Source organism: Nicotiana tabacum, chromosome 9 (assembly GCF_000715075.1).
Source record: "Nicotiana tabacum cultivar K326 chromosome 9, ASM71507v2, whole genome shotgun sequence".
NCBI classification, from domain to species: Eukaryota; Viridiplantae; Streptophyta; class Magnoliopsida; order Solanales; family Solanaceae; genus Nicotiana; species Nicotiana tabacum.
The window spans coordinates 44123253-44195341 of NC_134088.1; the positions used below are offsets into that span (position 1 = coordinate 44123253).

Below are 72089 nucleotides of genomic sequence, written 5' to 3' on the forward strand. Positions count from 1 at the left end.
TTATGCCTAGAAATACCTGGATCTGCACAGAAGTGCAGAGTGTAGTATGAGTACAACCAACTCAGCAAGTAACAATAATAAATAAGGAACTGAAGATAGTTCTGATCTACAAAGTTATAGTTCATTTTCAGCAATTCCAGCAAAGAATAGACATGCTTTCAAATCTAGCAGTTTAAGTCAAATCAATTTTATACAGTTCAAGTTCATGTAATTCGGATATAATATTGTTCAGAGAATTTCACAACAATGAAAGATAGCAACTAAGTGCAACATTAAATGAAAAGCAAGTACAGCCTCTCAGGGCAACAGTCACTCCACTCGTCACAACAACTCAATCACTCGGCTCTCAGCCCTCAGCACTCACACTCAATGGGTACCCGTACTCACTGGGGGTGTTCAGACTCCGGAGGGGCTCCTACAGCCCAAGCGTTATAAGCACAAAAAACTCAGGTGCTACACGGACAACTCACATTCCATAGTATAAATATTTGGATCTGCACGGATAACTCACGTGTTGCACGGACAACTCATGTGCTATAGTATAATATAAGGATCCGCACGGACCACTCACATGCTGCGCGGACAACTCACGTACTATAGTATAATATCTCACAATCAGGCCCTCGGCCTCACTCAGTCATAATTCTCTCCAGTCTCTCGGGCTCTGAATAATCATGAAATTAGCCCAGACAGCAATGATATGATGCATCAAATAATGAACAATAGAGACTGAGATAAAATAACAAGTAAACTGTGACTGAGTACAAAATAATAATTTAGCAGATAATGCAACATGTACACGACCTTTGTGGGTCCCTACAGTGCCAATACATAATTTAAACATGATTACAGTCAAATTTATACAACACATAGAGAGCATATGGCTAACAACAAGTTATTCAACTTTACAGTTTTACGGGACGGACTAAGTCACAATCCCCTCGATGCACGCCCACACGCCTGTCACTTAGCATGTGCGTCACTTCTAAATTAATCGCATGACACAAAAATTCGGGGTTTCATACCCTCAGGACCAGATTTAAAACTGTTACTTACCTCAATCCGAGCAAATCACTACTCCATAATGCCCTTGCCTCTCGAATCGGCCTCCGAGCATTCCGAATCTAGCCACAAGCAGTAAAATACCATTAATATACGCTAAAGGAATCAATTCCACAAGAAAGCTACTAAATTAAACTCAAAAAGGGAAATCGACTCAAATCCGAACCCTGGGCCCAAGTCTCAAAATCCGACAAAAGTCATAAAACACGAAAGCCCATTCACTCATGAGTCTAACCATATGAAATTTATCAAAATCCGACATCATTTGGTTGTTCAAATCCTCAAATTACTCTCTCCAAAATCCCAAGCCCTAACCCCTTATTTCACTTCATAAATCCTACTAATTAGGTAAGAAATCAACAGGAAAACACCATAGCTAATGATAATAGAGCTCAAGAAACTTACCTCAGTGAATAACCTTGAATCCCCTTCAAAACTCCCCTCAGAAGCTCCAAAGTCCGAGTTAAAAATGGTGGAAATGAGCAAAAATCACGAAGTCCTCAATCTATACATTCTGCCCAGTGAAGCCGCACCTGCAGTCCTTTTTCCGCTTCTGTGACACTGCACCTGTAGAATTTCCATCGCATATGTGGTACTCACTTAAGATCCCAGGTTCCGCATCTGCGGCCAATTTCTCGCGCCTGCGCTTGCGCACCTGCGCATAACTCTCTGCATCTGCGAAGCCAGTCATTTTTCTCCCTTCCGCATATGTGCCCTAGGACTCACACCTGCGGGCTCGCAAATGCGACAACCTTCTCGCACCTGCGCCTTCTACCCAGCTCCTCTAATCTTGCATCTGCGATCACCCGCTCGCTTCTGCGGGCTTGCACCTCCGATGAGACATCCGCAGGTGCGATTATGACAGCTGAGTTCAACTTCAACAATTCCTCCAATTTCCAAACTTGTTCCGTTAATCACCCGGAATCACCCCGAGGCCCTCGGGACCTCAACCAAACATACCAACATATCCCACAACATCATACGAACTTAGACAAATCATCAAATCACTCAAAACAACATCAAAATACTAAATTACACTCGGATTCAAGCCTAAGGACTTCTAAACTTCCGAATTCCACAAACGATGCCGAATCCTACCAAACCACGCCCGAATGACCTCAAATTTTACACACAAGTCAAAAATAATACCAGGAACCCATTCCAACTTCCGGAATTCCATTACGACCCCGATATCAAAATTTCTACTATCGACCAAAATCGCCAAAATTCTAACTTTTGCCAATTCAAGCCTAATTCTACCACGGGCCTCCAAATCTCATTACGAATGCGCTCTCAAGTCCAAAATCTCCTAACGGAGCTAACGGAACCATCAAAATTAAATTCCGAGATCGTTTACATATATGTCAATATCCAGTTGACTTTTTCCAACTTAAGCTTCTACTTTAGAGACTAAGTGTCTCAATCCACTCCGAAACTACTCCGGTGACAAACCAACTAACCCGTATAACACAATATAGCTGAAGGACACAAAAAGAAGCAAAAATGGGGGAAACGGGGCTATAACTCTTGAAGCGACCAGTAGGGTTGTTACATCCTCCCCCACTTAAACATACGTTCGTCCTCGAACTTGCCAGTAGTTGTTTCCAGGCCATCAAATCACTATTCCATCTTACCATGCACGTAACCGGGGGTGATCTCACGTCACCCTATTCTATATAGGCCTGACCACACAACATAACTGAAAATCATTTATTTAACCTTAGCCCAAAAATCTTGGAGCCAAATTTCTAACATCCAGAATTCATTTCAAGACCCGAATCTCACATCCACACACTGTATAAGACTGAACGAGCTGCATCGAGCCATAACTATAACCACAGATATAATTAACTAATATTTTACACAACTCTCATGCTCGTGGAACCATTCCTGATCACAGTAACTACTCCAAAACCAACCAAGTACTAGTATTAGACCCCATATCAAACCAATCATTACCCCAGAACTTCGTACACTGTCGATAATAAAAGAAACACGCAGAATCTCGTAATCTCTTATCAGATCAGCACGTCCAAATATACTGTAATCAAACATGACAGTGCCCATTCTGGGTCCAATGACCTTATATTATTAAAAACAACTATCCCACAAACATGCCATACCAATATAGCTCAGAGCCACAAACTGTGCCATCCATGCGCCAATACGCAACAATTCAAATGCATTCATTCATGGAAAATGACTCAAATGAGAGAGCTGTCCCGCCAGAATAACAAGTACCGCCACAAAGAAATGCTGAAAATCCATCACACACTGAAGAACCATCATACGATTCTAACGCAAGGTTCATACCTTTACATAACTCCGTTGCAATACGTGCCCCCATCCAAATGCTGGTCCATAATATCTACCTCAAGCCACCCTACTCAAAATCAATAACGACGGAGAGGCAAATGACAAAAATGCCACACAAAACCTGAAAGAACATAACCAATACGCAATCGAGCATGCAATACCCAAATACTTATCTCGCTCAAATTCTGCCATAAGGCCCCCAATAGATCCGCACCATGTGTGCATATAACCAATGAAACACAACTTCTCGTAGCATAGAAGAGTAACTCACAGATCATTTCAGACCACGAATCAGTTTAACATCAACCGAATGGCACATCACTTAACAATAGCAGTAGGAAGCAAACCAGTCAGACTCAGTGTAGAATACACATCCTAATTGGTCCTACCAATGGGCCCCAAATCAATGCTGGTCAACCATAAATAGATAATTAATCCCCTGAAAGCCAACAATGACTGAATCATAACACATACTATTATCTGGCTAGCTTCTGCCATGACTTCACAGTCCACAACTATGAAACAATCTGCTCCTGAGGACTCCCAGTCTCCAAATCCATAGAACACACGAATCACCATATTTGATCCCAACTCCACTGCCGAATGTCTAACATATCTTTCATACACGATCATCCCACGAGAAATGCTTCTATAATTCTCCCGTGCGATATAGTAAAATTTGAATATCAGCAGCCGATCAACCAGGAGAATGTCGCAATACCAATTAAGCATCGATGAATCTAAACACATTGCCCCTTCTGAAATGTATACTCTCATCAGGCCATACCGATTAATAATATCATTTACCTAGTCATCTGAAACCGTCCATGCTGCCTACGAATTTATGTCCTTCCCTTCAAAACTGAATCGTGACCTTGCACCTGCAAATCTCAATCCCACACAATGCACCCCGTCTAACATGCCATCCTGTGAAGAGTACAAGAATCTCATAATCACTCTGAGTCACAAGCAAAACACATACCCGATCAATCAGAAACCTTCCATTTGATCTCCTCCCAGAGAAAATCCCAATACGCAACATATTCCTCATAGCGACAGGAAATATACTCTTAGAGCCGTGGAAAAAACCATTGAGAACTCTTCGAGACCCATTTGCACACAACTAAGCTATTAAAACTGAATCTCTCTACAGCCACATAGGTCGCCAAATCCAAGAGTATTGCCACAACATACCTATAGAAAACCCCCACATCATAAACACCTAAAAGAACCAATCATATCTATTACCATGTTGTCCTATTTCTCCGAGTCCCTTTCGAATTTGTCTTCAGATTGATACTTCTCCTTGCTAAATCGCCACGATCTTTAGCCACAACTCACCCCACAAACCTTAGCATAAAACCACAATGCCCTACGGCCCTTAAGCAATTGTATTCTTCTTAAGCACCTTCATAAATACCCCAACTGTAATACTCACTCTGAAAATACCTTATGTGAATTTAAAATTGTTCTTCTTACCTTCCTTATACTAAAGTGTAGAATCCATAGTCATACAGAATTTCCGTAAGCCCGGGCGGTGCACAAGTCCGAAGAAATTCTCAATTGTTATATATAAATCTTGAATCCATTAGACACGTGCCCGAACAGGCCGAAAGACACGTGCTCCCTTAGCTTGACCACACTTAAAGAAGTAACCCTGCCTTAACGTCACCAATCAAATTCATACTTCATGCGTACTACATCCAATAATAACAACTCGATCATCCCATGATTTTCATATACTCATAAAGTGCAATATAACCTGCATTCAGGAATTTACTTACCCAAGTTATCCTCAATCTCCACCTCTGTAAGTCATAATTAAACCACAAGTATGCCTCAGACCAAAACTAAAATTTAACACATAACCATTAAATCAAATTGTCCATAGAAGGATCCCCTACTTAACCTTAAGCTGCCATTATATAAAATCAGAACCCGCAAGGATTTCCCTTTCTCAGTTACTAAGATCTCGCACCGTTAACCTGCCAGACTTTTCGAAGTCTTTTGTTAAGCTTTTCATGAACATTCTGAATCACCATCCATAGTCGTAGCAAGTAATATTCCTCGCAAAAGCTTCATCAACATCACGCCACCGCTAACTGCTCACAGGAGATAACCCACCTGTGGAATTTCTTACCGACATCTTCCAATGACACTGCACTGGGTGCAACAACTACGTAAACAGTAAATTCTCCTAAGCTCATGCTCGTCCACCATTTGTATAAGTCTGCACTTTCCCTATTGACATCAACTGAAAGTTCAACAATACTTTCCGAACTCAAGTCATATTGCACATGAAATGATAATCAGATCATTACATCACTCTTCATTTCAAACAAACCCATTTCTGCCATATTCAATCTTTCTCCGTACAGTAACTATCACTCCAAATAAAGTCTGTAGGCCAAATCACCTTCTATCACAATTCCAAACCGTTCTACATTTTCTCAAGACACGCGACTACCCACCATATAATCCATATGCTAATCTACCACTTTTACTTCGGTTAAATCATCTCCTTTAAGAAAATTCTCAACCTCTACTTCTCCTACTTGACCTGCTAGTACTTTAACCACCGCGAAACACTTCCCGTCATGTCTTCCCTCATACTTTGCCGCCCCATTGTTGCATCAAATCAAAATGCATCTATGTTGCACCTGAACCAATACAATGTTACCGACTCTAAGCCTCTTCGAAGATCATCTTTCTCGAGCCATCAACATTATAAATGCCCATTCGCAACCACAATTACTACACAATCACTTACTCTTCTTGAGTCCAAAATCATTGACAAGACATGAGAATTTAATTTGCCCCATAATTTAACAACGTGAAAGATTCTTCAATACACTCACAACTCGAGACTGTATGTCAAATCAACACAGAAATCAAATACCCAATAGCAAACTCTTGAGTCATAAGCAAACTTTATTCATCACATTCAACCCATCTGAACACATCCCGCAGTCACATCATACTTACCATATAGCCATTCACTCGCTCATCGAGCCACAAATCCTACTCATGGGGATATTACCTGATATAGGGGTCCATATGTACAAGTTCTCACAACCGAAACTACCGAGCCTAAGCTGCGGTCCAAACTGGACCATCATGAAAACACAGAATACACATCTTGGACCTCGTTCATAGAATCACAAGCCAGCGATGCACAACTGATACTAAGCACTCATATGCGCATACGAAATGCGTGGAAGGAATTCAAAGAGTTATGTTTCAAGCTGAATCAATTCCGCATGATAGAATACAAGAAAGTGAAATTTTCCTAAGGGTTCTTGCAGCCTCTCGAAGATAAGTACAGAAATCTCCGTACCGATCCGCAAGACTCTACTAAACCTGCTCATGACTCGTGAGACCTATGTAACCTTGAGCTCTGATACCAACTTGTCACGACCCAAAATCTGACATGTCGTGATGGCGCCTATCTCAATACTAGGCAAGCTGAAAATATCAATATCCCCCGATTTCCTTTAAGTTTGAAAATATAATATCTAAATTTAACGGAAGAAAAACTCACAAATACATATATAAACACTCCCCAAAACCTGGTGTCACTGAGTACATGAGCATCTATTAGAAATAGAAGTCTGGAAAATATGGTCTAAAATAGTCTGAGACCAAATACAGTAAACAAGGAGGTAGGGAAGGAGAGACAAGGTCTGTGAAACACGGCAGCTACCTCTGAATCTCCGGAAGATCAACCGCATAAGAGAATCAACAGCCGCTATGCCCAGAAACACCTGGATCTGCACACGAAGTGCAGGGTGTAGTATGAGCACAACTAACTTAACAAGTAATAATAATAAATAAGGAACTGAAGATAGTGACGAGCTACACAGTTATAGTTCATTTTCAGCAATTCCAGCAAAGAATATACATGCTTTCAAATCCAGCAGTTTAAGTCAAATCAATTTTATACAATTCAAGTTCATGTAATCTGGATATAATATCTTTCACAGATTTTCATAACAATGACAGATAGCAACTAAGTGCAACAACAAATGAAAAGCAAGTACAGCCTCTCAGGGCAGTCACTCCACTCGTCACAATAACTCAACCACTCAGCTCTCAGCCCTCAGCACTCACACTCAATGGGTACCCATGCTCACTGTGGGTATTCAAACTCCGGAGGGGCTCCAACAGCACAAGCGCCATAAATACGGACAACTCGCATGTTGCACAGACAACTCGCGTGCCATAGTATAAATATCTGGATCCTCACGGACAACTCACGTGCTGCACGGACAACTCACATGCTATAGTATAATATCTCACAATCAGGCCCTCGGCCTCACTCAGTCATAAATCTCTCCAGTCTCTCGGGCTCTCAATAATCATGAAATCAGCCCAGACAACAATGATATGATGTATCAAATAATGAACAATAGAGACTAAGATAAAATAACAAGAAAACTGTAACTAAGTACAAAACAACAATTTAGCAGATAATTCAACATGTACATGACCTCTATGGGTCCCTACAGTGCCAACACATAATCTAAACATGATTTACAGTTAAATTTCTACAACACATAGAGAGCATATGGCTAACAACAAGTTATTTAACTTTACAGTTTTACGGGACAGACCAAGTCATAATTCCCTCGGTGCACGCCCACATGCCTGTCACCTAGCATGTGCGTCACTTCCAAATTAATTGCTTGACACAAAAATCCGGGGTTTCATACCCTCAAGACCAGATTTAAAACTGTTACTTACCTCAATCCGAGCAAATCACTACTCCGCAATGCCCTTGCCTCTCGAATCGGTCTCCGAACGTTCCGAATCTAGGTACAAGCAGTACAATACCATTAATATATGCTAAAGGAATCAATTCCACAAGAAAGCTACTAAATTAGACTCAAAACCCGAAATTGACTCAAATCCGAACCCTGGGCTCACGTCTCGAAATACGACAAAAGTCACAAAACTCGAAAGCTCATTCACTCACGAGTCTAACCATATGAAATTCATCAAAATACGACATCATTTGGTCCTTCAAATCCTCAAATTACTCTCTCACAAATCCCAAGCCCTAACCCCTTATTTCACTTCAAAAATCCTACTAATTAGGTGAGAAATCAACGGGAAAACACCATTGCTAATGATAATAGAGCTTAAACAACTTACCTCAGTGAATAACCTTGAATCCCCTTCAAACATCCCCTCAAAAGCTCCAAAATCCGAGTTAAAAATGGTGGAAATGAGCAAAGATTACGAAGCCCTCAATTTATACATTCTGCCCAACGAAGCCGCACTTGCGGTCCTTTTTCCGCTTCTGTTACACCGCATCTGCGGAATTTCCATCGCAGGTGCGGAACTCACTTAAGATCCCAGGTTCCGCATCTGCGGCCAATCTCTCGTGCCTGTGCTTGCGCACCTGCTCATAACTCTCCGCATCTGCGAAGCCAGTCATTTTCCTCCCTTCCACACTTGCGCCCCTGGTCTCGCACCTGCGCCTTCTGCCCACCTCCTCCAATCTCGCATCTGCGATCACCCACTCGCTTCTGTGGGCTCGCACCTGCGATGAGACATCAGCAGGTGCGATTATGACACCTGAGTTCAACTTCAACAACAATTCCTCCAATTTCCAAACTTGTTCCGTTAATCACCCCGAGGCCCTCGGGACCTCAACCAAACATACCAACATATCCCACAATATCATACAAACTTAGTCAAATCATCAAATAACTCAAAACAACATCAAAACACCAAATTACACTCGGATTCAAGCCTAAGGACTTCTAAACTTCCGAATTCCATAAACGATGCCGAATCCTACCAAACAATGTCCGAATGACCTCACATTTTACACACAAATCAAAAATAATACCACGAACCCATTCCAACTTCCAGAATTCCATTGCGACCCCAATATCAAAATTTCCACTACCGACCAAAATCGCCAAAATTCTAACTTTCTCCAATTCAAGCCTAATTCTACCACGGGCCTCCAAATCTCATTCCGAACGCGCTCCCAAGTCCAAAATCACCTAACGGAGCTAACGAAACCATCAAAATTAAATTCTGAGATCGTTTACATATAAGTCAATGTCCGGTTGACTTTTTTCAACTTAAGCTTCTACTTTAGAGACTAAGTATCTCAATCCACTCCGAAACCACTCCGGTGTCGAACCAACTAACCCGGTATAGCAAAATATAGCTGAAGGACTCAAAAAGAAGCAGAAATTAGGGAAACGGGGCTATAACTCTCGAAACGACCGGTCGGGTCGTTATTCCCAACTTCTTCCAATTTACTCTTGGCTTGCCTTAGAAATAATAATAGCTTCATTCAAAATATAACAAGATCAATCTGCACTCATCCTGAGTGACCCCATTTCATGAGACCACGTTGTCTCAAAACCCACGAACCATCTCATACCCTCCTTGTGCGCACATTCGCATCTTCAACTAGTATACCCATTCTGATAATTCCTCTATGAATCCGAAGTTATTTTCTCCTATTTATCCAATGCTACACCACAGACCAATGATAATATAGAACACTCCAACCCCCTTTCACAATCCACTACAAAAGTTCGATACTTAACTATATCATGGACTCGGAATCCTTAGGCACCGCACTTTAATTTTTGAACCCACTAGGACCGTTGTTGAGAGTCACCCACTCTGACTTGTTCCCGAATATAATCAAACTCCAAGGCCCTACTAGTATATGAACACCCTCTCAAAGAAGCAACCGGCTGAATTCCTTTCCCTGTACATCACATCCCTACGAAGCATAGACTACGAGTCCTCCCAAAACCTTTACATGAATCGATAAGGCCGAATATAGCACACCATCATCAATTCCTTTGATCGAATTACCACTATCATTTTCTTTCCTTAGTCATGATACCCCACCAATACACTGATAACCAGAAACCGCACAAGCAGACAACCACGCGATCCAATCGCAGACGGTGGGACTCCCCCCACTTAGCTTGAAGCTACAATTATAGAACTCTGGAACCCACTAAGATTCCTTCTTCCCCATTGACAGCAACTGTAAGTCCAACAATACATTCCAAACTCGAAGTCATGTTTCATCCAAATAAATTATGTGGACCTAGTCGCCGTCCACCATGAATTCCCAAATGGATCCAAACTTTCCTCAAGGTGTGTGGCCATTCTACCACATAACCCATATGCTACTCTGCCACTATCCTACTTTGGTTAAACCCTCTCCTTTAAGCAACTACCCGGCTTCCGCTTTTCATACTCGACTCGCTAGTAATTCAACCACTGTGAGACGCCTTCTGCCATGCCCTTCCTCATACTTCGCTACCCGAATATTACCCCAAATCAAATCCATACCTGTAGAACCTGAAGAAATGAGTCACTACCAACTCTAAACCTCTTAGAAGATCATATTTCTCGAGCCATCAATACTAGGAATACCAATTCGATTCCGAAATCGCTATACTCTATTATCTCTGACAACCGCTTCTCATGCACCATTTCGTTATACATTGCCCCGAAGGCAAATTGAAGAAGACCATAACACCGGTGAACCTTAACGCCTTCAACAAGGACGATGACACCACATCACAATTGAGAACTCTACCACACTCAAAAATATCAAGTCTCGTTACTCCATCAACCCAAACCTGAACATTCATAGTACGATTTTCTTTCCTTTGCTAGAATTAAATGTTGAATCTCAACATCATGCGCTTAGAAATCCTTCTTTCAAGTCATTCACTACGTCGGCACATAAACGAGCACCCACCATTATATCCATACCGTGAGATAATAACTCATGAACATCATAGCAACTTGTGCATAGCCTCAAACCATCCGAAATATAGCTACTAAGCTGAAATGACAGAACATCCTTCTGCAAGAAGACGATAATAACTTGCTTGAATGCGCAGGGAGAAACACCCTGCTCCCCGTCTATAGTACCACTGCAACTCCTCGATGCCCAATTGATACGAGAGCTGAACATCTTATATGAATGAGTAGGAAGGATATAAAGTCACGAGCCTCAAAGAAATCAAATCGCACGATGAGGAATCAAGAGAGGAAGTGCTCCTAACAGCCCTGTAGCCTCTTGAAGATAAGTACAGACGTCTCCGTACCGATCCGCAAGACTCTACTAGACTTGCTCATGACTCGTGAGACCTAAGTGAACCTAACACTCTGATACGAAGTTGTCACAACTCAAAATCCACTAAAGGTAGTGATGGCGCCTAACACTGCCGTCAGGAAAACCATTAGTGAATGTTTAACTTAATTACTCATTTTAGTACTTCTGAAATCATAATTTTCATCAATTAAGTAGTTAGAAATAGAATTCGCAGGGTAATGATAATATTTTTGCTAACTTCAATAATGAATAACCCGTAAGCACCCCCAAAACCTAGTGTCACAAGTGCATGAGTATCAACTAGGAAATATAATAAAATTCGACATTTGTCTAGAATACAATTTAGACAGGAAAACATAAATAACTCTGATGGAGACTCTGCAGGCCGTGGATCGTAACATGGAATGCAGCTCATGGTAAGTCCCCGAAACATCCTCGCCTCTGTGCCCAGAAGACCACCAGACATATATGTACCTGCACGTAAAAAAATGTGCAGCAAGTTTAGCATGAGTACGTAAATCAACGCGTACCCAGTAAGTATCTAGCCTAACCTTAGAGAAGTAGTGACGAGGGGTCGACATCGACACTTACTAGTGGTCCAATAAGACAGTTATAATAAGAAGTAAACAGATATGGAGTAGTGTAAAGAAACGAAATAAACAAGTATAAGTATGTGGTGCAATCCTTCTCTCAATAATCGATTAGCAGATACCTCCTCCACCGGAGTGTGAATATATATATAAAAAGGACCTCACCAGATAGGTCGTCATAATTCAAATCAGGAAAACTCCCAGATACACTGGCTTTTTGACAAATTATATGCACATTCCCATAGAAGTATTTTATTGAAATGTCGTGGTGTACAGCCCGATCCCATCATAATCTGGTATATAACCATAGACACATCTATTATTTATTGCCGGGCGAACGGCCCGCTCCCATGAGAGTGTGGTACATAATCCTGCCGAGGCGAACGGCCTGATCCCATAAGATGTGGTACATAATCCTGTAGAGGCGAACGGCCCGATCCCATAAGATGTGTGCATTGTCGAGGGTCGAACGACACGAACCATAGATGTATCTATCCTGCCGAGGCGAACGGCCCGATCCCATTAAAATAAGAAGCTTTGACAGGTTCTTAACCCCACTCACAAAGGGACATGTGATCTATAAGAAGCTTTGGGGAAACCTTTCGATGAGAACGCATAATGCGGGAGAAATTCATAAGAGGAGTACAATTATTCCATGGCAAATCATGAAGTTCATTCGAATCTCTACAATAACGAATCTACCACTCTACACAAATCTAATCTCTAATTCTAACGTATAGTAAAAGAATTTAATAGGCAAGAGATAACTCAAATAGTACAGTTATAGCATGGCACGAACCTGAATCTACCCGGACAATAACATAAATGTAGCTACATACAGACTCTCGTCACCTCGTGCATACGTAGCCCCCGCAACAAGTAGCAATTATCAATTACAACACCTAGGGGTAGTTTTTCCCTCATACAGTTAGACAGGAGACTTACCTCGCTCCGAAGTTCCATAATCCAGCTCCAACACCACTCTAACACCCCAAACCGATGCACATCGCTCCAAAACTAGTCAATCATTGTGCAAATCCAAAAATATATACTCTAATACTCATAATAAATCAATTTATAACAATTTCCCACTCCGATCAAAAAGTCAATAAAGTCAACCCTCTGGCCCATGTGCCCTGATTCCGAAATTTGTTCGAAGATAAAAATTACCCATAACATTGCTCAAATATATAATTTATTCCAAATTTCATGCCAAAATTCATGGTCAAAATCCAAAAATACAAATTTCTAGGTTTCCTACAAAATTTAAAATTTCTACAAATTTTCATGTCTAAATGCATATATAAATCTTGTATTTAACTCACAATATGCGAGAATCACTTACTTTGACATAGATGATGAAAATCCCTCCTTGAAGCTCTCTAAAATCGCCCCAACCAAGTAAAAAATGAGAGAAGAAGAGCCAAATCCTGCTCTTAAAATGCTTTTGCCTGGCGATATTATCGCACCTACGGGACAGTAGTCGCACCTCCGGCGTCGCTTCTGTGACCACACCACCACTTCTGCATAAATCACCCAGACATGATGCCTCGCACCTGCGGAAACATTCCCCGCTTCTGCGACATCGCAAGTGTGAACTCCCTTCAGTTCATGCGCCTTCTACCGCTTCTGCGCCCCACGCTTCGCTTCTGCGCTTGCGCAGATGTGACCAAAACTCCGCACCTGCGGTCCTTCCCCTGGCCGACTTGCTCCACTTATACGACCCATGGGCCGCTTCTCCAGCCCCACACCTATGGCTAACACCTCGCAGGTGCGGTTACACCAGATGACCGCAGCTTCAGCATTTTTATAAGGCCAAATTCAATCCGTTAACCATCCGGAATCTACCCGAGGCCCTCGGGACCTTAACCAAATATACCAACATGTCCCAAATTACAATAAAAACTTAGTCAAAGCCTTAAACCATGTCAAACAATATCAAAATCATGAATCGCACCTCGAATCAAACTTAAAATTTCCAAATTCTATAACTTGTACCGAAACGCATCAAATCAAGTCCTATCGACCTCAAATTTTGCATACAAGTCATAATTAATATTACGGTCCTACTCCAACTTCCTGAATCAGAATCTGACCCCGATATCAAAAAGTCCACTCCCGGTCAAACTTTCAAAAACCTCCAACTTCCAACTTTTGCCAAATTACCCCGAAACGACCTACAGACCTCCAAATCCACATCTGGATGCTCTCCTAAGACCAGAATCATCACACGAACATATTGAAACCTTAAAATCCCGATTCTGAGGTCTTTTACTCAAAAGTCCAATCTTAGTCAATTCTTCCAACTTAATGCTTCTGATATAAGAATTTTCTTTCCAAATCAACTCTGAACTTCCCGAAATTAAATTCCGATCATACGTGCAAGTCATAATACATAAAGTGAAGTTTCTCAAGGCCTCAAACTACTGAACGATATTCTAGAGCTCAAAAAGACCGGTCGGGTCATTACAGATCCTATCCCCAAAGCTTAACCTAAGAGACAACCACCCCTCTCTCAGAAACCCTAATCATTTCCCCCACAAGCCCGGATGTATCCCTTTTCCCTTTTCTCTCAACCTCATAGCTCAAATCAATCAAAGACCTTGCACACATTCGTGCAAGGTCATGAATCCATACAAAGATTCATCCTTCCTGCCTCTTGTATACTTGATTCCTACTAAGCCTTTCCCGTTTAACCAATAAAATTCAAAATGCCACAAATCTAGAACCCTGGACCAAAGAATGCAACTTTAAATCCCCTGATTTCTCTTATGCTCCATCAAATTAGAGTATGCATGAGGATTTTTCAGAAGCTTCATCATGTTATTCGATGTCCAGAGGTCAAACGCAGTGACCTCTGAACATTGGAGGTCTTAGCCGACAGATTGGTTCATCAATCGTCATTCCTGATCTTCACAAGCCCAAGTAAAAATCTTCAACGATTCTCCCTCTATTCTTTCTCATTTTACCCGACTATGTTCACATCATCAATTCATCATCACCCTCCACTCACAAGTTTGAATTTGCTGAAACCCTAAGGCTCAATGACCATTATAAATAGCAGTCTTAAATACTCTCACCAAAAAGATACCAACTACACCTAACATTCTGAGAAATTAAGGCACAATAGAGTATTTCTTAGGAATTTTTATTTGAAGTTCGAGTTTTACTCAATCTCTGCTTCTCTCTTTCTTTTATGGCTCTGAGTTTGTTACTGATGGAAATCTTTAGCTTTTGGCTTCCTAAACGGCTAATTTGAATACTCGTTTGGTTTGCTGCCCTAAAGGAGGTCAATAAAACCTCAACCATATTCTTCTTTGTTCGTTTAAATTACTAAGTATGAATTATTCTGTTATTGAATGATGATGTTAATAATGTATTAATAGTTTACTGTTTTATATGCTTGTTAATAACATATGGTTCTTAAGTAGGTTCTGAGATCACGAATTTCCTTTAGTTATTGAAATTAGAGTTATGTAATGATTCCAATGAACATTTGATGACATATCTCTATTGTTAAGTCTTAAGAACAACCTAATAACTTTCGAACTATCCTGATATTTAGTTTCTTTTGGATTTCCTTGATGTTCTGTTAAGTATTGTCATGAAGTAAATTTGCCTTAAGTATCACCTCTATTTGTAGTAGCTTACCTGACAAATTAGACTTAAACAAATATGAATATGTTTAGTGATAAGATAAGATTGTCATCTTGGTTTGGGGATGCCATTTTATGATATCTGAACTTATCCTCTCTTTCTAGCATGCTTCTGTAATTTTGTTAAGTCTTAAAAGGTCATTGACTCTCTGATAAGCTTATGGTTGTTTGATCACATTATATAAGCATGTTTTGACCAAACTAGATTCCTCTACCATCATTGTGTGTATATTGAAGGTTACCACATACTTGTCTTAAGTCATGAGGTTTGTGTAAGTTCTGGTATTCTATTTTATTAAGCTAAGATGCTAAAACCAAATTCCACTATACCTGAAATCCTATACTTCACATTCTTGACAGATTTTCCCAATATGATGATACCCCTACCCCTTTCTTGAAACTCATGTAGTTACACTGTTAGCTTGATGATGATAACACTTTTATTTTTGAAATAATATGACTCCATGCTAAATGTCCCATGTATATGTTCTCATCATTCTGCACTCATATTAGTTCTTCAATACTTCTGCTTGCTTTTCATAACCATGTGCATGATTATGTTGTCCTTAGAACTTCATCAAGCTTACATGAATAAACCAAACCCAACTTGTGAACCTTCATTTGCTACTATTTGAGTATAACAGCATGCTTTGTTCTCCAAAAGGATTAGTATGAAGTTGAAAACTCCTAGAAAGAAGTAATGATGTCATGGACTTTAGAGTAAAGCAAGATTGTTAGCTTAAGATTCTGTTAATACTCTTTTAGAGATTTTAATCTGAGTTATGAATCTGTAACTTTGCTAATACCTTTTGGAAGTCCCAGCTATAGTTATTAGTTTGTATCTCTGTTAATATATTTAGAAATTCTAACTGAAGTTTGCTAATCTTTTTTCTTGTCGATATTATTAGCAATTCTAGTAGAAGTTATGAATTTGTAACTTTGTTAATACCTTTTAGAAGTTCTAACTGTAGTTGTTAATCTACAAATTCTATTAATACTCTTTAGACGTTATAATCTTAATTGTTAATGGTATCTCTTTCAGCACCTATTAAAGAATTCAATTGAAGTGGTTAACCTACATCTCTGCTAATATCCTTAGGGGTTTCAATTGGAACTGCTAACTAGTATACATCCCAGAAGTTAAGACTTAGGCTATAAAGGGAATATGTCTATGCCCAGGAACTTCATAGGTTCAAACCATGCATCTACTCTATTCTTAAGATATAGGACCTAAGATTTTGGGTTCCCAACATCAACCTGATAATGTCTTTGTCTCTATGTGTGTTTGAAGTTGATTTTTTTTCATGCCTAACATATCATTCACATTGGATCATGTACCTTGTTAGATTGTGGCTACATTATGATGAATGGTTGTCTTATGATCCTATAGTACTTTGTATTAACTATTAAGAAAAATGTACATACACTTCTGTTGTGTGGTATCATTGTGACATTTGAATTTATATTGAAGTAACTCATTGGAATTTAAACCCGTAGGAAAGAATGAATGTGAGTAGTTAGAGGTATTTGGGAGTAGAGTTTAGTAGTTGGTTGAGCTACTCTCCTTGATACAAGCACTGCCCTGGGCCTTGAGACCCTTGGGAACTTTGAAGTGTTAGGGGTCCAAAGAGAGCTTTGGCTATGAATGGAGCTCTACCCTTAGCCTTTTATCTATTGACATATATTACTCCCTTTAGGTTTAGTGTTAAATGACAATGAAAGGTTCTCAATATGAATCACTTTGCCATATGTGACCCCCACATTAGTGTAATTCTTATAATCTAAATTATCATTGATTGTTATAATTTGTTTAGGCCCTTACTAGTTTGTTTCATATATAATTATATGCATAGAGTAGCATATCTAATGACCTTCTTTTTTTTTAACATGTATTATAATTGGGCCTGCTGAGTTCCCAAAGAACTCAGGGCCAAGTCATGTACCTGCGCATTTGGGACGTCTGAAGCTTGCTGATGTCTGTTCCGCTGTCTGCTAGGCCTGCCTCTTTTAGGCCCAAAACTAGAATCCATCCTTTCCCTTTACTGCTTTATTGCATTTTTGCTATCCTTATTTCTCATATGTATAAAACATTTATCATATTATATTGAATGCTTTACTTTACCTCTTTGAATCATGTAGACAATCTAGGCAAGCCCTAAAAGGATATAGGATTAAAAGAAGTATTAGACTTAGTAATAGATAATCTTAATTCATTAATTAAACAATGTTTATACTAATTTCTGCTAACGATTTTATGAAGTCCTTTGGGATCAAAACAGATTTAGCAAAAGGCAATAATCCTCTCTTTTCAAAATCGTAAGTGGAATCTAAAATTGGTCTTCTAAATTGCGCTTTTCTACAACATTAAAATGCCATCGCCCAGTTAAAAGGGGCTTCCAATGATTTCTTCAAAAATTGATAAAGTTTGAGAACCAAAGTATATCTTAAACCTGTCGCTTTACAATATTTTTACTTCATTAGAGTTACACAAATAGCCATAATCATTTAAATACAAAGTGTTTATAACTTAACCCCATCCCATATTATTATAAACACAAATATTATGTAGAATATCTTAAACCTTTTCAATCACATGTATATACAAACATTATCTTCAAAGCTTTCCTAAACCTATGTCCTTTAAAACTACACACCCTCTTTTCAAGTATTAAGTCTTAAAAATACATACATGGTATGTCGCCTCTCTAATACTAGCTAAGTAGAATACAAACAACTAACCCTTTAAACCTAGTCCAAGTCCTATGGAGCTACCTCAGGTAGATTTTAAGTGGTGTCTAATACCTTCTCCTTAGAAAAATAAGAACCCTTACTTAAAATCTAACCGGTTAGCAGACTAATAGAGAATATGACTTTAGTGGTTAAATAGGTACCCTAGTATACCTTTAAATATTAAGTGGAAACTATCTTTCATCAACAACAGAGAAATCACATGTTGGATCTTATTTTGACTCATGCAAAATAGGGTACAATACTTACTGGGTACCGTTGTGGTATACTCATACTACGCCTCTGCACATTTTTGCGCACATCCAGGTACTTCATCTCAGGCTATGCATCAGTGATTGGGCTTTACATTTCGGATACATCAAGGTATACCTGCTCGGCGCTCGCATGCCTCAGAGTCACCTTCGGTCATTACTTTTACTATTGTTTATCTTCTACTCATACAGTGTTGTATTAGAGGTTTTTAGACTATCTTTGTAGAGCTTATTACTCATCTTCACCGGTTTTGGGAATTTTGATACAAATGTTCTGTTTTGAGTTATTATGAGTTTTATAGAATTATTTTATTATCTTAGTTGTTAATTATGTTAAGCTATCAATGAATGTTAGGCTTACCTAGTCTTAGAGACTAGATGCCATCCCGATATCTTAAGGTGGAAAAAATGGGATCGTGACAGTAAGTTAGCAAACCAAACAATTGGCATGCCCAAAGTCAATTAAATGTTTGCTAAAGAAAAACTAATTACTTGTATTATGCATACATATGTAAAATGAAAGTTTGCGTGGCTAAAACTTAGGCACTGGTTTACGTATGCTACTGAAAAATATATTGTTTTTCAGGTGTTACATAAATAAGCAACTCCTTTGCATCACAAATATGCATGGTTTGGCTTTAAATGTTTACTGGTACCATTTCTATAAATGTGAATAGGGTTGCTTCTAAGTAAAAATGATCGTGATTAAAAAATCTAATTAAATTTATAATTTATCACATGTATATGCAAAAGTGTCATTGTTGCATGGTTCAAAATACAATCCTTTTGGGGTTAATTTTAGTCTTAATTTGAATATTATCATCAAATGAGACTGGCTTGAGATCAATATGAGGTTAATTATGCTATTGCAGTACAAAATCTTATCTTTATCATCTTTATGCATATAAGACTAAATTAATGACACGACAGTGTCATCTTTAGTTCTTACCACAAAATCTTTATCGAGATGTAATGAAAGCTTTCTTTGGCAAAGCAGCAAAAGCAGTTTTAGCTTTCATGGAAGGTTTTCACTTCTTTTAGAAAGTATTAGAGGAAATAAAATAATATTCGTGTTGATAACATATTAAGAAACTAAGCTCAAAGTTATAACATAAAATAAGAAAATAGACAAGAGATGTAGAGAAGAAAGAGAAAACTATCTTATTTCATCAAGTATTTTCCAAGTGTGTATAATGTGATGTTCAAATCCTCTATTTATAGGATGACATTAAGGTAATATAAAGGGATGTCATGAACATGATATTTACTATTGAGATCTTGGGGAAGATCATGGAGGAGGTTATGGAGGTGTGGGAGTTACAATCACGATAGTGAGAAGTGGGGGAGGGGGGAGGGGGTTAACTATATGATGAATGTAATGAGAGTAACTTCTTTAGGCGTTATAGACATCCACTGCCATTATATAATATTTCATTCAACATACGTTTAAAAACCTAAAAGTCTTTATTAATACATGGAACGGTCTTCTTCACATTCCCTATAATCAATGTCTATTAATATGTATTTAACTTAGGTTTAGATAAATATTATATGTTTGTTATATAGTGTTATTGAGCGTAATCTGAAATATTGGTCTTTCTAGCTTCTTGAAGGAACCCAAAGGTCTCTGTAACGATCCGACCAATCATTTTAAGCATTTGCATTATGTTCGATGGTATGAGGTCTTAAGTAGCTTCATATGATGTTATGACATGTTTGTATAGTCGGTTTTGATTTTCAAGTGGTTCGGGATTTATTTGGAAGAATAATTCTCATTTTTGAAGTTATAAGTTGGAAGAATTGACCGGAGTTTGACTTTTGTATATTTGACCTCAGATTAGAGTTTTGATGGTTTTATTAGGTCCGATGGTGATTTTGGACTTGGGCGTGTGCCCGAATTTGTATTTGGGTGTTTCTAGAATGTTTTAGCTTGAATTGGCGAAAGTTATCAATTTGAAGGTTTGGAAGTTCATAGATTTGACCGGGAGTTGACTTCGATATTATCGTATTCGTATTGTTGTTTCAGAAGTTGAAATATGTTCGCTTTGTTATTTGGGACTTGTGTGCAAAGTTTGGTTGGATTCCGGATTGGTTAAGATTGAATCGGTCGCTTAGTTCGAGGTTTGAAGTTTATGAACTAAAAAGATTGATCTTGATCGATGATTCATAATTTAGATATTATTTTGTATGATTGGAGTCCTTTAGTAGGTCCATATTATATTTTAGGACTTGTTGGTATATTTGGACGGGGTCCCGGGGGGCTCGGGTGAGTTTCGGGGTGATTTTAGATCTTTTTTGTCTCATGTTGCATTGTTGAAGGATTTTCTGGTACTGGTGCTTCTGCATATGCGGAGGATTGGATGCAGATGCGCGTCCGTAGATGCAGACTTGTTATCACATAAGCGAATTGGACTGGAGGACGAGAAGGCCACAGATGCGGAGTCCTGGATGTATCTGCGTGTCCGCATGAGCGGTCACCTGAGCGCAGAAGCGTAGAAGCATATTAGTTGTCGCAAAAGCGGCAGGTATTGATTGAGGCATCTCGCAGAAGTGGGTTCTTGGCCGCATATGTGGTTCCGCAAAAGCGGATAATTTGGTCCCAGATGCGACATGCCTAGGCAGATTCAATATATTTTGAGGGTTGAGTTATTTTATCACATTATGAAATCCAGAGCTCGGCTTTGGATAATTTTGGAAGCGATTTTCACGATGTGGATTGGGTAAATATTTTTTTACTCTGATTTGATTATATTACATGAATCTATCTTCGATTTTAGCATTTGATTGATGAATCTAAAAGAGTAACTGAGGGGTTTTGTCTAAAAAATTTTAAAGTTAATAATTAAGTTTTGAACATCGATTCAGAGTCGATTTTGAGAGAAATTAGTATGGTTAGACTCGTATTCAAATGGATTATCAGAATTTGTGAGTTTTATTGGGTTCTAAGGTGCAAGCCCGGCTTGACGTTTTGGTTGAATTTGAGTATTTGATCAAAGATTCGACCTTTATCATTTAGGTTTGTCTCCTATGGCATTATTTGATGTTTTTGACTTACTTTTGTCCAGTTTTGAGTCGTTTTGAGGTCGTTTCGCGCGGGTTGGCATTTCTAGAGTTTTATTTTGGCTTGCTCCAAAATTGATTTGGCTCGTTCGAGGTAAGTAACATGTCTAAAGTTGGATTTGCGGGTTATTATCCGTAAGAACTATGAGATTTGAGATGTGTTGGGTTGACGCATGTGTTAGTTGGTGGACGCATGTGCGTGCACCGAAGTATTCATGATCCGTATAGTTCTTAGGTAATTATGTGCCTTGTTTTGCTATCATACTTCTTAGATATCATGTTTTCTCCATTTGTATGCCTATGTGAGTTATTATTCATGCTAAAAATCATGTCTAGGCTATCTGCTTTATTGTTTGAGATATGATAGGGCTATGTCGCCATGTTGAGCTATTTGCCTTAGCGGTAGTCATATTGTTTAGTCATGATAGTTATATCCGCATGTTAAATCTCTATCTCTGTGCACTTTTGATGTGTTGTCTCACTTGTTGTTGGTGTCCTTGTACGTTATATGAGTTTGAGCTGAATTTGTCGCACATTGTGATATTTCGTGTTGTATAATTTGATTACATTTATGTGAGATTTTGGCATATGGAGACTTGAGTGAATTGATGACTGATGTGGGCTATAAGACCGTGTTATGAGTTATATCATATCAGGTTGCATGCCGAAACGAATAAATATTTGGATCGGGTTGCACGCTACAACGGATTTTTATTTGGATCAGGTTGTACACCGGAATAGGTCATATTGACTATTGATTAGCGATTGGGCCAGGATTTGCCCCTCCGAAATCTGATATTATAGGGAGTGCGGGCACATAGATATATATACTTTGGTGAGGGGCATTTATACCAGGCACCCGTATAGTGTTAAGTGATTGAGTGTGTGATGGTGAGGGGAATTTGAGCCAGGCACCTTGAATGTGCTGAGAGTGAGAATACTTGATGATTTTACTATGATATTGTTGATTTGACATGTATATTTGACATGTAGGCATAGAGATGTATTTTTCTCATGCTAGATGGAAATATGGTGTTATTGGCTTGACATGTAGGCATAGAGATGTATTTTTTCCATGCTAATTGGTAGATGAAAAGTATTAGTTGCTGCTGAATGCTCGGAAAAATCTCAATTTTCTGATAAACTAATATTTTTAGTGACTTCGGTGAAAGATTTGGGCTTTAATTGTTATACTTGTAAAGCATCTCATATTTCCCGTATTTGTGAACGAGCTGAACATGATTTCTTTTGAGTTACTTACTGTTATTGTCATCATCATATCATGTGTTTCTACTGATCATTGGTGTTGGACACTGACTCTTCTTCTGAGCTCGACACTGCTTTCAATCTGAGGTTAGGTTTGTTACTTGTTGAGTACATGGGATTAGTTATACTCATACTACACTTTTGCACCTTGCATGGAGATATTGGAGACGATGCTGCTGTGTATGGAAGGAGCTGCCATTGAAGTTATACCTGTTGTCCGGGCATAGCTACCACTTGTTCTTGGCAGTTTTAGATTCGAATTCTCTTTATGTACATTTCAAACAGATGTTGTATTATTTTTATACCAGCTTTGTAAATCTAAGTATTCGTGGCTCATAGCTTACCACCAGTTCTTGGGTTATTGTATAGAAATTCAGTTATTTCACCTATTGATTTTTTATTATTCATATTTGAGTTGTGTTTACTGTCGTTTGGCTTACCTAGCAGGTTGAGTTAGGTGCCATCACGACTAGGCAGATTTTTGGGTCGTGACAAGTTGGTATCTCAACTCTAGGTTCATAGGTTCTACGAGTCATGAGCAAGTGTATAGTAGAGTCTTGCGGATTGGTACGATAACTTCCATACCTATCTTCGAGAGGCTACATGACATCTAGGAAAACATTTCATCTTTCCTTCATATTGTGCAGCTCTTATTCAGCTTGAAGCGTATATCTTTGATTTCCTTCCATCCACTCGTGTGTTATGTTGAGTACTCGATATCAGTTGTACATCGATGGCTTATGATGTCATGGATGAGGTGCGAGATGTGTTTTTTATATTTTGGGGATGGGCCAGTCCGGAGGACTTAAGGTCGGGTTCAAACCGTAGCTTGGGCTCGGTAATTTTGGTTGTATGGGTATGTGCTTTTGGACTTGCATGTCTGGTAGTGATTATGTCACGACCCAAACCGATGGGCCGCGACGAGCACCCGGTGCCTTACTCAACCGAGTACCAACATAACATATCTTTCTTATCATACTATCATGAGTAAATGAGCCAGAAAACCTGTCATGAGATAACCAGAATAAAACATAAGGGAATACTAGACATAGGACGACCCAACGTAATATACAAATTATACATGTGACATACTGGCCTATAAGGCCGACATGACCATTTGTACACTCAAAACATAGGCCGAAAATTCCTTACAAGCATCCATATACATGACATCTGTCTACAAGACTCTAAGAGTACATAAATGCCATAAAGGTCGGGACAATGCCCCGTCATACCAATCAATACATGTTCAAAGCATACTGACCAAAAAGGCAATTCCATAGAAAGTGGAGTGCACCAACACCTTCTGCTGAGCTGATAGCCTATTAGGAGGACCGTCATTCTGTCTATCGGGACCTGCGGGCATGAAACACAGTGTCCCCAAGTAAAAGGGATATCAGTACGAATAACATACCAAGTATGTATGTAATGACCCGGCCGGTCGTTTCGAGAGTTATAGCCCCATTTCCCCCAATTCTGCTTCTTTTGTGCTTTACAGTTGTATTATGTCTTACCGGGTTGGTTGGTTCGAGTCCACAGTAGTTTTGGAACGAATTGAGACACCTAGTCTCTTAATTGGAAGCTTAAGTTGGAAAAGTCAACCTAATATCGACTTGTGGGAAAACGACCTTGGATTTGAATTTTTATGGTTCCGTTAGATGATTTTGGACTTAGGAGTGCATCCGGAATGTGATTTGGAGGTCCGTAGTAGAATTAGGCTTAAATTGGCAAAAGTTGAAATTTTGGCAATTTTGGCCGGTAATGAAAATTTTGATATCGGGGTCGGATTGGATTTTCGAAAGTTGGAATGGTTCGTGGTGTCATTTTTGACTTGTGGGTAAAATCTGAGGTCAATTGGACGTGGTTTGCTAGGTTTCGTTGTCGTTTGTGAAATTTAAAAGTTTAGAAGTTCTTTAGGCTTGAATCCGGGTGTAATTGGTGTTTTGATGTTGTCTTGAGTGATTCGAAGGTTCGACTAAGTTTGCATAGGGTTTCATGACTTGTTGGTATGATCAGTTGAGGTCCCAGAGGCCACGGGATGATTTCGGGTGGTTAACGGCTTGATGGGAGTTAAGAAATGCAGTTGAAGCTACTGCTACTGGTGCAACCGCACCTGCAGAGTGGGAACCGCAGGTGCGAGTCCGCAGAAGCAAAGAAGGAGCCGCAGATGCGGCCAAGAAGGAGCTGGGCAGGAGCCGCAGGTGCGAAGATATTCTTGCACCTGCGAGGGTCGCAGATGCGGGTAGCTGGGCATAGGTGCGAAGGATGACCGCAGGTGCGATGGATTCCCGCACCTGCGATAGGCGCAGATGCGGTCTTGGGGCCGCAGGAGCGAGGTCAGGATTTTTAAGTGAAATCCACATCTGCGATGGAATTTCCGTAGGTGCGGCGTTGCAGAAGCAACAAGAGGACCGTAGGTGCGGTATTTCTGGGTAGAAAAACACCAGCTCGAGGGTTGGACTTTCATTTTTGATTTTTGGACTTGAGAAGCTCGAGAGAGAGGCAATTTTTTGAGGATTTTCAAGGAAAACATTAGGGTAAGCAATTCTAACCCGGATTTGTCTAAATTTCGTGAATCTATGGCTTTTTTCATCACCTAATTAGGGATTTGAGTTGGAAATTTGGGGATTTAGGGCTTGGGAATTGGATAGTGAACTTTGGGGTTTTGGAGGGGAAATTGAGGTCAGATATTTTTATAAATTTGGTATGGTTAGACTCGTGAGGGAATGGGCTTTCGGGTTTTGTGACTTTCGTCGGGTTTCGAGACGTGGGCCCGGGAGGCCGGGTTGAGCCGATTTTAGATTTTGGGCTACATTTTAGTAGTTTTCTTGTGGAATTGATCCTTTTAACCAATGTTGATTATCTCGTACTGCTTATGGCTAGATTCGGAGCATTTGGATATTGATTCGAGGGGCAAAGGCATTGCGGAGTAGGATTTTTGCGCGTTTGAGCTAAGTAACAGTTTTAAATCTGGTTTTGAGGGCATGAAACCCCGAGGATTGGTATGATGTGAGTGTTTGGAGGTGACACACATGCTAGGTGACGGGCGTGCGAGCGTTCACCATGAGGGATTGTGACTTAGTCCGTCCCGTGAGATAGTAAAGTCGAATAGCCATTGTTATTACTTGTTTTTCCTTGCCTTTGAGCAATTGACTGCCTTTTATGTTAGAAACCATGCTTAGGCCTTATGATATCATTGTTGGGACCCGCAGCGATCGTATACTTGTTGAATTGACTGCTAATTCCTGTCTTGTATTCAGTCACAGTCTTACTTGTGTGTTATATCTCCGTTCCCTCTCATTTCTTGTTGATACTTGTTGTATTCTCTGTTAGGGACGATTATTATGATATTCAGTGAGCCCGAGGGGCTGGAGAGGTTAGTGATTAAGATAGGGCTTGAGTGCCGAGCTGTGAACTATGTGAGGGTATATGGATCGGGTTGCACGCCGCAACGAGTCTTATGGCTATTTATGGACTGTGGATCGGGTTGCACGCCGCAACGAGCCTTATGGCTACTTATATGATTGGGTCGGCCTGCACACCGCAGCGATATAGCGCTTGGGCTGGAAGGAGTCCCTCCGGAGTCTGTACACCCCCAGTGAACGCAAGTACCTATTGAGAGTGTGTATTGAGGGCTGAGAGCCGAGAATATGAGCCGATGAGATGAGTTGAGTGACTGCTGCCTTGAGAGGATGTACTTGCTTTTATTTATTGTTGCATTTAGTTGCTATCTGATGTTGTTGTGAAATTTCTAGAAGATTCATATCTGTTTTACTTGGGCTCGAATTGATTTGACTTATACCATCGGATTTGAAAGCATGTTCACTCTTTATTGAAAACTTTTGAAATGATCTATATTATTATAGTTCGTCACTGCTCCTTAGTTCCTTATTTAATTTTGTTAATTGCTGAGTTGGTTGTACTCATGCTACACCCTGCACTTCATGTGCAGATCCAGGTATGTACGGTTCTGGCGGTCGCTGAGTTCGTGCGCGGACTGATTATCGGAGACTTACGAGGTAGCTGCCGGCGTCCGTAGTCCTTGTTTCTCCTTTCTTATTATCTTTTATCTCTTGTATTGGCATTTGGCATAGACTGTAGTAGACTCTGTTTCTAGATTGGTTATTAGATGCTCATGACTTAGTGACACCCCAATGTCGGGCTATTTGTTTCCGCACTTGTGTTTTATTTGGGTTTTACCCCCGTTATTATGAAAAAGTCTGGTTATTGTAAATGTCTTAATTCATTTCTGTTAAATTTTGAAAGTGTTTTGGGAAGGTTGGCTTGCCTAGTATCACGATAGGTGCCATCACGACGGGTTAAGTTTTGGGTTGTGACAATGTAAGGCAGGAAAGCATAAACAAATACAGTAATGTAAAGAGAGATAGAGAAGATACAACCTGTAACATCTGAGTGGCTTTGAGGGCGACTGACATGAAATGCATGATACATATATATACATATACTTTTAAAAACATACGCCTTTGTGGGAAACATGATCATCATATTGTACCCGACCGTAATAGGTTAGGCAAAAATGTACTCAACCATCATAAGGCTCGGTAGAATCGTACTCGGCCACATGGAGCTCGGTAAAATTCGATTGATCAGTGGTTGCACAATAAGTGTCATACCCAGTTGACTATAGCGCGGCTGGTAAAGTAAAATAGGAACATATATATATATATATATATATATATATATATATATATATATATATATATATATATATATATATATATATATATTGCATGTTGGACTCATGGAATGACATTCTAAACCTTTCAGAGTGACGTAAGGTCATTAAACCTCTAAATATGTAATTGAGCTAACTCGTCAACATATGATGTCATAAGAAGCAGAAAATACCATCAACATAGCCTTATATGATATTCCAAGAATCGGAACATAAACATGATCATATACTTTTCATTTGAATGAAGAGCTTGCACGTTTTCTAGCTACCAAGAATAGAATCTTATTGGGAGGGCATTCGTTTATGTTACGTCCATTCGAAATCATGCTAAAAGAAAGAAAGAATGTGCCTTATTATACCCGTATGATCTCTTCCTTATTCCTCGACCAATCTCAACACAACTTTTTGTGTCTACAACAAGTGAAATAATATTGCCGTCAACATATAATGCCTCATCATCGTATTTGGCTAGTCGTATAACTTACAAAAATTTAGGCAGCAACTCCCCTATTTTTAATACATCCCAAAGACCACTAAGACTCATCAATAGCTCAACAATAGCAACAATAACCAAGAATAGTAACAACAATAATATAATCAAATATGAGTTTCTCCGATTATCTTAACAATCATGTTGAGCAGCAACCTCGTTTTTACTAATAACAAAATATAAATTGAATCCAACTCTTATTTCATAAATTAGTTTACAGCCTTTAGAACATCATACTTATATGTACCTTATGATTCCTAGTTCAAAACATCCACATAATATCTTCAAAAACAGCCTCATACGCACAACAACTCAAACATACCTCCAACCTTGAGTAAAACATGTTTGACTTCAACATCTAAGCTTTCTATGGCCTAAACACGACTAAAAACCACCTAGAGGGGTGAATAACATATCTTATAGCACACAAATTCTCAATTTTCATAGATTAGTTCGTTGATATATCTTCCTCAATTAGCCACGGAGAGAGAAAGCAGCAAATTATAAACTAGTTCAGGTTCCTAAGGCTTCAATCCACTTGTTTCACCTTTTCCCCCTTTGATTTGGATTTCAAACTCTAAGGATATTTTTAGGAGGTCTATAGAGAGTTTTAGGTCTGATTTGGGTCGAAAATGAGGCTTGGAGACGAAGGCCACAACTTTATATATCAAGATAATTATCAACCGACCTTATGAGTCCCAAAGGGAGATGCTTGTGCAATCTCGCAAACATGCGAATATCTCTCTACTACGATGTCGTATCTGTAAGGCCCCGTAAAATTTTACCAAGGAATTCAGGTTTTTGTGGTGCCGAGGTCGACTTATGTATAGACATTTTAGGTTGAAGAATGCATTGAGGAGTTGATGGAAATTTTTGGCAGAAGAAGGCAGTGTTGTGGTCAAGTTCGTGACCCCATAACCACTTCGGGGGCCGCATATCCATCGTGGAGTGGGGCAGAAAATTTGTTGAAATTTGAACGGCATGTTGCGGTCATTATCACACATCCATTCCACGGTCTGTGCTTCTATCGCAGAGTTAGTATGAGGAATTTTGTTGGGCGATTCTGCAGTCCATTCTGCAGCCGCATAAGTGGTTTGCGGACTGCAAACCTGTCGTAGACCGATCCAGACCATTCTAGTTCTTGGCATCACTTTTCGCGATCCATTTTACGGGATGCATACCTGTTCTGTGGTCCATTCTGTGATCGCAGACCTGAGTTTGGTAGGTCCATTTTTTTATTTTTATAACCCGACCCTTTTTTATAAATAACCTTAAGGGCTCATTTTGAAGAGAATTTCTGATGATTCTAGAGAGAGTTAAGAGTATTTTAGAGAGAGAAGGAGGAAATATAGCATTCTAATCACCCATTCTTACACCAACCTTCAAGAATCAAGGAAGCCAATCACTAGATTATCATCTATCCGGGTAAGTCCTACTCCTAAGCTTTCATGCTAGAGGTTATGAGTTCAAGTATATTGTGGGGATGGAAATAGGCCATGCATGTGACAATAGATTGTAGTGTGTGGGGTTAATGAACCATTTTGGGTAGTTTCTTGTTGAAATTGGTTGAGGGAGGAAGGGATTACCATTGTAGAGCTTTGTAGTCCATTTTTCATACTAAGTGTTTGACAAAATTCCTAAGAGATTTACGCCATGAGAATCCCTCTAATTATTATATGATTTTCGCTATCTTCCTATAGATTAATATTGTTAGAAGTTTTAGGACGTTGTAGTAAATTAAGGAAAGCTCAAAGAAAGGTATGTTGTCTAAACTTCTCTTTTAGAATCGAATTCCATGATGTCCCCCATAAGTTTCAAGTATGTATGTCCCAAGTTCCTATTCCCACATTTTGAGTTATCCCTTATAAATTTTACTATTTCGGGTAATATTGTGTTGAAACATATGTACTAGAAACATGTGTTGAATTCTCCTACCATATTGTGTTCTCCATCGGGAATGTATTCAAACGTGACTAAGGTGTTAAAATATTATGATTTCAATCGTGTTTTGAACGAAATTTATCCTGCTAAGTCGTGGAAGAAACCTCAATGCGCTTAAGACTCTTATTATTCATATACATATCAGAACTCGATTTCCAAATGCCCTTATTGTTAATAAAATTATGACTATGTTCGGAAGTGAAAGAAGTAAGGGTAATATATATATAATGTACCTATGGTTGTTGTAACTAGTGTACTTGATTTGAGGCCGTATTTCAATCGTATATCACCATGCTCTCCTTGAAATTGTGTGATATGAGTTCTTACATACTCGCGAGTTGAAATTATGTATTGACCTTTTTGGAAAAAAGTATTTCAAAGAATATATTGTGTATTGCTCGTCTATGAATCTTTACTTGCGCTTCAATTGCTAGTCAGTTTGCTTCATTCTTTGGGAAGAAACCTTTTGTGTTTAAAGTGCCATTACTAATGAATTTGAAGTTATGATTCCGGAATATTCTATATGTTGATGCTGAGATAATGATCCTAGAAAGTAAGAAAATGAAAGTGTGGGATATGAATTACGGCCACCGTGCCTTGAATGGAGAATCATACGAGTGTGGTAAAAGTATTAATAAAACTATATATAGTGTGAAAGGTTATGAGGTGAATGTATTTGTACTTCTATGTCTTTTGTGTGCAAAAATAAGTAAAAAATATTTTTGGGAGTATCATTAGCAAACCGAGAAAGGGTGTGTCGTAAGGCCCACATCCCAAACTACATGTGCCAGTGTAGGAGTGGGTTATGATTATTCCCCTTATTTGGGATTATATTTAAATATTGATATGATTGTGACTATTCCCGTTTATTGGGATGAGATTGATGATAGTTGTGAATTAGAAATAATGAAGTCGGCCCACACGGCATATGTGAGAAGGCGGCCTAGCCGATCGGGTGGAGATCGGATGCCATGTTGCGCACAGTGTGATACTAATCTTGGAAACACCTTTTTTCGCATCACATGTCAAACCACATTGTTCGTGGGGAGATGGCCTAGCCGATCGGGCGTGATCGGACTCTCGTTAGAAGTTGCTTCCTTTTCAGCAGGTTTTGGTGAGCCCTACTCAATTACGGGTCTGATATCACTTGATGTTGTACTTTGTGTTTTGAGGTATAGCCGGGGCCTTATTGCCGGCACTTCCATACTACTCTTCTGTTGTACTTAGAAGCTCCGTAGACATGTTGTGGATGGTGTTTGATATTGGGAATTGAACTAGAAGTGTTGATATTTGGCAAACATATTTTTCATTATATCTATAAACTTGTAATATTTTGGGAATTATAAATGAAGTTGCCAATGGTAATGAAATGGGTGTTGTTTATGAAATCCTTTCAATGTTTAATTAATGAATTACATCTCCACTCTTTTCATGGGAAAGGTCGGGTAGAAAGAATCTAGCAGGCTTGCTTGACCAGGTTGTCTTGGTTAAGCGTCGGTTGCACTCCCTGAGGTCGGGGTGTGATAGTATCGATGAATGGTTTAATGTGTTAGAAACTAGACTCGTATACCTTTAATTTGATAGGTGGAGCACCCCATAACTTCAAGTACATTGGGATAAAATCTCAGTGACATTAGACCTAAATTTCATTAAAACTTATGAACGTAACTTGTGACAACTTTGGTCGACTTTTGTTTCACAATTTCCTTGACTTCAAAACTTATCACACGACTATAATATGATTAAAATACCTCATAACATCACCTTATTATCATGTTAAGCACCCTAATCTCACCCCAAAAGTACTGGTTATAATTTTTCCAGCTTGCCAACTTTCGACGAAACTTATTTTCATCGATTCGCTTAGCTCTAAACCTTCAAACCCTCACGATACTTCCTTAAAACTTATTTTAACCCATCATTATCTTTGTAAAGGTCCTTCAACTCTCTCGCTCATATTGATTCACTAAAGATGAATTATAACATAAAATTACGGGATGTAACATCCTTCCCCTCTTTGAAACATTCGTCGTTGAATATAAAGGACTCATAGAGGAGAAATTAGCCCTTGCGGATTTTACAAAAATTTTGATAGAGTCTCCTCTGCAAACAAGAATATCCCATACCTTGTGTCCAAATAATTCTGCTCCTAAAAATATTGCAACGCTTCTATTCTAAATATTATTTAATCATAGAATGAGTGTTAATCAGAATCAAATAACATGGGCTAAGAAAATACATGATCGAGCTACAGTCGTTAAGGGTATTCTATATGAAATAACTGAGGGTACTTAGAATTCATTTCTTCTTCGGCTTCCCTCATCTTTCCTTCAACGTTCTTATTCCTACACAATGTCTTTACAGAAGTCATTTTCTTGGTCCCCAACTTGTGCACCTACTGATCTAAAATAGCAACTAGAACCTCTTCGTAAGATAGGTTCTTTATAATCTGAACATCATGTACTTCTGCAGCATAGATTTTTGATTCATTAATAGCTACTGGAGTCTTCTCATAAGATTGACCCTCTATTACTTGTATATCATTCAATGAATTTCTTCAATATAGAAACATGATAGTTGGGTGAACGGATCCTAATTCTGAGGGAATTACATATGTCTTGATTAGCTTGTCCCATTATGTTATTATGCTCTTCATGAGCGGAATTTTCAAGAAGACCTTATCAAGTTATTTCCTTAAGTCTCGTCGTCGTGTGTTGGGGTTCGATTTATGACGCTTATAAACACAAACACTCTTGAATGAGGCTGACTTTTTATAACTTGATGTATTAAATCAGGTCAAACAATTATGTCTTTCAAATTATCGTGTGGGAAATCTACATTTCCTTCTGCATCATGATTTATAAGGAGTTACTCCGTGCAGTTTAAAATGTACCCTTATGATCCTCCTGCATGTATATATACTACTATAGTTATTGTTGTGCACTACTCAATAGTCGTGATTATCCCACCCTTCCGTAAAATTTGGCATCTTAGCTTGTAACATGTCTTTGAGCATCTGAATTGTACGCTTAACTTGCTAGAATTATCTTATGTACCCAAGTTTCTTTGAGAGGACTTTCAGAAGTTATCTACAACTGAGAACCTCTATTAACCGTAATCGAGGCTGAAACATTATGTACCCGATCTACCTTCTACACCCTTATGTTTCACATAACCTTTAGAAATTTTTCCAGTAAAAGTAAACTGATTTTTGTCAAACTAACCACACTCGTCCATGTGGAATCGAACTTGCTATATTTTTAATGAATCTTATGCCAATCACTTATTATTTCCATATTGGGTTACTTTATTTCGTGTCAATCCAATTGGTTCCTTATGTTCTATTTTGTCCAATTGGACACTAGAATATTAAACCACGAACCCTATAATGGTTTTCTTCATGTCGTCCTATCAATGTAATCCTTTGAATCATGGTATATCTTCGATGTTCCGAGATGAATAGAATAGCGGGAATAATGAACATTTGTCCTAATACGCAATCGGCCATGATATTTCAAGATCCCTCCTTCAATAGACTCAAATTTGTAGTTTTCTCTTATCAAATACCTCTTTTAACTTTCCCTAAAACGGAAATCTTCCATATCTACAAGAGATGACATTGCCATATTCCAGGCCATTATACCTTTATAATCTGAGTATGCCAAGCGTATTCCGAACGTGTTAATTGGTGAAGACCTCTAGTCAACCCTTTTTCCTTTTGGGCTTGCTCATTTATCAAACCACTTGTGACTTACGACTAAACGCATCCATTACAATCTTGATTCCGCTCTTTTTATTCTAGTTATAAGTTGTCTTATATGAAACATGTATACCATTATGGTTCTCCATTACTCCTTAGTTTTCTCAATGTCCCTAGTTGTCAACAACTTCTTATTAGGCCTATATTATACAACAACAACAACAACAAAAAACCCAGTATGTTCCCAATAGGTGGGGTCTGGGGATGGTAGTCTATACGCAGACCTTACCTCTACCTAATGCAGGTAGAGAGGCTGTTTCCAATAGACCCTCGACTCAGGAAGGGTAAGAAGAAGAGGAGGAAAGCAAGGAAGGAAGAAAGATGGAAGAGAAAAGAAAAAGGGAGAGATAAAGGATAAGTAGTACCAAATAATAGCAACAAGGAATACAATACATGAGGCGAAAAAAATCACATAACATAATAAAAATATAAGAATATGAAGGGACATGCGTGCTACTAAAACTATCGGTGAACAACTAAAAACTACCCACTAACCTTCTACCTTAATCCTCGACCTCCACACCCTCCTATCAAGAGTCATGTCCTCAGTGAGTTGAAGCAGCGCCATGTCCTGTCTAATCATCTCTCCCCAGTACTTCTTAGGCCTACCGCGACCTCTTCTCAAACTCTCCATGGCCAACCTCTCACACCTCCTAACAGGAGCATCAATGCTTCTTCTCTTAACATGTCTGAACCATCTCAGCCTCGACTCCCGCATCTTTTCCTCCACGGAGGCTACTCCCACTCTATCCTGGATAACTTCATTCTTAATCTTATCTCTCCTGGTACACCTACACATCCATCTCAACATCCTCATCTCTGCTACTTTCATCTTCTGCAAGTGGGAGTTCTTGACTGGCCAACACTCAGCCCCATACAACATAGCCGGTCGAACCACCACTCTATAAAGCTTACCCTTAAGTCTTGGCGGCACATTCTTATCACATAAAATACCGGAAGTGAGCCTCCACTTCATCCATCCTTCTCCGATGCGATGTGTGACATCTTCGTTAATCTCCCGGTTAACTTGGATAATAGACCCGAGATACTTAAAACTCTCTCTCTCTTGGGGATAACTTGAGCATCAAGCTTTACCTCTACGTCTGCTTTATGGGTCCTATCATAGAATCTGCACTCCAAGTATTCTGTCTTGGTTCTACTCAGTTTGAAACCTTTAGACTCCAAGGTTTGTCTCCAAACCTCCAACCTCGCGTTAACTCCGCTTCGCGTCTCGTCAATTAATACTATATCATCGGCAAATAGCATGCACCAAGGCACCTCCCCTTGGATGTGTCGCGACAATACATCCATCACCAAGGCAAATAAAAATGGGCTAAGAGCCGATCCCTAGTACAACCCCATTACCACAGGGAAATTCTCTGAGTCACCACCCATAGTCCTCACCCAAGTCTTAGCATCATCATACATATCCTTAATCACCCTGATGTACGCTACCGGAATGCGGCTAACCTCCAAACACCTCCACAGGACCTCCCTCGGGACTTTATCGTATGCTTTCTCAAGGTCAATAAACATCATATGCAATTCCTTCTTCCTCTCCCTATACTACTCCACTAATATCCTTACTAGATGAATCTCTTCCGTAGTCGAATGCCCCGGCATGAATCCAAACTGATTCTCGGAAATAGACACGCACCTCCTCACCCTGGCCTCCACCACCCTCTCCCAAACCTTCATAGTATGACTCAACAGCTTGATACCCCTATAATTGTTATAATTTTGTATATCACCCTTGTTCTTGTAAAGCGGAACCATCGTACTCCACCTCCATTCTTCGAGCATCTTTTTTGTCTTAAAAATAACATTAAACAACCCAGTGAGCCACTCTAAACCTGCTCTCCCCATGCTCTTCCAAAATTCCACCGGGATTTCGTCTGGCCCCGTCGCTCTGTCCCTGCATATCTTACGCATCGCCCCTTCCACCTCCTCTACCGTAATCCACCTACAGTACCCAAAATCCCGCCGACTCTCAGAGTGCTCTAACTCACCCAGCACAATGCGTTTATCCCCCTCCTCGTTCAACAGTTTATGGAAGTATGTCTGCCATCTTCTCCTAATAAGTGCCTCGTCCATCAATACTTTGCCATTCTCGTCCTTGATGCACTTGACTTGGTCTAAGTCACGGGCTTTCCTCTCCCTTACCTTGGCCAACCAGTACAACTTCTTGTCCCCGCCTTTGCCCCCGAGCTCCTCGTATAAACTAACAAACGTCGCGTTCTTAGCCGTCGTAACTGCTAACTTTGCCTCTTTCAGTGCCTTTCTATAACACTCCCGATAAGTATTTTTTTCCTCCTTGTTTGTACTCTCCACTAGCTTCAAATAAGCAGCTTTCTTAGTTTCCACTTTACCTTGGACCTCTTCATTCCACCACCAGTCCCCTTTATGACCCCCAGGAGAGCCCTTCGTGACCCCTAAGACCTCTCTAACAGCTACCCTAATGCAATTCACAGTCATGAACCACATACTAGATGCGTCCCCCCTACTCATCCAGGCCCTCATAGCCAACAACTTCTCCCTAACTCCTGAGCTTTGTTCTTGGTCAAGTTACCCCACCTAACTTGACCAAGAATAAAGAACAACTTGACCTAGGTTGCCTACACCCCGCCCTCTTCCTCCTACTCCTCTTGATCTCCAGGTCCACAACTAGGAGCCTATGTAGGGTCGTGAGGTGCTCACTTGGGATGACCTTGCAATCAGTGCACAGACCTTTATCGCATTTCCTGCAGAGAAGATAATCAATCTGAGTATTTCCCATTGAATTCTGGAAAGTGACCAGGTGCTCTTCCCTCTTCGGAAAACTCGAGTTAGCTATAACTAAATCAAAAGCTCTAGCAAAATCCAACTGTGAATTACCTCCCTCATTCTTATCCCCAAAACCGAACCTGCCATGTACATCATCATAACCCCTAGCACTAGCCCCAATATGGCCATTGAAATCTCCGCCAATGAACTGCTTCTCTGTGTGCGGGATACTATGCACCATCTCGTCCAAATCCTCCCAGGATTGCTTCTTAACCTCTTGGTCAAAACCTACCTGAGGAGCGTATGCACTAATCACGTTTACAGTAAACCCACCAACTACAAGCTTAATACTCATCAACCTATCATTTACCCTCCTAACCTCGACCACGAGCTCCCTGGGGTCCCTGTCAACTAAAATACCTGCCCCATTCTTACCCCAGCGCTTCCTGAGTACCATAGTTTAAACCCGTCTACATCTCGTGCCCTAGTACCCTTCCATCTAGTCTCTTGAACACATGCTATGTTGATCTTACTCTTCTGAAGAATCTTACCTAACTCTATAAACTTCCCTGTCAACGTCCCAATGTTCCAAGACCCAACTCTCAGCTTAGAGGCTTTCTTACCCCCCTTCCCACCCCTAGACCCCACCCCCAGCCCCATCCGAGGACATGACCTTACTCTCACATCGTTCACTACCGCCACTATAAGCAAAAGGTATTAGGTAAACACTACCACTAAGAACAAGTAGTGGGAACGAAGGCCTACAAGCTACGAACGCGAGAGCTAAAAATTACTCAAAGGCACTACTACGAGAACAGTAACGCGAGCAGGCGCTAGAACAATGAATCTACCATGTCTAAGAAACTACCCCTATGCAAACACAGAATTAAAAGGGATAGATGAAACCTTAAGCTTAAAACACTAGTAGAAAAGATAGAAAAAGCAATCAATCCAACTATGGGTTACCGGTAAGGAAACCAAAACTAATAGATGTGTACACAAATAATAATTGTTGGCAAGGCAACAGTAAATAGATGTGCACAAATACAATTCAAGAAAGATGGAACCTGGATTACAGTCGGGGATGTCCGGACGCACTTCCCAATCCGCTGAATGTTGCTGCCTCCCGAACCCGTGTGCTTAAACTTGGCTAAAATTGCCTCTCCCGCCCTGTCCAAGATATATGACAAAAATCACAAACTGCCTAGGTTAGGGCAGCTGGTCCGGGCAATAAAACAGGACAATGGAAGAAAGGAGAAGGACGAGTTATTAGGATCCGGCTAGGGATAGAGTAACCCAAAATAGTGGATAGATTGGTAGAGTTTGTTGACATTTCCGATAGATAGTGCAAACGTGGTGATGGATCTCCTCATGAGACACCTTGATGGTGCACCCTAAAATAGTACAGCTAGATATGGGTTCTACAAAGATAAGCACTGGAAGCCTGGAAGGGATAACTATTACCTTAGTGTGGATCCCATACCTGGTAGAAAGAGAATGTTAGGCAATTCGAGGAGCTAGTGGATGGAGCAAGAGGGGCTAAAAGCAAAAGAATGTCTTGTTCGAGTTTTCAGAATAAGTGATAGACATAAATATTAGTGGGAAATAAGAAAAGAGTTAATGAAGAATTATGAGTAAGATATGATACATAGATGACAACGGTGGATTAAAAAGATGACAGTATTACAGAGTCTATAGTCAATTGAAGGAAAAGACGAGAGATGACAGGTCTTGAGACAACAAAAGAGTATAGGCCATAAAGTCATATCCTCATTTCAAGAAATAAGTTCGTAGCTACAACGCGACTACCGGAAGGAAAAGTTAGACTCCAGAACAATAGAAATCAGTATGGGTTGGTGAACAAGATAAACTAAACATGAATTAGGGACTGAGCGATTGGATAATAGTCAGCATCATGCAAATTTCAGATTTCGTTCCGGCGATAATAGAGTGGGCAACAGAAGAAGATTCATGAGAAATTCAGAGAATGGTCATTCAGGAAGACGCTTCCCTAAAGCAAGCAAGGTGAGTAAAGTTAAGCTTAAGGGACTGTATGTGCCAGTTATACTAAGTGTCACCCTCGCGAGTGAGGAATTTCATTATCTTTGGTACTGAAGGATTACCGCGAGGCGAGTAAGGATCATCGATAATGTGAAAAGATGCCAAAGATGAGAGGGTAAAACATCTATATGTAGATCATCGTAGCACTAAATCTTAGTGCTCCCCAAAAGGGGGGAATATGGTGTGATGTGGCATTAGGTCAAAATTAAGTGGTTCTAGTAACAATGGAAATGGTAAAGGAAGAATGTGATAAGAATGAGAAAGGGATAAGATTGCACTTATTCAAGTCCTGCAGATACGCTACGATTCCAGAACATTATGCAAACATGACGTCAAGGAGAGGAGGCAAGGGTTCCTGCCTGAGATGTTATTGATTGATAAGGAGCAAGTGCGGGACGTAAGTTAAGATAAAGGAAATGACCCATGAAAGATTACGCAGAATATTGATATGAGAATGAGCCAATAAGTAGTTAGTAGTTGATTCAGGAAGAGCCTAGTTATGGCTAGACAAGAGGATACAGACAAATCAATAAATCGTGCAAGATAAACGGAGTGAACCCCAACATGGGGAATTCAGTCTCGCAAATATGACATCGTGACCTTGAGAAATATTCGGATAGGAGTTGGGGTAGTTAAAGATACCGTATGAGTGTTAAGGGAAGACGGTCAAAACTTCAGTTCGGGAGCAATCGTACAAGCATATAAGTATGGAGGTAAGTAACTAAGGAATTGTATATGTGAGTACGAACATCAAACATTTCGTCGAGTATACAATGTAATAAGCTCGCAACCTTGCAAGAATCAGAGGGTCCTCCCTAAGTACTACAATAAAAGACTAGCGGAGGAAATAAAGAAGAAGGCTTTAACCAAGCACAGTCACCTAAAGAGGAAATGGTCATGTAACAACAGTTTCACAACAACATTGTATGCACTCCATCAGCAGGTGGCACCTATCGTGGCTAATGAACGGGAAGAAGAAAAAAAAAATATATATATATATATATATATATATAAATATATATATATATCAAAATCAAAAGGTGATATTCAAGATCATATGGGTTGTATGGAATTCCAATATGTGTGGGCACTAAAATAAGCTAAGTATACACGCAACAAGGAGGCAGAACGACCAGGAAAAGCAATTGCTTGCATTTAAAGAAAGTTGAGAAGGAATGAAAGGAATTATTCGATCAATGATCCAGAGATAATTACATAATGAATATACCTAAGATTTCAGAGTATTATCCATGTGGCATATATGTTGACAATCATACAGCCATAGAAGATTCTGGTATAGGTTAAAAGAAAGAATTGAGACCAGGTCATAGACAAAAGATTGAATTGTTATAAGATTGTATCATGGATATTCCATAGCGTCCATGAAGGGCTAAAGTAATAACTACTGTCATGAGCCGCGAATCGCAAGATAGCTTAAGCCTATATAAAGGTTGATCAGAAGGAAGAGAAAACTAAAGAGTTACAACAAGAAAGTAAATCAGGAGTCTGATTATTGGACCTAGAAAATTATAGAAATTGTGCTTGAGAACATGGCAGAATCACTCTTAATATCAGAGGTGTAAGAGAGATAATGCAACAACCATATTCTATAATGGCTTTATAAGGAAGCCAGTTAGAAAAGTACCAGCCTTATAAGAAGTCAGTATGAAGATCTCACCGGATTATGTATACACCAGAGGTGCAAGTATTATAATAGAGCTTCAAGTTGTGAATATGAATTATACCTATGTGGAAAGGGGGGCATGAATGAGATAGAATATGTAATGCGAGATTTTAAGGTAAGTAAGGTAAAGGTGAACAACGTACAAGATATTCACATGCGGAAGGTTGTGTATAGTCCATACTTCAGATAGAAGGCTAGAAGCATTGGGATTCAGTATCCAGGAATAATAGCGGCGTCGTTAGTGGCATACCTTCCAGCCCATGGTTGCTAGGTATTGAGAGGTCTGGTTAAGAGATTAAAGAAGAATTAGAGACGATGTGATGTCTCTCTTGATGTTCCAGAATAATACAAGGAAATCTAGAGAGCAAGCAAGTTGAAGGAAGGTTGCGAGTAGTATAAATGGATATGTGTAAATCGCAAGCTAAAATATGGTAGAGTGACAAGATTGTAGGAAGACAGGAGTAGGGATAAGAAAGGGCGAGTGAGAAGGTGACAAGAATGGATAAGCCCTCAGGATTAAACCCACGAAAATGAGAGAGAACTGATGGGTGCCTGAATAAGCTCAAAGGAGTCTATGACTAGTAGCATTTAGAAGAGATGGAATGCTGCCCTGGTAGTGAAATAAGGGTGTGATTGCGATAGATAAAGGATGATGATTAGGCCTTCGAGTGAGTAATGATTTGAAGAGGATTTAATGGATTGTATGAGATTAAAATACCCATATAAGTAAATCACATTGGGATACTATAAAATATGGTCATTGAAGTACAGTATCACCCCTAAGTGGATTAGGAAAATCACTTCAAATATTCCTCGATGCAACGTAAGCCCTAGTGGCAAGGTATGATGTAAGAAGTTTCAAGTTATCAGTGGTATATTGTAAATTAATTATTGAGGTAAATTAACAATTGATGGACAAAAGTCACAAAGTATGAGATGAGATTAGGCAGCCATTCTTAAGATGAACAGTAACGAGAAAGCATTAAATGACTTAGATTTATACATATGGGATAAGCAACGAAAGTAACCTGGAGTTCGGTAGCAGCCCTCAGTAACGATAAATCAAAGTAAGAGTTATGGCAGTAAACTCATACGGATGGATAAACAGATCTATCATAGAAGGTAGCAACAGTTACGAGATTGGAAAGATTTTGACCACAAGTCGTGGTATGAGAAAGAGGACTAAAGGGGGGAAAGCCCTAGACTTTGGAATTATTCACAGAACGGCTGCCTAGATGGCAAGGACAGTACTAAAGTATTCGAAAGGCATAAGTTATAAAAATGATAAGTGCATCAGTCAACATTCGAGGACGAATGTTCCAAAGGGGGGAATGATGTTACACCCCATGTTTTCGTACATGAAAGTATGCCATAAGTGAATTGATGAAAGCACGGGAATGAGATTAGTTTGAGGTTACAAGTATTATGCTATTTTAAACAAGTGATGAGTAAATTCGTAAAGGTGAGAGGGTAAGCAAATCGAAGCAAATGAATTTCATCGAAGTTTGACATTTTGGAATAAAATATGGCCCGAGCTAAAATACCGGTATTTATGGACTAGTACCATACAAGGTACCACATGGCCATGATAGTGAGGTGTATAAAGTATGCTAAAAATAAGCAATATTTTAAGTAATTTGGGATAATTCTTAATCATGTAGATAATTGATTAATTATTGGATTAGTAAAAAATTACCAAGTTAATTAAGAAAGTGGTAATTTATTTAAGATTTTGGATAACTCTTGAACCTTGAACATTATGTGGCAGCCATGTAAAGCCCAAGGGATGACTCTTCCTTTATATATGCTATATGGCATATTTTTAGGAGAACTAGTGGCCACAAGGATTACTATACGTAAACAAAGAAGGAATTACATAAGTTTGCTAAGAGAGCTTACGGAGGAAGCTCTAAAATTCCAAGAAAATCTCTAAGACATTTTGGATAAGTCTTGAAGTTTAACGTGGCAGCAATACATCTTATATTTGATGACTCTTAATTCATTTTGTAAAGGTGGCAATATTTGAAGTGATAACTACATTATATCATTTGGATGGAGAAGTGTTATCAAGAAAGCCACAAAAGGGTACGGTCATTTTCCATTCTTGTAGAGAAACAACTCATTCTTAATTAGTAACATGGTTCATAAATTTTAGAGTGAGATGCTAAGATTTGCAAAGTGATCAAAACTTCGAAGCGTAAGATTTTGCGATTCTTAAGGAGCACGGTGCAATCTTTCTCAAGAATATCATACGAATTTTTCCCTACTCCAGGTATATTAAGGCTAAGCTCTTCCTTCATTTTTCATAAAATTTATCCGCCAGGCATATTGATTTTATGACAATTCAAGAAATCTTAATAACGTGTTTCATATGCATTTCATGCATTTATACATGCACATTGACCCATGACCAGATGGCATTATATACGCGTATATATATATATATATGTATGTATTTATATGTATATGGTATATGGGAAAAGGTTACATATATATATATATATATATATGTATATGGGATATGAAAAAGGTTACGGTGTTATATACGCACCACCACCTGATCAGTTGGTATACGTTGATGATTTGCCCATAGTGGCTGAAATGATATGATGGGATGTCTTCAGTGGCTTGATGATGTTATGAACACATATACCTATGCATGCTATTACATTTATACGCATATGCATGACATTATAAAAATGAAATGATTCACAGATCTATGCAGACGTACATGTCGAGTCTTTTACTCCATGTTTCTCTCATGTCTATTATTTACTGATTTTCATTCCTTACGTACTCGGTACATTATTTGTATTGACGTCCCTTTTGCCTGGGAACGCTGCGTTTCATACCCGCAGGTCCCGATAGACAGGTCGAGAATCCTCCAAGTAGGCTATCAGCTCAGCAGAAGATGTTGGTGCGCTCCATTTGCTCCGGAGTTGCTTATTTGGTCAGTATAATTAGGACATATATTGATTGGTATGGCGGGGCTCAGTCCCGACCTTTATGACACTTATATCTTAGAGACTTATAGACAGATGTCATGTGTACGAATACTTGTATGGCCTTGTCGGTCTATATTTAGAGTTTATAAATGATCATGTTGGCCTATTAGGCCCGTATGTCACGTGTATATAACAATGTAATAAGAAAGATACGTTACGTTGGTACTCGGTTGAGTAAGGTACCGGGTGCTCATCGCGGCCCATCAGTTTGGGTTGTGACACCTATGAGGTTTCTATGAAGAGTTTTCTTACTGCTAGTGGAATGCGCATGTGCTGCAATTTGAGTTTGGATCGCTTGAGGAAGTTCGCACAACCGTCATGAGGATGGGTATGTGCTTAGCATAAGATTTGAGGTATTCTATGGATGGAGCTACATGAGCGTATGAAGGATTTAGTTAAATTACAGTACGGGATTATGGCAATTATGGAATAAGGGTATCGTGGGTTATCAGATGTTATGTTCTATATATTTGAGCCAAGTGGGGGAGTCTACTATCGACGATCAAGTTGCATGATCATGCATGATATTAGTTTCGGTCTCAGGCTTATTTGTTGATCGATTTTATCTTGGAAAGGTTGCTTTCGAGAATGACTCGAGTAAGGGAAATTTCTGGATGTATGATGTATTACACTTTATGGATATATGGAAACCTTGGAGTGATTGGGGTCGGTTATTTGTGGTGTACGTAGTGTGCAAGGAGAAGGGATTTGCTCAGTCGCTTAAAAGTGGGGGTTACTTATTTCGGTGGTTGTGTGCTAATGGGGAACAAGTCATTCGTCTTGTTTTGGCAGTGCATTGGATATTAGAGCAGAGTGGATAACTCCAAAGAAAGTTCTAATGAGTTCAAGAATCACATGTGGTATTTGAGGATTTCTCAAATTTGTAAATGGCTAAGATCTAAGACTTTCATTTGATGGTGTCAGAGCTTGCGGTATTTATGTATCTTTACGGAAGACGGAATACCTAGAGTGTAAGTTCAGCGCTGATCCAGGGGAAGTGGGCGTGGATGTGAGGCTTGATTCGTAGGTCATCCAGAGTAGAGGCAACTTTAAGTACCTTGGTTCGGTTATCCAGGGGGGAGGGGAGATCGACGAGGATGTCACACACCGTATTGGGGTAGGATGGATGATGTGGAGGTTAGCATCTGGAGTCCTGTGTGACAAGAGAGTGCCACTGATACTCAAAGTTAAGTTTTATAAAGCGGTGGTTTGACCGGCCATGATGTATGGGGCTGAGTGTTGGCCCATTAAAAACTCACATATCTAGAAGATGAAAGTAGCAAAAATGAGGATGTTGCGGTGGATGTGCGTGCACAATAGGATAGATAAGATTAGGAATGATGATATTCGGAATAAGGTGCATGTGGCTCCCATTGATGACAAGATGCGGGAAGCGAGGCTTAGATGGTTCGGACATGTTTAGAAGAGAAGCCCAGATGCTCCGGTACGGAGGTGTGAGCAGCTGGTTGTAGAGGGCACGAGAAGAGGTAGAGGGCGGCCTAAGAAGTATTGGGGAGAGGTGATCAGGCAGGATATGGCGAGGCTCTAGATTTCTGAGGACATGACACTTGATAGGAAGATGTGGAGGTCAAGTATTAGGGTTGTAGGTTAGGAGGTAGTTGAGTCGTGCCTTACTTTGTATCATGGTGGGACTAGCCATGTAGGGTTTTTGTCTAAGATAGCTAGTGGGAATGTTGTGGCTTACTATTTCGCTTTTCAGTGCATGTCCTATTTACTAGCTATCGCTTTTGCTTTGCATCTTTCTTCTAGATTTCATGGTGTTCCTATTTTTCTTATGACTGTTGTGGTGATACTAATATTTACTAATATTGTCTCCCTTTGCTTTGCATCTTTCTTCTGGATTTCATGGTGTTCCTATTTATCCTATGATTGTTGTTGTGATACTAATATTGTCTCCCTTTTGTCCTTTTGTCTTTTTGTTTTTTGAGCCGAGGGTCTTTCGGAAACAGCCTCTCTACTCCTTCAGGTAGGGGTAAGGTCTGCGTACACACTACCCTCCCCAGACCCCATTAGTGGGATTTTACTGGGTTGTTATTGTTATTGTATGGACTCTACACTTTAGTACGAGGTAGGTTAAGGAAATAGCTTTAATTCATAGAAGGCCTCTTCAAAGTGAGTATCTCGGTTGCGGTACTATTGGGTGATTAAGAAGGAATACAGTGGTTTATAGGCCTTAAGATGACGTGGTTTCATATTAGGATATTTGGGGTGAGCTTTGATTAAGGACAGTAGTGTTACTGGCAAGGAGAACTGTTAACTTGAAGGAAAGTCGAGAGAGACTCGAAGAAATAGGTCAGCTTGGTAGTGGTTCGAGACAGCATGGTAATAGAAATGATCAGTTCTTTTGGTTAGTTGGTGTGGCGAGGCTTTCTAGGTATGTTTTGGCAATACCCTTGGGCTTGGATACCTGCATGACTTGGCTGAGTTAGAGGGATTCAGTTGTGATGGCTTGGTTATGTGCAAATGGGTTTTGAAGAATTCTCTATGGTTTAGACCATGGCTTGGGGCGGATGATTTCTGCAGGCATAAAAGAGTTTTGTTGCGTGTGGTGATTTTCTCCTGGATGTGGTCAAGTGGAAGTTTTTTGGCTGATGGAATATATATCCTGCTTGCGATTTAGAGTCGATGATAGGGTTCTTGTATTTTCATATGATGGCATGATAGATATGATACGACGCGTGGGATTGAGGTTTCCATGTACGAGGTTGGAGTTCTATTCGATGGGGAAGGTTATGAGTTCTAGACAGCATGGACGGTTTCGGATGTTTAGAAGAATGTTGGCACTATTTGGTATCACCTGATAAGGGTGTGCATTTCAGAAGGCGCACTATGTTTTGACTTGCAGATGCTTGATGTATCACGGTAATCGCCTAATTGATCAACTACTGATGTTCAGATATTGCTATGTGGTACGGAAGAATTATGAAAGTATTTCTCGTGACATGATTGTGTATGAGGGATATGTTAGTCATTTGAATAGTGGAGTTGGGATCGGGCATGAGATTCTTGTATTCTAGGGATTTGAAGACTAGAAGAGTTCTCAAAGGCAGATTGTGCCTTGGTTGCGGACGATGAAGGTATGTGGAGAGGTTGATGGCAGATTATATATGCTATGAATAGGTTATTATGAACTTTTCAAAGTTTATATACGTATTTATAGAGGATCGGAAATTAATTTGGAGGCCACGAGTAGGCCTAATGAGGATGTGCATTCGACATCGGGTCGGCTTTATTTACTCAGCACAACAATTTTTGAGGGGTGCGTCATCGGCTAGAGTTGATCTTATTCGTGTTCTGATATGTTTCGTGTGCTACCCTCATATGTTGTGATGGGTTGTGAGACTATTTACACACATGATGCGGTTCTGTTTTGGCCTTATGGCAGAATTCGAGCGAGATGGCTCTTGGGGTGTTGAATTGATGATTGCGCCTTGGTTATGGTCTTCCTATTTGTGGTATATTATTCTCTGTGTTACTCCATTGTTAGGGTCATGCACTCACGTGTTGTTGTTGATATGCATATGGTTATTGGTTGTGAGCATCATGGCTCCAGGGTATTCTGTTACACCCTATATTTTCGTACGTAAAAATGCGTCGTAAGCAAACTAATGTAGGACCAAAAATGAGATAATATTTAAAAGTATATAAAGTAAGTTAATCATGTTACCTCTGAGGTTACAAATATTGAAGATCATGAACAACAAGTACAAAGAGGGTTGGAAAACAATGTAGGACCAGCAATTAAATAAAATAATATTTCGTCGAAAGTCGACAAGTTGGAAATGTTATAACAAGTACCTTTGGGGTGAGACTATGGTGATTAACATGATAAGGAGATTATGTTATGATTTATATTAATCGTATGACATCCGTGTGTCATGTTTTGAAGTCAAGCGAGTTGTGGAACAAAAGTCGATGAAAGTCATCACAAGTTACATTCATAAGTTTTACTGAAACTTTGGGTCAAATGTAACTGCGATTTTCTCCCAATATACTTAGAGTTATGGGGTGTTCCACCCATCAAATTAAATATCTATGAGTCTATTTTCTAACTCATTAAACCGTTTGTCAATACGACATTGGAGTAGAAAGATATGGGCATTTGTGCGATACTGCGCAAGCTGCTAGGTGACAAGTAGGTGTGTCACCTACTTGCTTAAATGAAAGCCCAAAAATGGGCCATTTCGGGTCGTCCAAAGAGGCCTTTTAAGGGCCTATTTTCTTCATATATTAGACTTAAAATAGAGCATAATAACCAGACATAAGCTCTGCAAAGAATCCTCCCAAAAATTTCCCACAAACCCTAATTGATTTTCTCTCCCTTTCAAGTTCTAATTGGAGGTAAAACCTAGAGTTTGAAGAACCAAGATAAGAGCTGAGTTATCCAACAAATAAGGTGAGTTTACTGCTCTCTTTCATCCAATTTTTCTTCTGTAAATTCATGGTAAGTCGTTCTATACTTGTAAGAACTCACGGGACGGTGATCGGAAGCCGTGAGTTCGAGTTATTCACTTGTAGCGGACTGTTTTGTGGACTGTTTTGTGTTGCTGTTGGGCTGCGTGTTTTACTACTATTTTGTGGAGTTTTGGAGGAGGAAGGGGGTTTATAAACACCATATAAATGTAGGGTGGTTGGCTGGTCGTTCGTCATAACATTTTCGGGTCGTTTGACACTACTACGGTGGTCGTTTTGTGTACGAAGAGATTGGGGTGTGTTGGGCTATTTTGTAGTATTTGATGGTGTATATAGGGCTGGAAAATGATGTATATATGTTGTTATTGTTCTGTTCTTGTATTGTTGGTGTTATCTTGAATTTGGAGGAAGTAAGGATTATAGGGGAGATGCTGCCCATTTTAATACAAAATAAGTTTGTCGTTCGTTGTGCGATAGTTGTAACTTTCGTAACTTAATGATAGTATTATTATCGTTCTTGTAGATTAAGGTGCAAAGAGATGAGTTCAACTTGGTGATTGGAAAGATTGTGATAAGGTATGTTAAGGCTAAGCCTTCCTTCATTTTGGCATGATCTCGTAGCTACATGTGTTAGTAATGAGACAAAAAGAGAAGTTCATATTCATGAATTTATTCACACTATTCTAGTCTCATAAGTTACAATATTATTCCTTATCGAGATTCTATATTCAATTTAGTATTGTCTTCTTCCAGTCAAGAGAGCAACAAGCCTATATATACAGTATTACAGTATTTTCATTACCATCGAGCTATAATCGATGGGCAGGCCCCTATTGGGCAACCACTGATCAGATGGAAAGTTATATACCGAGCCTACTGTGGCCGAGCGCCTATGAGCGAGCCCAGCATGGTCGAGATACATAGCCTAGTATGGCCGAGCGCCTATGAGCGAGCCTACTATGGCAGAGCAGTTATATATATACCGAGCCTTATAAGGCCGTACAATTATTTTACTTACTACATTGAAGGAGTTGAGTCAGTATCAGCAGGTAAGTATATCTCTAGATCATCTTTGACTCCCAGTTACTTCCAGTTATTATATTATCAGTTCAGTTTCAATTTTCAGTTATGTTATTGCCTTACATACTCGGTACATTATTTTGTACTGACGTCCCTTTTCCGGGGACGCTGCATTTCATGCATGCAGGTTCAGATAGACAGACGAGTAGATCTCTTCAGTAGGTGTTTCCCGAGTTCAGCTTGATCGGTAAGCTCCACGCCTTTTGGAGTTGCCAGGTCTAGAGTGTTGTGTACATCTTATGTATATCTGTATATATGTTATGGGTAGGTCGGGGCCCTATTCCGATCATAGTACATCTATCAGTAGAGGCTTGTAGACATATCCTGTTGGTTAGTGCAGTATGTTGGGTTTGTAGGCCTGGTATGTATATTTGATGGTTTGTCAGCTGTAGTAGCTATGACGGCCTTGTCGGCCTAGCTTTATATTGATGTTTAGTTAGCGCTAGTTTCCATTCAGTTTTATATTTTGCTTCGCAAATTGTCGTGCAAGGTGGCCCCATGGCCAAAGTATGACATTATGTGTTCAGAGTCCCTTAGTCGCAATTTGGTATGCCAGGTTAGGTGAGGCACCGGGTGCTTGTCTCGCTCCTAGGTTCGGGGCGTGACAAACTTGGTATCAGAGCAGTTCTATCCTAGGGAGTCTACAAGCCGTGTCTAGTAGAGTCTTGTTTATAGATGTGTTGTGCACCACATTATATAAGCAGGGCACTACAGGGCATTTAGGAGTTGGTTACCCTTCTTTGAAATCTAAATCATGCTATAGAACTGAGTTATAGGAAATTTGAATTAAACTTATGTGTTGGTGTTTGCATGCACAGATGACGGTGACTAGGAAGACTACGACTAGCCAGAGGAGAGATACAGCAGTAGGTGAGGGGACCAGCAGGGTACCCCCAGTAGATGGGGCCCAGTCTGAGGCTCAAGGTGAGACCCCTACTCAGCCATTACCAGCTCCTCCACCAACTACGGAGATTCCTAGGGAAACCGCACATCCAGTTCCCCCTCCACTTCCATCAGATCGGGACTTAAGGAGTGCGGTCCATTTGTTGACACAGTTGGTAGCTACCCAGCAACAGGCTAGGGCATCAGCTAGTGCAGGAACTTCTGAGGGGTCTGGGAGTTCAAGGGTCCGAGAGTTTATTGCTTTAAGTCCCCCAGAGTTCATGGGGACAGATCAGAGGGAGGACCCGCAGGATTTCATAGATCAGTTTCACAGGATCTTTCGTGTTATGCATGCCACGGAGAAAGAGGCAGTTGAGCTAGCAGCTTTTCGACTCCGAGATATAGCCATCCTTTGGTATGAGGGATGGGAGAGGTCCAGGGGACGTGATGCACCTCCAGCTATTTTGGAGAATTTTTCAGATGCCTTCCTTGACCAATACTTACCACGGGAGATCCGACAGGCTCGAGTCGATCAGTTTCTAGCCCTCAAGCATGGTAATATGAGTGTTCGAGAGTATAGTCTCCGTTTTGGCTCATTGGCCAGATATGCACCATCCATAGTTGCTACTATGCGGGACAGGATTCACAGGTTTATAGCAGGGTTAGCCCCAGAGTTAACCGAGGCATGTGCCACCGCTGCATTGCAGGATAGTATGGATATCTCCCGGATTCAGGCATTCGCCCAGAATATAGAAAGGGGTAGGCGTCGGCAGCAGGGTACAGAGAGGGTTGAGCAAGGGCAACGTAAGAGGATGAGATTTCCCAGGTCTCAGGAGCAATATCAGGGTAGTTATAGGACCCAGTACTTCGGACGGCCACCTAGGCCTCCGCCACCTCAGTTACAGGGTTACAGGTATGACCGCTATACTCAGTCAGGACCAGGTGAGAGCTCACGGGCATCGGGTTTGTAGCGACAGCGAGGATCTGCGCAGACATGGTCATTTCCTCCACGGTGTGACATCTGTGGTAGAGGACACTTGGGCCAATGCCGAGCAAGTTCTGATGCTTGTTATACATGTGGGCGTCCAGGGCATATGATGCCAGATTGCCCAAATAGATATTCGGGGGGAATGGCACAACCAGCGAGTTCAGCAACAGGATCATCTATGTCAGTGCATCCTTCAGGGCGCGAGTCTCAGTCTTCGGCTGGTAGAGGTCGGGGCAGAGGTAGAGGTTCCAGTTCAAGTGGTAATCAGAACCGTATCTATTCTTTAGCGGGTCGACAGGACCAGGAGTCTTCACCAGACGTTGTGACAGGTATATTAACCATTTGCTCTCACGATGCTTATGCTTTGATAGACCCAGGATCTACTTTATCGTATATTACCCCATTTGTCGCGAGGAATTTTGGTATAGTGCCTGAAATACTAAGTGATCCTTTTGCGGTATCTACACCGATCGGAGAATCGATTATTGCTAGACGGGTTTACCGAGGTTGTACGGTGATAATTTGTAGTCGTCAGACCTCAGCTGACCTAGTTGAGCTAGAGATGATGGATTTTGATGCTATCATGGGCATGGACTGGTTGGCAGCTTGCTATGCCACAGTTGATTGCCGAGCAAAGGCAGCCAGATTTCATTTTCCGGGTGAGCCAGTCCTTGAATGGGTAGGTAATACACCAACACCCAGAGGTAGGTTTATTTCCTATCTGAAGGCGAGGAAAATGATCGCAAAAGGGTGCATTTATCATATTGTGCGAGTTAGAGATGCAGATGCTGAGATACCTACACTTCAGTCTATTCCCGTAGTCAAAGAGTATGCAGATGTGTTTCCAGATGAGCTTCCAGGTATTCCTCCAGAGCGAGAGATTGACTTTAGCATCGATTTGCTTCCAGGAACTCAACCAATATCCGTCCCTCCGTATAGAATGGCACCTGGCGAATTGAAGGAGTTGAAGGAGCAGTTAAAAGATTTGCTGGAGAAAGGTTACATCAGGCCCAGTACCTCACCTTGGGGTGCACCAGTACTATTTGTGCGGAAGAAAGACGGCTCGCTGAGGATGTGTATCGATTATAGGCAGCTGAACAAGGTAACTATTAAGAATAAGTATCCACTTCCAAGGATCGATGACTTCTTTAATCAGTTGCAGGGGGCTAGATGCTTTTCAAAGATAGATTTGAGGTCGGGGTACCACCAGGTCAGAGTTCGGGAAAAAGATATTCCGAAGACAGCCTTCAGGACCCGATATGGCCACTTCGAGTTCCTTGTCATGTCCTTCGGGTTGACTAATGCACCCGCTGTATTTATGGACTTGATGAATAGCCTATTCCGGCCATTTTTAGATCTGTTCGTGATAGTATTTATTGATGATATTCTGGTTTATTCCCGTTCAGAGGATGAGCATGCGGACCACCTGCGAGCGGTACTCCAAACCCTCCGTGATCGTAAGTTGTATGCTAAGTTTTCTAAATGTGAGTTCTGGTTGAAGTCTGTAGCATTCTTGGGGCATATTGTATCAGATGAAGGGATAAAGGTGGACACTCAGAAGATTGAGGCTGTGAAATATTGGCCTAGACCTACCACTCCGATAGAGGTTCGTAGCTTTCTAGGTTTAGCAGGATACTATCGGAGGTTCGTAGAGGGTTTTTCTTCCCTTTCGGCACCATTGACGAAGTTGACACAGAAAGAAACTAAGTTTCAATGGACAGAGGCTTGTAAGCGGAGTTTCCAAGAGCTTAAGAACAGGTTGACCTCAGCTCCAGTTCTAACACTTCCAGAGGGTCTAGAGGGTTATGCCGTGTATTGTGATGCATCAGGTGTCGGGTTAGGATGTGTCCTGATGCAACATGGGAAGGTAATTGCGTATGCTTCAAGGCAGTTGAGGAAGCACGAGAGGAATTACCCGACCCACGACCTCGAGTTAGCTACGGTTGTCCATGCACTTAAGATATGGCGGCATTATTTATATGGTGTTCATGTTGATGTATTTACTGATCATAAAAGCCTACAATATATCTTCAAGCAGAAAGAGTTGAATTTGCGACAGAGGCGATGGCTTGAGTTATTGAAAGATTACGATGTTAACATTCTCTACCATCCAGGGAAAGCTAATGTTGTAGCAGATGCCTTAAGTCGCCGATCTATGGGTAGCTTAGCACATGTAGAGCCCAAGAAAAGAAAATTAGCTAGAGAGATTCATCAATTGTCTTCATTGGGGGTTCCGTTAGTAGATTCTGAGGATGGTGGAGTTGTACTCCAAAACACTACAAAATCATCCCTCATTGCGGAAGTCAAGGAAAGGCAGTACGAGGACCCAGAGTTGGTCGAGCTGAGAGAGCGAGTTCCGCAGTAGAAGAAGCCACTGTTAGAGCTAAAGGGAGATGGGGTTCTCAGATATATGGGTCATTTGTGTGTTCCAGATGTAGCAGGGCTAAGAGACAGGATTATGTCAGAGGCACATTATTCATGGTATTCCATCCATCCTGGGTCGACGAAGATGTATCATGACATTAAGGATGTGTACTGGTGGAACGATATGAAGAAGAACATTGCTGAGTTTGTCGCCCAGTGTACTAGTTGCCAGCAAGTGAAGGTAGAGCACCAGAAGCCTGGAAGGCTAATGCAGACTATAGAGATCCCGACATGGAAATGGGAGGCGATAAACATGGACTTTATCACGGGTTTACCTCGTTCTAATCGTAAGTTCGATTCCATATGGGCGATAGTCGATAGGCTCACGAAATTAGCTCACTTCCTACCGGTCAGATCTACATATATAGCAGAAGATTATGCAAAGTTATATATTAAGGAGATAGTGCGGCTACACGGAGTACCAGTTTCTATTATATCTGACCGTGGGGCTCAGTTTATAGCACATTTTTGGAGGTCATTTCAGAGAGGTCTAGGGACTCAGGTGAATCTCAGCACAGCTTTTCATCCACAGACTGATGGACAAGCCGAGCGCACAATTCAGACGCTCGAGGATATGTTATGAGTATGTGTGTTGGATTTTAAAAGAAGTTGGGATGAACATCTACCTCTTATCGAGTTTGCATATAATAACAGTTACCACTCCAGTATTCAGATGGCTCCGTACGAGGCTTTGTATGGGCGTAAGTGCAGATCTCCTATAGGGTGGTTTGATGTTGGAGAATCTGGGTTACATGGGCCAGACCTGGTTCAGCAGGCCATAGAGAAAGTAAAGGTTATCCGAGAGCGACTGTTGACAGCTCAGAGTCGTCAGAAGTCATATTCTGACGTGCGGCGACGAGACTTAGAGTTCAGGATTAATGACTGGGTATTCTTAAAGGTATCACCTATGAAGGGCGTGATGAGGTTTGGCAAGAAAGGCAAGCTTAGCCCACGGTATATTGGGCCTTATAGGATCATTCGGAGAGTGGGCCAAGTAGCTTATGAGTTAGAGTTGCCCTCAGAATTAGAGTCTGTCCATCCGGTTTTTCACGTATCTATGCTACGGAAGTGCATTGGCGATCCTACCCGAGTGGTGCCCACGGATGATGTACAGATTACAGAGGACTTGTCATACGAGGAAATTCCAGTTGCCATCCTAGACCGACAAATCCGCAATCTACGAAATAAGGAGGTAGCTTCCGTAAAGGTTTTATGGAGGAGCAAGAATGTAGAAGAGATGACGTGGGAATCGGAGGAAGAAATGAAGTCTAAATACCCCCACCTATTTCAAACTGAAGATATGGTTCGAGATGGGATGCTACAACATAGCTCTATGTAGGCTAGCAGGTCATCAGGTAAGCTTTTATTTTTCACTTTCAATATTTATGATTTATGGTCGGTGAGGCAAATTGCTGCTATTTATAAAGATTGGCCATGTGTGGCATGTATAGTATGTTTCTGGCTACGTGCAGGTTGGTTTTAACCTAGTGTACGAAGGATACTTTGGAAAAATTTTCCAAAGTCTCTAAGAGTAAACATTCGAGGACGAATGTTCCCAAGGGGGAGTGATGTTACAGCCTATATTTTCGTACGTAAAAATGCATCGTAAGCAAACTAATGTAGGACCAAAAATGAGATAATATTTAAAAGTATATAAAGTAAGTTAATCATGTTACCTCTGAGGTTACAAATATTGAAGATCATGAACAACAAGTACAAAGAGGGTTGGAAAACAATGTAGGACCAGCAATTAAATAAAACAATGTTTCGTCGAAAGTCGACAAGTTGGAAATGTTATAACAAGTACCTTTGGGGTGAGACTATGGTGATTAACATGATAAGGAGATTATGTTATGATTTATATTAATCGTATGACATCCGTGTGTTATGTTTTGAAGTCAAGCGAGTTGTGGAACAAAAGTCGATGAAAGTCATCACAAGTTACATTCATAAGTTTTACTGAAACTTTGGGTCAAATGTAACTGCGATTTTCTCCCAATATACTTAGAGTTATGGGGTGTTCCACCCATCAAATTAAATATCTATGAGTCTATTTTCTAACTCATTAAACCGTTTGTCAATACGACATTGGAGTAGAAAGATATGGGCATTTGTGCGATACTGCGCAAGCTGCTAGGTGACAAGTAGGTGTGTCACCTACTTGCTTAAATGAAAGCCCAAAAATGGGCCATTTCGGGTCGTCCAAAGAGGCCTTTTAAGGGCCTATTTTCTTCATATATTAGACTTAAAATAGAGCATAATAACCAGACATAAGCTCTGCAAAGAATCCTCCCAAAAATTTCCCACAAACCCTAATTGATTTTCTCTCCCTTTCAAGTTCTAATTGGAGGTAAAACCTAGAGTTTGAAGAACCAAGATAAGAGCTGAGTTATCCAACAAATAAGGTGAGTTTACTGCTCTCTTTCATCCAATTTTTCTTCTGTAAATTCATGGTAAGTCGTTCTATACTTGTAAGAACTCACGGGACGGTGATCGGAAGCCGTGAGTTCGAGTTATTCACTTGTAGCGGACTGTTTTGTGGACTATTTTGTGTTGCTGTTGGGCTGCGTGTTTTACTACTATTTTGTGGAGTTTTGGAGGAGGAAGGGGGTTTATAAACACCATATAAATGTAGGGTGGTTGGCTGGTCGTTCGTCATAACATTTTCGGGTCGTTTGACACTACTACGGTGGTCGTTTTGTGTACGAAGAGATTGGGGTGTGTTGGGCTGTTTTGTAGTATTTGATGGTGTATATAGGGCTGGAAAATGATGTATATATGTTGTTATTGTTCTGTTCTTGTATTGTTGGTGTTATCTTGAATTTGGAGGAAGTAAGGATTATAGGGGAGATGTTGCCCGTTTTAATACAAAATAAGTTTGTCGTTCGTTGTGCGATAGTTGTAACTTTCGTAACTTAATGATAGTATTATTATCGTTCTTGTAGATTAAGGTGCAAAGAGATGAGTTCAACTTGGTGATTGGAAAGATTGTGATAAGGTATGTTAAGGCTAAGCCTTCCTTCATTTTGGCATGATCTCGTAGCTACATGTGTTAGTAATGAGACAAAAGAGAAGTTCATATTCATGAATTTATTCACACTATTCTAGTCTCATAAGTTACAATATTATTCCTTATCGAGATTCTATATTCAATTTAGTATTGTCTTCTTCCAGTCAAGAGAGCAACAAGCCTATATATACAGTATTACAGTATTTTCATTACCATCGAGCTATAATCGATGGGCAGGCCCCTATTGGGCAACCACTGATCAGATGGAAAGTTATATACCAAGCCTACTGTGGCCGAGCGCCTATGAGCGAGCCCAGCATGGCCGAGATACATAGCCTAGTATGGCCGAGCGCCTATGAGCGAGCCTACTATGGCAGAGCAGTTATATATATACCGAGCCTTATAAGGCCGTACAATTATTTTACTCACTACATTGAAGGAGTTGAGTCAGTATCAGCAGGTAAGTATATCTCCAGATCATCTTTGACTCCTAGTTACTTCCAGTTATTATATTATCAGTTCAGTTTCGATTTTCAGTTATGTTATTGCCTTACATACTCGGTACATTATTTCATACTGATGTCCCTTTTCCGTTGACGCTGCATTTCATGCATGCAGGTTCAGATAGACAGACGAGTAGATCTCCTCAGTAGGTGTTTCCCGAGTTCAGCCTGATCGGTAAGCTCCACGCCTTTCGGAGTTGCCAGGTCTAGAGTGTTGTGTACATCTTATGTATATCTGTATATATGTTATGGGTAGGTCGGGGCCCTGTTCCGATCATAGTACATCTATCAGTAGAGGCTTGTATACATATCCTGTTGGTTAGTGCAGTATGTTGGGTTTGTAGGCCTGGTATGTATATTTGATGGTTTGTCAGCTGTAGTAGCTATGACGGCCTTGTCGGCCTAGCTTTATATTAATGTTTAGTTAGCGCTAGTTTCCATTCAGTTTTATATTTTGCTTCGCAAATTGTCGTGCAAGGTGGCCCCATGGCCAAAGTATGACATTATGTGTTCAGAGTCCCTTAGTCGCAATTTGGTACGCCAGGTTAGGTGAGGCACCGGGTGCTTGTCTCGCTCCTAGGTTCGGGGCGTGACATATTCCATGCGGACCGGTGTTTGTTTTGGGTCACGCATCGCAGCGAAGTTATGTTCAGATATGATCCTTGTGCTTATTTCATGTGTTTTGCTTTTCCTTTGTGTGATGGATTCATAGCATTGCGCTTTTTCATGGTATTGGTTGATCTTGCGAGACGGTTCTCTCATTTAATTCTCTTTCCATATCATTGGGTACATTCGAGTTGTTGTTTCGTTAGTGCACAGATTGCATGGTATGTGGCTCTAGATGGTATTAGTATGGCATGTTGGTCGAGCAGCTTGAACTGTATGAGATCAGGTTATCGGATCTGGAATGAGTGCTATTGGATTTGATTAAAGTATGTTTGGAGGAATAACGTCATTGGTCAGCTCAGAATTTGTCTATGGTTCTTGGCAGGAGAGAGAGCTCCTCGACTTGTTAATCTGATGAATGGTTATGAGTTACTATGTGTTTCTTTCATCATTGGCAGTATGCGAAGGTTTAGAACAAAGTTTTATTTGATATGAGGTTATTACCGGCACCGGATTTGTATTGAGCAGCTATTATGGTCGAGAGTTATTGCTATGAGTATCTGAGCTATGCGGTATATCATGTGATTATATCTTGGGTTATGGTTATAACTTGATACAGCTTGTTCACACTTACACAGTACATAGATGCGAGATTCAGGTTTTATAATGGATTCTGGATGTTGGGATTGGGTTCTAAGGTTTATAAACTGAGGTTAAATTAAGTATCTTCGGTTAGGTTGTGTTGTCGGGTTTATATGGATTAGCGGGATGTGAGATCACCCATGGATATGTGTATAATGAGTTTATATAGTGATTTGATGGTTTTGGAATGACTCTGACCGGTCGTTTTGAGCATTTGCATTCCATTCGGTGGTTTGATCTTGAGTAGCTTTATATAATGTGTTATAACTAGCGTGTATGGTTAGTTTTGATTTTTGAGTGGCTCGAGATTGATTTGGAAGAATGATTCCCATTTTAGAAGTTATAAGTTGGAAGAGTTGAACGGAGTTTGACTTTTGTGTATTTCACTTCGGATCAAAGTTTTGATGGTTTCATTAGGTCCGGATGGTAATTTTGAGCTTGCGTGTGTTCCCGAATTTGCATTTGGGTGTTTCTAGAATGTTTTAGCTTGAATTGGCGAAAGTTATCAATTTGAAGATTTGGAAGTTCATATGTTTGACCGGGAGTTAACTTCGATATTATCGGGTTCGGATTGTTGTTTCGGAAGTTGGAATATATTTGTTTTGTCATTTGGGACTTGTGTTCAAAATTTAGTTGGATTCTGGATTGGTTAGGCTTGAATCGGACACTTGGTTCGAGGTTTGAAGTTTATGAACTTAAGAGATTGATCTTGATCGATGATTCGTGATTTTGATGTTATTTTGTGTGATTGGAGGCCTCGAGTAGGTTCGTGTTATATTTTGGGACTTGTTGGTATGCTTGAACGGGGTCCCGAGGGGCTTGGGTGAGCTTCGGGGTGGTTTCAGATAATTTTTGTCTCATGTTTCATTGCTGAAGGATTTTCTCGTACTAGTGCTGCCGCATCTGCAGAGGATTAGACGCAGATGCGGACTTGTTATCGCAAAAGCAAATTGGACTGGAGGACGAGAAGATCGCAGATGCAGAGTCCTGGGCGTATCTGCGCGTCCGCAAAAGCAATCCCCTGAGCGCAAAAGCGCAAGTGCAGAAGCAGATTGGTTGTCGCCGAAGCGACAGGTGCTGAGTTGAGGCATCTCGCAGAAGCGGGTTCCTGGCCACATATGCGGTTCCGCAGAAGCGGATAATTTTGTCGCAAATGTGACATCCCTGGGCATATTCTATATATTTCGAGGGTTGAGTTATTTTATCACATTTTGAGATCTAGAGCTCGTCTTTGCGCGATTTTGGATGCGATTTTTACGATTTGGATTGGAATAAGTATGTTTTACTTGGATTTGATTATATTACATGATTCTATCTTTGATTTTGGCATTTGATTGATGAATCTAAAAGAGAAATTGGGGATTTTGTCTAAACATTTCTAAAGTGAATAATTAAGTTTTGAACATTGATTAGGAGTCAGTTTTGAGTGAAATTAGTATGGTTGGACTCCTATTCGAATAGGTTGTTGGAATTTGTGAGTTTCATCCGATTCCGAGGTGCGTTCCCGAGTTTATTTTTTGGTTGACTTTGAGTGGCATTTCTAGAGTATTGTTTTGGCTAGCTCCAAAATTAATTTGGCTCGTTCGAGGTAAGTAACATATCTAAACTTGGATTTGTGGGCAATTATCCTTGAGAACTATGAGATTTGAGATGTGTTGGAGTGACGCACGTGTTATGTGACGGGCGCGTGTACGTGCACCAAGGTATTCATTATCTGTATAGTTTTCAGGCTATTATGTGCCTTGTTTTGCTATCAAGCTTCTTGGATATCACGTTTTCTCCATTTGAATGACTACCTGCTATCTGCTTTATTGTTTGAGATATGATAGGGCTATGTCACCATATTGAACTATTTGCCTTAGCCTTAGTCATACTGTTCATTCATGATAGTTATATCTGCATGTTAAATCTCTGTCTCTGTGCACTTTTGATATGTTGTCTCACTTGTTATTAGTGTCCTTGTATGTGATATGCGTTTGAGCTGAATTTATGGCACATTGTGATATTCCCTGTTGTATAATTTTATTATATTTTTGTGAGATGTTGGTATATGGAGATTTGAGTGAACTCATGATTGATGTGGGCCATATGGCCATATTGTGAGTTATATTGGATGGGTTGCATGTTGCAATGGATTGATATTTGGATCGGATTGCATGTCGCAACGGAGAGATATTTGGATCGGGTTGCACGTCGCAACTGATTGTTATTTGGATCAGGTTTCACACTGCAACATGTCATATTCACTATTGATTAACACTTGGGCCAGGATCCACCCTATGGAGTCTGATATTACGGCGAGCGTAAGCACAGAGATATATGTGCTTTGGTGAGGGGCATTTATGTCAGGCGCCTGTACAGTGCTGAGTGATTGTGTGAGTGATGGTGAGGGGCATTAATTTGAGCCAAGCACCTTGAGTGTGCTGAGGGTGAGCGTACTTGATGATTTCAATGTGATATTGTTGACTTGACATGTATATTTGATATTTAGGCATAGAGATGTATTTTTCTCATGCTAGATGGCAGTATGGTGTTATTGACTTGACATGTAGGCATAGAGATATATTTATCTCATGCTAATTGGTAGATGAAATGTCTTATTTGTTGTTGAAAGTTTGGAAAAATTATAGTTTTCTAATAAACTCATATTTTTAGTGATGTTAGTGAAATATTTGGACTTTAACTGTTATACTTGTAAAGCATGTCAAATTTTCTGTATTTGTGAACGAACCGAACATGATTTCTTTTGATTTACTTACTATTACTGTCATCATCATATCTTGTGTTGCTACTGATCATTGGTGTTGGACACTGACCTTCTTCCAAGCTCGTCACCGCTTTCAACCTGAGGTTAGGTTTGTTACTTATTGAGTACATGGGGTTGGTTGTACTCATACTACACTTCTGCACCTTGCGTGCAGATACTAGAGCTGATGTTGTTATGTGTGACGGGAGCTAGCATTGAAATTGTACATGTTGTCCGGACAGAGCTATCACTTGTTTTTGGTAGTTTTAGATTATAATTCTATTTATGTACATTTCAAATAGATGTTATATTATTTTCATTCCAGCTTTGTAAATCTAAATCTTAGTGGCTCATGACTTGTACCACCAATCCTTGGGTTATTGTATAAAAATTCAGTTATTTCTCCTATTGATTTCATATTATTATTATTTGAGTTGTGTTGAGACTTACGTAGCGGGTTGAGTCAGGTATCATCACGACTAGGCGAATTTTGGATCGTGACAGTCTCTTCCCATGTTTTCTTTGGTCATGAGCTGCAAGGTATTTTCCATGTAGCTCTTCTGCAGAAAGAATGCCTCCTGGGTATTAGTTTCCCAACTGGTGACTTCCTTTCAACTTGTAATCCTTGATTGAATTTACGTTTTGCTGTTAATGATCCTGTAGGTGCTTCATATTTGAAATATGGATTGCACTACATGCGATTCTTCAAAACAATGCCTATGGTGATATATATACATTCAAAGTGATTCCTGAATCATGGATTGTATTATTTCTGATGTAAAGTCGAGTCCAATCCGTTTCTAAACTCCTTATATTCTTAATCTATGAGTTACCAGAGAGTGCCTTCTGATGGTTATTCCACGTATCTGTCTTATGCACTCAAAGTTAATTATTGGTCAAACTAATGAGCTCTTAAATTCTTTAAATTGCCAATTTCGAAACATACGTGCAAACCCGAAAAATCATCGTACAAGTCCGTGTTAGTTATTCCGCCGGAGGAAACACATAGGAAGAAAGTCGTTTCTCATAGAATGCCACTGTTGTGTCCAATATTTCCTTTTTCTCTTTCTTCTATGTTTTTTTTGTTTATCTATGACCTAATTATTTCACCCCCACCCCCTCTTTAGCTTACACTATGTATTTTCTATTTAGGTGTTGGAGTTGTTTAGAATACTGCAAAAGTTGAACCAGGTTTCATTGTTGCTAGTTTTTGGCAATCAAAATGAGTTGATAAATTAAACACTCTTGTGTGATTACCTAATAAACATTTATTTAAGATTTGCTTACAGGTTGTGGAGGGTGTAAAACTGCTACTGGTGCCTGCGAATTATTGGGATCGATAATGACAAGAAGAAAAATGAGTGTGAATGCAATGATAGCTTGCTCAAAAGAATTAAAGTTTTAAGTTTTTAAAATATTTCAATTGGAAAGTTGAAAAAGTCAAAAGAGTTGACAAGATTAGGGGTGACAGATTGACATGAACTGAGATGCAAGGTTCGTTACAGCTCGCTCTTATCTAACTACTTTTTTGAGTAAATATATTTGGAGCTCTGATTACTTGGATGATAGGAATGAGGACTACGGATTAATATTACAAAACTGATATCTATAAATGGTTTTGCTATGAAATGGAAGCAAATGAAAAGGAGATTTGGGGATGGTTTCTGCCTGAAGAATGAGTATTTTTCTTCCATGCCTACACCCTTTTGAAACTCTGAATAAGCTATAATATGGAATTACTATATTGAGACATATCTGCTGGTTTATTCTTATTTCTTTCAAATTTATTGGTTTATTATTTTTATTTTATTTCTAATGATAGATTGGCGAAGCTATTTAAATCCCACTCCTAGATCCCAATGTTCTTTTAGAATTCATTTGAAATTTCTACAAAAATCTCTTACATTCTCCTTATAGTGTTTTTCTGCAACGTAGCTCTTCTTTTTTGTTTATTGTAGACTTTAAATTGTACAAGTGTTCTTATATTCTTTTAACAAACACTGTTTCTTTCTAAAATTTTATATTGAATCAATATACAACAATGGGAATGATACAATACTAAATCATTAATTTATAGCATTTGCCAATGTCACACTCTGACTATTTTAATCAGCTGTAATTGAGAATGATTATTACAAAGGAAAAAAGAGGACCTATGTTTTTATTTTCTTTGACTACCGCGCGAGCACAGGCACATTGACTAGTTTAATATAAGGAAAAAGGGAGATTTTTTCATGTTTGTGAATTTAAATACTAAAGATTAAGTTTCAAAGCCGTAAAGTTTCATATCATTAATTTTTTTCTATTAAATTAGGGGTGTTCAAAATCGAATCGAAAACGAAAATCGAACCTCAAAAGTAGCTTAATGGCTTATTGGTATTGGATTATCGGTTTAACGGATGGGAAACAGATTGAAATTTTATTATTAACGGCTTATCAGTTTGGAGGCAAATTATTCAATTTTCTTATCGGATAAACCGTTAACCCGTTAAGAATATCCCTTCCACAGTTCCACTTATCCACTATTACTGTATTAAAAACCCTAAAATCAAAAATTCCGAATTTCTAATTTCCCTCAGATCTCAGAAGTCAGAACCCAACCCTCTCGCCTCTCCCTCTCGCGTCGTCTCTCACTCTCAGACTCTCTACTCTCTGAAGTCTAAAGGTTGAGGCAACACTACAGTCAACACAACAACAACAACAACCCAGCCGCTGCCTCTCGCCTCCCATTCTCTTCTCTAATATTTTCCTTGTTTCCTCCATACATCACCTCTAATCTCAGAACCTCAGTTACGGCCATAGCCAGAGCTGCAGACGGTATGTTTCTTTCTTCTCCTTTTTTAATCTTTACTTGATGGTCGAATCTTTAGTTCTCTTATTGATAAAATAAACTAAATCTATGTCAAAAATGTGGGAAAATATCAAAATTATTCTGGAGATTAAAAGAGGAATTTCGTGACAGAAGAATGTCATTTTCCTCGTCATACTTTGTCTAGAAATAAATTTACTTTCTAATTCGATTTTGATTCAGTTCTAAATGAAAAATACTTCTTCATCATCAAAAAGATTGTAGCTTTTTTATCATTCGTATTCATTCCTTTTCTTTTCTTGTTGCAGTGACTCATAGCATGGCTGAAAATATACAAAGTGATAAGGTGATGGGTGAAAGTGGGACTTCGAATTCAAATACAATAAGTCAAAGTAAAACAACGGAGTCAAATATAACCCCAAAAAAAAGAAAAAAAGTTGTGTTGTGTGGGATCATTTTACATAAATTATTTCTTCCGAAGGGAGTACAAAAGCAAAATGTGACTATTACTTTATTGAGTATTATTTTAGACAAAAGACGGTACCTCGACACTTCTTTCTCATATGTTTAAATGTCCTAAACACCCTGCTATTGTTGATAAAAATAATCAAATTTAGGCTTTCAATCTGTTCCGGGGAGTAGTCAGGGTGACGTAGATGTTGTTACTTAGAAATTTGATCAAGAAGAGTGTAGGAAGGCGTTATGTCGTATGGTAATAGTTGATGAGCTTCCTTTCAACTTTGTTGATAAAGAAGGTTTTAGAGACTTTATGAAAGTGGCGCAACCTTAGTTTCGAATCCCTTCCTGTAGTATTGTAAATAGGGATTGTTTTGATCATTTTAATGAAGAAAAGTAAAAGTTGAAGTAGTCTTTTATAGAAACAAAACAAAGAGTATGTATTACCACTGATACCTGGACTTCTATACAAAGAATAAATTACATGTGTATCACTGCCCATTGGATTGATAGTGAATGGAATATGCTTAAGAGAATAAATAATATTTGTCCTATTGTTAGCCATAAAGGCGAAGATATGGCAAATGGTATTGGTAGGTGCTTACGTGAGTGGGGGATAAATAAGATCTTTATTGTTATAGTTGATAATGCAAGCTCAAATGATGTGACGGTAAAAGAATTGTCTAAGCAATTAACAAAACTGGGAACTAATTTGTTGAACAGTAATCACCTTCACGTGAGATGTATGGCTCACATCACGAATCTTATGGTCCAGGATGGTTTAAAAGAATCTTCAGTGTCTATTGAATGTGTTAGGCATGCTGTGAGATATGTTAGGCAGTCTCCTGTGAGGTTGAAGAGGTTTCAAGAATGTTTTGATGATGAACAACTCAATTGTAAAAAAACTTTATGCTTGGATGTTCCAACTAGGCAAAATTTCACCTGCTTGATGTTGCGTAGGGCTATTGAATTTGAAAGTGTATTTTAACATTATGCTTCTAGTGAAATTGGCCTAAAACATTATCTTGAGCATTCTTATATTGAAGTTCGAATTCCTACAGGTGAACGTTTGAGTAGTGATTGGGCGAATGTAAAAAGAATTGCAAACTTTCTTGAAATCTTCTATCTTCTTACTTTGAAAATATATGGATCACGTTATGTTATATCAAATATTTATTTTCTTGAAATTTATGCGGTTGTTATTTATTTGAAGCAATTGATAGCAAATGAATATACTATTTTAAGTGAAATGGCAAAGAAGATGAAAGAAAAGTTTGATAAGTATTGGGGTGATCCAGGAAAAATGAACAAGATAATTTTCATCTCATGTATTTTGGATCCATGTTAGAAGCTCGAATCAGTTGGCTATGTACTTGTAAAGATGTTTTGTGAAGATCCGGGGGCAACTATACAAGCAGAAGTGAAAAAGTACATGATTTTATTATTTAGTAAGTATGTAAAGTCCAGCTCAAAAGGTGTCGCGCTTGCTTTATTTTCAGATTGTTCTTTATTGGACACTTCTACTTCTGGGCTTTCTGGCTGTCAAGTAAGCACCCAAAATACAGGACTTTTAGAATCACTCATGCAAGATCTAAAAAAATATAAAACTGTGAGTGGAGGTGTGGATACTAGAACAGAATTAGATAAATATTTTGGTGAAGAAACTGAGGATGACACTAAAGAATTTGATGTTCTTCTTTGGTGGAAATTGAACTCAACTAGATTTCTTATTCTTGCAGAGATAGCTCGTGATGTATTAGCTATTCCAATTTTAAGTGTGGCATTCGAATGTGCATTTAGTATGAGAGGACGTCTTCTTGATTCATTTAGGAGTTCATTAACTCATAAATTGGTGCAAGCTCTAGTGTGTCTTCAAGATTGGCTTCGAAATAAAAAATTAAAATAACCTATTAGTGTTGAGGAAGATACTTGATAAAATCGAGCAGCTTGAAGAAGGTAATAATACTGTTTCTATATTTGTTGTATATTAGTGTTATGGATATGCTTATATTTATCGCACGACTTATTATTATAATTCTTTTCTTCAGATTTTGCTAGCGATGGAAAAGATCCTTTCGTAATTGACGTGTAGTGTTAATATATCTGGTAAGAATTCAAATTGTAATATAGTGGTAATAAATCTATTAATATATTTATCGCATGACTCATGTGTGTTAGTGCTTAGTTTAATATTCTAGCGAAACTAGTTTATGAGGTTGTCTGGATTTATACTGTGATTGCCTCTTTTCTGGAAATGTATGGACTTGTAAATTATATTTTGTCTAGTTGGCTACGCTCGAATTATATTTTTTTCTACAAGTTGGATATTCGAGCATACTTTCTAGAACAGTATGGCCTTCTAAATTACATTTTGTCTACAAGTTGTAATCCTTGGGCATGTAGGAACACAGTTTGTCCCATGCATCATTTCTATAATGCATGTTCACATTTTGTATTTTCTCAAGTTTTTGTGGCTCTGTTCTGTCCCTTCTTGATGAGAAAATAGAATCCTTTTTTTCTGTTGCTCTAATTGTAGGCTTTTGTTGTATATTGTTGTTCCTTTTGTTGGTCAACAAGAACATAAGCTTGAATCTGCTTATTGTTGTTGCTAACTGAATCTGCTTATTGTTATCAAGAATATTGATGCTCTTGACTGAATCTGCTGCTGCATCAGTTGAATCTACTGCTCCTCAACTCATTCCTCCTCTCATCTTTGCAAGTTGTTTGAACTTTGAAGCTGTAGAAATTGAAGCATTGTTTGCTGTAGCAGTTGTATTTTGAATGTCTCCAATTGTTCTAGATTTTATTCTAAATTTCCATTTTATCTCTAGTTGTATTCTGAACTCATTTTGACAGATATAATTCCCATGTTAGGAAGTGTTAACTGTTATGTTAGCTGAAGAATGTGCAGACTGCATTACTGTTGAAGAATTTCCATTTTTTTATGTTTCTCAAACCTATAACATGCCAACAATCTCCTTCTTTGTATGTTATAAATATATAGGTAAATGAGATCATAATGCCACTAGATGGACCAGATTGTTGACGAAAAGAAGATAGTAACATGCAATGGCTTGTGTTTTACGATCATTGGAGGTAACGGTAAAAAATGATGGGAATACATGCAAAGTAAACTAACTTTTTGCTGGTATTTATTAGTAACGGTATAACACGAAGGACCAAAATAGGCCTCTGTAATACAGATTCAACAAGACCGATAAATCGCCTGATAACCGCCCGATAATAGCTAAACCGATACCAATCCGCCCGATATCTTATCAGGTGGCTAGTGGATTAATATATTTAAAAGCTGATAACCGATAAGCGAAATTATTAAGAGTAAATAACCTTCCGATCTGCCCGATAAGCAGCCCTATATTAAATAGAGGATAGGAGAAAAGGCAGAGAATGAGATAGTGAGAATTTAACTAATACCTATTTTGTGAGAGACACTAAATAAGACGTTGATTTCATTAATTCTGCTGATACAAGGATTAAGCTTCTCAGTTTGTGTTATTGCAGTATTTATCAGCATATTGGTTCATTTTGAATAAGAAAAAATAAGGGAGATATTACTTTGCAGTACTATAACGATAAGTACAATTATTCTTATTTGGTGTAGAATTTATTTTTTTATAAGGTTGTTTTGAACTTCTTCCCAGATATCCTTAAGGACGTAGTTTAAATTATTTATTCCGCGTATTGTATGGGGTAAAATATGTTCATATTTAATGTTAGCAAGAAAGAGTGACACGTGGAGCCGAAGACAGAAGGGCCCGAGGGCAATGATCTCGCTTGGTATCGGAGAGTGATATCCATAAAGGCGAAGTAAATGCCTATCACCTGGTAGCATTTAATGAGGCATATTCCGCAGTATTAAGTGTACGGTCCGTTACAGAGAATATAACATACATTTGCTCACCGTTATATATTCTTCAATGGCCCTCAACCTTTTTCAGCTTCATTTTGCCTTTGTAGGCTTTTGACTTCTTTCCTCTAAATTTAACTTCAGAGCATTGGGGAACCTTTGGCTTTTCGAACTTTGCCAAGACAGTTAGCCAAGTGGGACTTAATCTTTTCAACTTCATTTTGCCTTTGTAGGCACTTCAATTTTATTTTCTCCTTCTAAGATCTTTTAATTTTGGAGCATCGGCTGCCATGGCCAGTCGAGGTTGACTTGATGCCCCCACCAAGGCTGTGGGTGCCTTTTTTTGCATATTATCTTGTAACAAACGAGAGTCCTATAAATTAGTCTTACCATCCTTTCTTTGTCTTAATTTCGGAACAAAGTTAGACCGAAAGGGATTCAAAGAAAAACAAACAGTAGAATAGAGAATGAATTTAGGCAAGAAGTGTCCCTTTCGGGAAAGGAAAGAAGGACTTATCTGGAGTGCATGCGGACTTCAATGAACATGACATACCTTTTGGACTGGATGCCTGATCTATGTAAACTGTCCGACTCTCAAAAATTCATCACAAGTTTTGCCTTGAAACCGAGAAACCTTGCCTAGGACTGTGTCAATGCCAATGGCTATGAAGTTCCTCTTTTCGATCAGTGGCGCCCTTTGCGGGTTTTCACCAACTGACCTCTCTCATTTCTATTCTCACCATTGCCTTATAGTGCTCTTTGCGAGTTTTCACTAACAAGACTCTCATTCTAATTTCTTTACTTACCATCGCCTTATGGTGCCCGTGAGGGTTTTCACCAACAAGAATCTCTCATTTCATTTCTCTCATTTTGGTTGCATCAGATCATGTGACTGTATTCTCCAATTCTTGAACATTCTCATTGATTGATCGGAAGGACTTTGAAAAAGGTTTGGGTGAAAAAGATTTGGACTCACTTACAACTTTGGAACCCTTCGGGCGAAACCATCGCCGAACCATTATAAATTCTGCCCTAGATTTAACTTTTGGGGAGTGTGAATTTTTATTTTGGTGTGACTGAACCCCAGAGAGAGACTACCTACGTATCCTTTCGAAATCAAGTCAAACATAGTTCAAAGAATTTTGTTTATGATTTTCTTTTGTTTTGGTTTTCTTTTCTGTTTTGGTTTCTTCTCTTTCTTTTTCCTTTCCTTTTTTTCTCATTTTTCATTTCATTTTCTTTCTCTCTTTTTTTTGTCTTTCTTTTCTTTTTTCTTTTTTTTTTTTTTGCAATAAGCTTTCAGGTTCCAAAGAGGGTAATCAAAAAAAAGGTAACCGGCTCAAAGGGTTTGCAAGGGGTTTATAGTGTTTGGGTATCAAGAATGAAAGCCTTCGTCATCCCAATCAGAGAGCATTAAAGTTGCGTAAAAGGGTCAAACATAATACCTTTTGACCGCGTCTGCATTGATAGTTGTCTCGGGGTCATTTCCTTCGATTCTTTCCAGGTACAATGCTCCCTTTTGCAGTACTCTCGTTACAATATATGCACCTTTCCAATTTGGAGCCAATTTTCCTTTAGCTTCTTCATGAGGTGGGAGGATACGTCTTAGAATGAGTTGTCCTTTTTCAAATTTCTTGGGCCGCACTTTCTTGTTGTAGACACGAGCCATTCTTTGTTGGTACAACTGCCCGTGGCAAACTGCGACCAATCATTTTTTATCAATCAGTGTCAATTATTCAAATCAGTAGTATCAGAGAGAATAATATCCATAAAGGCGAAGTAAATACCAACCACCTGGTAGCATTTAATGAAAAATATTCCATAGTGTTAAGTGCATGGTTTGTTATAGGGAATATAACATTCATTGCTCACTATTATACATTCTTTAATGGCCCTCATAATTGTCATTAAAGAAGGGCTTGATCCTAGGACCTCATTTCACTATAAATAGTGATCCCCATAATCATTGTATGTGGGAGGATTGTTCTGACAAGCATACTCTATATTCTATCAAAAGCTTAATAATATTTTACTTTCTTGCTTATTTATACTATTCTTACCGCCTCCAGTAGCTCTGCGCCCGGGACTAAGATATATATCGTTTTATTCAATTTCAAAGTTATGTCTTACATTTTGGTCTAATTCATCTATTATTTTTGGATCAAATCGATTCGCTTGCCTATTAACCACGTATAAATTTAACTGTACCATTTTACGGGTAAACAGTTTGGCACCCACCGTGGGGCATAGACAGTCGTGTAATTGAATTGATCCCTGCATCTATTACTAACTTGTTTGATTCTTTGTCCTTAGCAATAAAATATGTTCATATTTGATGTTAGCATGAGAGAGTGACATGTGGAGCGGAAAACAGAAGGGCCCGAGGGTAGTGATCTCGCTTGGTACCGTAGAGAATGATATCCATAAAGGCGAAGTAAATGCCCACCACCTGGTAGCATTTAATGAGGGTTTCACAATATTAAATGCACGGTCTGTTACAGAGAATATGGTATTCATTGCTTACCGTTATACATTTTTCAATGGCCCTCATAATTATCATTAAAGAAGGGCTTGATCCTAGGACAATATTCCATTATAAATAGTGATCCCCATAACCATTGTAAGGGGGAGGATTTTTCTGACAAGCAAATACTATATTCTATCAAAAGCTCAATAACATTTTATTTTCTTGCTTATTTATATTTTTCTTACTGCTTTCAGTAACTCTGCGTCCGGGACTAAGATATGTGTCCTTTTATTTCAATTTCAAGGCTAAGCCTTATATTTTTGTCTAATTCATCTATTATTTTTGGATCAATTCAATTATCTTGTTTATAAACTACGTATAAATTTAACTGTACCGTTTTACGAGTAAACAGTTTGGTGCACACCGTGGGGCATAGACAATTGTGTAATTGAATTGATCCCTGCATCTATTACTAACTTGTTTGATTCTTTGTTCTTATAAAAAATCATTAAAAATGGCAGATAACGGGTTCAATACCACATACAATGTTGAGGCCCAAGGAAATCAGCCCCAGCACGAAGATTCCATCAGTGATACCCACAACGAGGGGAATGAGGCCACGCCAGTTCATGGCGGGCAATATCCACTATATGTTCGAGTGGCAACCCATGACGTTGCTGAAGATGAGCACGTCATACAAATAGTAAGGATCCTGAGGGAATAACAAAGGTCCATTATGGGCCATCTCTCGCGGCATGATTAGGTCATAAAAAAATTAAAGCAGGCGTTGTCGGGTGCTTCCAACAGCACAAATGGATGAGGTCCAGTTCCTCCCAATGCTCCCGCAAATCAAATAATGCAGAGGGTCGACAACAACACCCTGAGGGGCGAGGTTGGCTTCTGGATCAAATTTCGGGCGCACCACCAGTGCTGAAAGGGCCGAACTCAAAGAAGTACACACAATTGTTGTTCAAACCAAGCGCGGTACCAGAATTGATCCCGAAGCAGTTTAAAATGCCAGACGTGCCAAAGTATGATAGGACTTCAGATCCTCAAGAGCACATCACCACCTATATAATGGTGGTGAATGAAAACGATTTAGCTCCCCACTAGATTGCGACAGTCTTACTGAAAAGTTTGGGGAGACTCTTACGAAGGGAGCCTTGACATGGTATTCGCTTTTGCCCAAGCACTCTATAGACTCCTTGATATGCTCGCGGACTCTTTCATCAAGGCCCATGTCGGGGCCCGAAAGGTACAGGACCGAAAGGCAGACATATTCAGGATTGCACAAGGAGAATATGAGTTGCTACGGAAGTTTGTGACCAGATTTCAGAAGGAAAGGATGTTGGTACCAACTGTACCGGAGGAATGAGCAGCTGAAGAATTCACCAAAGGTTTGAATCCGAGAAGTTCTGACGCTTCCCAGAAGTTGAAAGAAAGTTTGCTCGAGTTCCAGGCAACAACTTGGGCGGATATTCACAACTGGTACGAGTCAAATATAAGGATTGAGGATGATCAGCTCGGTTTCCCGGCGTTGGACAAGGGTCAGGACCGGGAAAGGAATAAAGAAAAATCAAATGATGATTTTGACATAGTTGGCGGCAAAGGTTTGCGGTCGGCGGATTAGATTCACTATCGATAGGAGAACTGATCGCGACCGAAATAACAGGTCGTTGCAGGATAAGGAAACGTCTGGTTCTCGAGAT

At 39.5% G+C, this 72089-nt stretch overlaps 1 protein-coding gene across 1 annotated transcript; it reads right to left on the reverse strand.

Moving 5' to 3' along the window:
• Positions 1-35513: 35513 nt before the first annotated feature.
• On the reverse strand, positions 35514-36427 carry LOC142163870 (uncharacterized). Its single transcript, XM_075221018.1, has 2 exons — positions 35777-36427; positions 35514-35675 (listed from the first exon to the last, which is right to left on the reverse strand). The coding sequence occupies exons 1-2, from the start codon at positions 36425-36427 to the stop codon at positions 35514-35516; spliced, it is 813 nt and encodes a 270-aa protein (XP_075077119.1).
• Positions 36428-72089: the final 35662 nt, after the last annotated feature.

Excerpts from the sequence above, each read along its gene's own strand:
- LOC142163870 (XM_075221018.1), bottom strand. The coding sequence starts at position 36,427 with ATGACTGTGAATTGCATTAGGGTAGCTGTTAGAGAGGTCTTAGGGGTC. Across the intron at positions 35,676-35,776 it reads GGCTCACTGGGTTGTTTAAT|GGGTATCAAGCTGTTGAGTC; the intron begins GTTATTTTTAAG and ends TAACAATTATAG.